The sequence below is a fragment of the Spinacia oleracea genome, chromosome 3, assembly GCF_020520425.1.
Source record: "Spinacia oleracea cultivar Varoflay chromosome 3, BTI_SOV_V1, whole genome shotgun sequence".
NCBI lineage: Eukaryota > Viridiplantae > Streptophyta > Magnoliopsida > Caryophyllales > Amaranthaceae > Spinacia > Spinacia oleracea.
The window spans coordinates 57,467,308-57,539,396 of record NC_079489.1 but is presented as its reverse complement, the minus strand read 5'-3'; the positions used below and the strand labels follow the sequence as shown (position 1 = coordinate 57,539,396).

Genomic DNA, 72,089 nt, shown 5'->3' with positions numbered 1-72,089 from the left:
TTACCATTGTGTTGGTATGTTTAGATGTAGTATCTTTGGTGTTCAAAATTCTTTCTCATAACTGCTGAGCTAGTCTGTTACATGTGTAATCTTCTGTTTTAGAAGTACCTATTGCGCCTTCCCCCAAAGCTAATTTAACTCTATTTCTGAGCATTAGATCCCCCTTTACCTCGCTTCTTGCGGGAGCCTCTTTGAGGCAATGGGGGTAATGATAATGATTTCTGAGCATTAGCTGTTTCACATCCCTTTGCTTCCTTATGCCGTACATCATACTGAATTGAAGCATATCTTCTGACCACACACTCACTTCCCATTTCACACTTCCCATTTCAGCGGACTGGACTCACTGCAGTATCATAGTTTTTTTGATAATTTATGTTAGTCTTCCTTATTAGCATTATAATACATGGTATCTAAATGAGATTTTGAAGTGGAAACAAATGAACTCATTGCCAAAATTCGTGCAAGTAGAAGTTATACAAGTTTTCCTGAATGTAATACGTGATTTGAGTCTGAGAATACTAATAGCTTAATTTTTCTTGCAGGTGTATTGTTTTTCCCTTTGGTATGCTTGTTAATGACTGTGGGGAACAGTGCACTCATCTTGGGGCTTTGGCCAGCACACCTTTGCTGGACATATTATTGTGTTATAAGGTGCTCTAAGATATTGAATTCGACTCTCCATGCTGTCTATCAGTGATATTTTATTGTGTAGTGGACTATCTGACCATAATTTTTTTTCCCTTCATGCCAGAGCTAAGCAAGTAGGACCTGTGCTGAAGCTTGTGTTGTGCCCTTTGATTTTTGTTGTTTTGATCCTCTGGCCTGTGGTTGGCATTGTTTCAAGCATTGTTGGAGGTGCTGCATATGGCTTTCTTTCACCAGTATTTGCTACTTTTGATGCTGTAGGAGAAGGAAAGGAAGACGAATTTTATCACTGTGTTTATGTATGTAATCCAGTGATTCTTTTTTCTGAATCCACCACTGAAAAGATGAAAAATGCGTATTCAGAAATTTTCTAGCAGTGCTTAAGTTTCCCTTTATTATCCTCTAGTATTTTAATGAGTTCTGTAATTTCTGTTATAATTTATATCCATCTTACAGGATGGAACTTGGAGTACTATTCAGGGTTGCTTTACTGTCATCAGAGATTTCAAAGATGTTTGTTTTCATTCGTATTTCTCAATTATGGATGACCTGCGAGATCGTGGTCCTCCAGATGCAAAGTATTATGAGATTAGGTTTGTATCGGTATTCATAAATTGAATGTATATGTGTAATTTCAGAGTTTATAGTTTTATACTCTTCGAGTATGTACTTTCTGAAAGAATAAATGCTAGAACCCATTATGTAATTTCTTAGCTATTGTACAATAAGTCATGCCAGTTACATAATGTTATTTTTGTCCGTGGAATTCAAAGCGCATATATATCTAGAAAATTAAGCATACAGTTACATAGTGTTTTTCTGGTCAATTATGCATACAGCACAGCCTTCAGGTAATTGCTTTGTGCTAGTAGGCTTTATTAGAATTTTGTGTGCTCTCTTTTTCTTTCTACATCTTGACATTTCTTTCCAAGAGGTGAAGTTCAATATCTTGAATTATTTCGTTGTAATCCTTCTCGTTCATGATTTTTAACCAATGTTAGTAAATAAATGCAGAATACTTCATCTTCCTGGAGCAATTGTAGCTGGTGTCCTTGGTCTTTTGATTGATGTCCCAGTTATCTCAATCCTTGCCTTGTTCAAAAGCCCCTTCATGCTCTTTAAGGGGTGGCACCGTTTGCTACATGACATGATTGGACGCGAAGGTCCTTTCCTTGAGACAATATGTGTCCCTTTTGCTGGTCTTGCTATTCTTCTCTGGCCATTAGCTGTCGTTGGGGCAGTGATGGGCTCCATGGTTTCCAGTGTTTTCTTAGGGGCATTTGCAGGGGTGGTTGCTTATCAGGTTCTTTTTGAAACTCTTATTCTAGTTTAGTTTATAATCTTTTAGTTGTTTTTTCATCTGCATAAGATTAATTCACATTTCTCAAGCTGTTATCCTCCTTGTTTTTCCAATTTCCTATTACGCTTATGATTTTGTGTAGATCGTTTGATAGCTTTTCTGCAACTAGGTTAATTGTTTAGAGAATAGTACTCTCTGGGTCTCTGCCAGTGTACTTGCGCAGACAATGTTGTTCTTATTTATCAGGGTCTAATTGTTTGGAATATTATTAGCTACGCTGAAGGTGTATTTTACAATATGAGATGTAGGAAGTGCATTTATGTTCCCTTCATGTGACAGCAATTAATTTCAAACGAGAAGGATTTTGAGGCTGATTGTTAGTCTCTTGTATGCTCGGTTATTGACATCGCAATTATAAGTTTCTAATATATACAGAGTTACAGTCCTTTGGTTATTTTAAAGAAGTGTTGGAATTGTGGATAGGATCTTTTGGAAAGAAGCTTTGTTATACTATTATGTTTCTTACTTTTTTAAGATTTATTTAAAACTGTTCCCTAATTTTTTTTTTTTTTTTTGTAAGTTGTAAACTCTGTAACTTGAACATGTGATAAAACATAGAGAAGCCGTGTCAGCATTGGCATGAGCAACTAATTTGTCACCTAAATGTATTTTCCTTTGGACCGCGGCTGATTTTTAGTGTTGTCCTGCCTAGAATCATCTTGAAATTTGGCTGCCACTTAGGATATCTTATAAATATTAAACATTGTCTGCTATATGAGTCATATGACCACAAATCTTGCTAATCAAATCACCACCTGCTGTACATTGCAGAAGCTTTCACCTCCACTCTATGCTCTTCAAGAATATCTTCTTGCGAATTCCTTCTCTAAAGACTGTAAGGCAAGAATATGTCGTTAAAGTTGGCAAGGGGTCCGTGAGAAGTAACTGGCTTCTATGTGACTAACGCCCGGCATCCAGGCCATTGAGAAATTGAAAAATTATCTTTTCTGATTTTTACTTGGACAGTGCTCACAAAACAGCATTATTATCACTTGTTTTCTTGCTGATTATTGGCAAATCATAATCCAAGTCTTTCCACAAACAATGCGTCTGAGTATATTGTTCATCAATGTGCTGTCCATTCTTCTTAAACCCATAATTGTTATATTAATGGACTGTTGATTTTGCTTAAGTCCATAAGGGGGTGTTTGGTTCAAACGGGGTAAAGGGAATCAACCCAAGAAAGTGATTGGGAGGGAATAGAAAGGAGAACCCTTTGACATAAAATGTTGTTTGGTTGTTTTTGGTCACTCAAATTATCTTCCTTCTCTGATAGTGCTCCACCACACTCTTCCCCTCTCATGGTGTCAGCTCCTCCGCCCCCCTCCACATTGTCGGCGTCTTTCCATCCCCGCTTCTTCCTCGTTGCTGCCCCGCTACCCCTAATTCTCCCTTTCTTCCTTTATTGTTTCACCATCACCATATAAAAGGTTGAATTTGAGGTTTTAATGGTCAAATTCGACCATAAAAACTCCAGATTTGGAGTTTTCATGGTTAAATTTGACTCTATAAAGCTATAAGTGATGGTAAAAATAAGGTGCTCTCCATTTTCAGTCTGATTTTGTTTTTCGAACTTTAAGGTTGTGTGGTTTTTGAAGGGGTGGATTGGTTTTCAGATTAGTTGCGGTGGTTTTTGAAGGGGTGGGTTGGGCTGATGTTTCATGGAGGGTTGTTTCATGGGTGCTGCTTCTGCTTTGGGGGTGGGGCTGGGGTTTCAGTTGGCCGGGGGGTGGGGTTTCAGGTGGCTGGGGGTGAGGTTTCTTTGGTGGTGATGGGTTTTCGGAGAAGTGGGGTAGGGCTTTCGTGAGAGGTGTGGTGTTTCGGTGGTTGCAGAGGGGACTTGCTGGTGGTGGTAGGGCGGCAAGGTGGTGGTGGGAAGTTCTGATGATGGTAGCGTCGTGGTGTGATGGGACCTTTTTGGTTGGGAACTGTTGTTGTTGTTGGGTGTGTTGGTGTTGGAAAGGGAATGCAAATACAGCGGGGGATGTGGGACTGTGGGGAATCAGTTTAGAGGAGTTTGGGGGTAAAGGGAATGATTAAAATGACATTACAAACAATAACAAAGGGAATCAACCCTTCTCATTCTCTTCCCTTTCCTGAATACCCCATACCAAAGTACCAAACCTCCCCTTAGTGTTTTTGTTGATTGAATGAAGATATTTGAATACAAGATTTTACCTGACAGGTTTAAGTCTTTCCATAGATCTGCGTTTGCATCAGCAGCTGCAGACCTAATAACAGTTCCCTTGACAGATCTGTATATCCGTTTTCTTTAATTTTTATTCGTCTGATAGAGGGAGAGGATTATAGTTGACGATCACATGGGATAAAATCTTAGTTCATGTAACCGATCCCATCATTGGGATTAAAGCCTTGATTGTTGTTGTTGATGGAGGCAAAAGTTTGACATGAATGTTACATAGTTCTTTTTTTGTTGGAAGATGTTATTGACACTTTTCTTTCCATAATGTTGTTGCAAGCGAGCATTGTTTTTTTTTTGTTTTGCTTCTAAAAAATGTTACTTTGACTCGTGAATGTAGGACATCATTCCTTTAGCACCTTGACCTTATAAAAAAAACTGGATAAACCTACGGCGAACTGTTTGATGTTTAATTATTGTTTTTTGTTTTTTAGATTTATAACTTGGAAAAGCGTGGTTATTGATGAATCCATTTTACATTCTAGCGAATTAGGCCATGGAAACTTGGTGGACTTAGATATAACATTGGCATTTACGATAAATTTCTCACTTCTCATGGTTGTATATCCTGTAAGCAGTCTGAACAGTTTTCAAAATCTCTGTACTCATTAACGCCATCCCATTGTTTTCCGTCTTTCTTTTTCTGAGGCAATTGATCTAACTTCGATCTGGAGTACTTGATCAAAAATCTTTGGTGTAACTTGTATCTGTTTTATTTCTCAACAGTTTTTAGATTTATTTCTATCTTATATAACGCAGGAGTCTTCCCTTATGATGGGGCTTCACTACATTGTCGCTGCCCTATCCCTTTATGACGAATACAGCAATGATGTTCTTGACATGCCTGAGGGATCTTGTTTTCCAAGGTCAACTTTTGGTTATCTTTTTATTCACAAGAATTAGGTATGCAATATATTTACTTCATATTTTTAACTTAAGTTTGCCCTCAACAGGCCTTCTTACCGGAAGAAGGAGGCATCATTACAGACTCAGTCCCGTACACCTTCTTTCTCGAAGCCCAATTCTTTCCAGAAGATGCCCTCTCAAAATGGTTCTTTGAGGCGTCCCATGGTTGACTTAAAGCCAATTGAGGTATATTATTGACCTTATCTGCATTACAAATTGCATTAGTTCTTCTTTGCAATGACTTTGTAGATTAGTTTCAGTTTATTGAACGCTTATAAAATGGCTGCAACTCATGTAGCTACTAGATGGCTTGTTTAAAGAATGCCATCGCCATGGTGAAGTGCTGGTTTCTGAAGGGATAATATCTGTGAAGGACATTGAAGATGCAAAGTCCGGCAAAGAAAACCAGGGTGTTTTTAGCATTGGTTTACCTGCTTACTGCATCTTACAGATGCTTATACAGTCAGCAAAAGCTAATTCTCTTGGTTTGTTGTTAAGTAAGTCATGCTTTTGGTTGTTTTTACCTTTACGTTAATCAAACATGGGAACTGAGAAGGACTTAGATTCTAGCTTTGGTTTTATCTTTTTGTTAGTGTGTTTCTTTTCGTGTTTTGTTTGTGTTGGTTTAGGGGCTTTACTCCTCTCATCACCAAAAACAAAATAAATAAAAAAGTAGTATTTATGAGGGTGTTGTGTTGTTTGTGCAGGTGATAACACTGAAATAACTAGCACGAACAGACCAAAAGATACATTCTTTGATTGGTTTCTCAACCCACTTTTGGTTATGAAAGAACAGATAAAAGCAGAAAACCTCTCACCGGCATTGGAAGATTACCTCGGCAAATCAGTTTTACTGAATGGAGATCCTGAGAGACTTCGAAGTTGTTGCACAGTAAACGCCCCTGAAGATGAAGTAAAAAGAGCAGAACTTGAGGCACTGGCACGAAGGTAATATAATATCAAGTGCTTCCGAAATGATATCTTAATTAACAAGACTCTTTTTTCTTATTATGCATGCTGTTTATGATTCTTTTTATCAGTTTGTCTCTACTGTTTTCTCAGCATCTCTAACTCTTTATCTAATATCTGCTGAAGGCTTCGAGGAATCACAAAATCAATCTCAAGATATCCAACTTTTAGACGCCGTTTTGAAACTCTTACCAGATCCTTATTGGAAAATATGGCAACAAAGAGTGGTAGAGACCGTTCAAGAAATGGGTCTGGATCAGCTGCAAGGACAAGAAGTAGCATCGTTCGATTCCTTAGTGATAGATCATTTAAACGCAGTAAAAGTGAAAGCAACTCGGACATTGAGCTCCATAATCCGATTGAGAAGGATGTGGAGATACAATGATTTTGAATGCGTAAGAGTTCATTTGTACAGATTCTTGTATATGTCTGATTTTTGGGATTTTAGATTTTGAAGCATGTATCTTGATATAACCTTGAAAAAGTTGTAGCTGTAAAATTCAACAATCAATGACAATCACCAGCAAACAAAAGACAAAACAAATGTTTAGAATGCCTAAAATAAATGTATAGGCCTCTCAGGGACAGGAAGGTTGAATTGTTGGACATATTATTCTTCATCAAATATTCAGACACAGGTTTTGGCCGTTGAGCCCATTGAATTGTAATGGTAAACATGGGCCTCAGGTTACCTATATCTTCATCCTCGTCTGAAATTTAAGGGTGTACAACTAATGGTGGCTAAACACGAGTGTTGGTATGTAACAGAAAATTAAGTAAATTTAAAATTTGATCTGTATAACCCCAAATAGGCAAATGTGACACATAATTTGTATTGTGTTATTAGGAAAACATACTAATAATAATCCAAGATAGAAGCTTATTTTCTTGCAAGTTTCTCTCTACACCGTTGAAAACACGGAATGATAATATATAAATATAAATATAAATATAAATATAAATATTAATTATATGGGTTATCAGCGTATTGAATCCAACATCATCAAATGGATTGCAGAAAAGTCATAGTTTTGTTTTTGTTGGTAATCTTGAGTAGTACCCCCAAAATAAGTGAAGCAATTTCTGATTGTGCTAAAGATTGTATGCCTAGGTGTCTAGGCGTCGAAGGTGCAACCATACCTACTTGTGAGGTCGGCTGTGAATCTTATTGTAATCAACGAGATGGGGATGGGGATGTTGGACGTTAACCTCGTCTAACTATTAATATGTATTATGTAATGGCTTCTTCAACTATCATATCAGAAATAACCATGTATTTCTATCTCTTGTAATCAAATACTTATTTCTTTAACATACGTTGCATTCACTCTCTATTTCTTTAATCAACTTTCCAACCCCTTCTTTTATTTTTTACGCATTAAAACACCCGATTCATCGAATCTTAGCTCCGATTACATCTGGATCTGATCCCGGTCGCACAACTTACTTTATACTTTTGATGGGTGAGTCAGTCACCCAACTAAAGTTTCTGCATTGTAGAATTGGATGATCATTATGCATCAGGACGCCACGAACAAGATCATCGTCTCATCTCACCTACCAAATACCGATGTCTGCATGCTTCATATAAGTCATACAACGTTGCAGAACGTACATAGTTTAATTATATTAGGTCTCGTGTACACACTGGATATTCTAATATTGGTATTTTACTATTTTTTATAAAATATTTGATTGAAGTATTTGTTTCCCTAAAGGTTCTGCATAATTAATAAATCTTGAACACACTCATTAAGACATTTTATTTGCAATTTCTTTCATTACGTGTCTATGTATTACATATTTTATTGTAAAAATTAACAACAATAATCCGAACTATTGATGGTCTTCTCAAAATAATCGCAACCCTTTTTAATCTAGAATAATCTCAACTAATGGGTAATCCTTCTCATGATATTCTTTGTTTTTTTTACCGGTTAAACAAGTTACAAGGATGATGTGTCATGTCTTAATTGGCTTGCTTTTAAATTTTTACATATAACTTATTTACTTTTATTAATTCTCTAATTTTCCTTCCATAATTTATTCTTCTTCCTAGGTCCTAACTAGAGATGGCAATGGATCCTAGATCTGGTCCGAATCCGGTGGATCGAAATCAATTTTATTTGATATGGATGTTGAAATTCTAGACCCGACGGATCGGGATCGGTTATGGATCTGTTTCTAACGAATCAGATGTGTGTTATTTTTGAGATTCAGATCTGGTTTGTGGTTTCATTTTAAACATGTTTCTTTAATAAAACTTATAAAATATTATTAAAATTTGATGCTTTTCACAATTTTGATTTTTACTTTTTTTCTGTTATAATTTATTTTTAATGTAAGTTGAATGAGTAAAAATTTTTACATAAAAAAATTAGAATAGAAAAAATAATTTATTATGGATCCAGATCTGGATCTAAATTTTTTTTGAAACAAACAATTTAGGATATTTTCTTCTTCAAGATGGTCCATTCCTCATGTTCCTTTCAAACTAAATTCTAACAAAAGACATTACCATTGCCAAGTTCTTCTTTAGTCCCTACGTCACATATGCCTCACATTAGTCACTTAATGCCTTGAATAATAAAACAGTACCTCAAATTCTCACACGCATCTCTTAAATCATAAAAAAAAATCTATTTCCTCGAATTAATTCATCATTCCAGACTTTAGACGCGAACATGGCAATTCTCATATGCGTGAAAGTTTTTTATTCAAATCATAAACGTCATTTCTATCAAATATAAACAAAACTTGATAATGTTTTTGTTACATATCGAACACTGTTAAGATAATATTTGACAAACACACATCTAAAAATTGACTATTTATACATAACTACTACGTAGTTCTTATCTTCATGCACATTTGCATACATTTAAGGAAAATTTGTTTTAAATAATACGACCTTTCGATGATTTTCCGTTAATAATCCAACATTTAGATGACTATATATTAATCCAACATTTGTACGCCATTAACTTTTATTGCACCTTAATAACGGAAAATCGACTAAAAATGTGAACTTTTAAAAAAAAAAATTAATTTTTGATTTTTTTCCATGAAAAGAAAATAAAGGTTGATTACTAGATTCATGTATGCGGTAATAAATCCCACGCCAAAGAAAGAAACCGGAACCAAAGAAAGAAAAAATTTCTCTCTCTACCTTTCCTATTCTCTACGAAAGCCCAAAAACCAGCAAAACCCTAGCGCCGCCGCAAGCTCGCTGGTGGTCGAGGCCTTAACGGCCGCCGGCGAGCTTGTGTCCCTCCGGTGGAAATAGTTTGTCGTCGTAGGCTAGGTTTTCTCGCCTGTAAAAGGGTTGTGTTCTCCCGGTTGAGGGATTGAAAGAGGGACCAAGTTTTGCTTCTACCCCCTCTTAGTTCGTGTTATTCTCTCCGGGCTGTGTTAAGTTCTAGCTTTTGATCACTGGGAGGTATTAGATCGGGCCAAGTTCAACCTCCGCGCCTCTTCCATCTCTATCCTAAGCGCCGACGCCTTGTTTTGTCGGTAAAGGTTAGTTTAGGGTTAGGGTTTTGTTTGGAATTGGAAACGCTAGCTGGGTTGTGCTCTTTTCTGTTGATTTTTTGTGTGTTCTGTGAGTTTTGGCTTGTCTTTTCCCAAGTTTCTAATCGCCGCCGTCTTGTGGTGTCAGACCACCCCGATTTAGACGATAAAGGCGTTCGCCGTCATCTTGTAGTGTCGAACCACCCCGATCTGGACGATAAAGGTGTTCACCGTCGTCTTGTAGTGTCGAATCTCCCGACCTTGACGGTAAAGGTAAAGGTTAGTTTAAGTTTTTGGGGTTGATCTTGCCTAGCTCAATTTGTGGCCTTACCTCTCTGTTTCGTGAGTTAGAGTTTGTTTAGTGTCCTTATGTTTAGTTTTAATAATTGCATGGTTGTTAGTTTCTCTTTTTTGCTTAGTGGTTTGTTTTGCGTGTTATGGGAATATGGGATAGTTGATTTGTGTAAGTCCTTGTGGTTTTTCCATTGTTGGTTAATTGTTGGATGTCCATGGTGGTTTTGTCTGATGTTGAGGAATGGATTTATTATAGTTTTGGGGATAGGTGATACCCTGTTTGGATTCAAAATAGAATCCGTCTATGTAGGTTGTGGTTTGGGTCCTGTGGTTTACACTACCCTCGAAGGTGGTATTTTAGGTCCTAGGATGGAGGAAGAGGATCGTAGAAGTGTCTGTGGTAGGGGTGTTTGGTGTTCGCGGGGGTTGGTTGTTCACTTTAGGTTAGTGAGGAGTTGTGTTCTCTTCACTTTCAAAATTTCTTATCCGAAAAATGCTCCCCAGATGAAAAGTTTGGGGGTTCATAGCATGTTCACTGGTTTGAGTCTCTCTTGGTTACGAGGGAGACTGTTAGTACCCACTCAAGAGGGTGCCGAGCCACTAGTGGCTCAGTTTGATTGTGAGCTTATGCCCACAAGGTTACTTCAACCAATTCGTGAATTTCATACTCTTCCGGCTCGTTCTTTGTTCTTTAAGTTCCACAAGGTTAAAGGGGATCACCTTACTGTTCATTGCCCAAGCTACATCTCAAACGGAAAAGGGAATGGGGATGTGCAAGATGGTTCCAATGATCAAGAGGCAACAAGCAAGGCATGGACTATCTTTGTAATGTTTATGGGTGTTAGGTTATGATACATATGACAATTCATAAATCATGCGGAAAAACCATAAAGCCAGGAAAGCATATTATTTACACATAATCATTTAGCATAGTTTAGATGCATACACTTTGTTGCGTGCCTTCCCTAGCTGCGCCCGAACCGAACAAGAACAAGTCTTTAGGACTCCAAGTGTCGTCCCTTCGTAGATAGTCCACAGCACGTCCGGATCCGCCTTAAACTTGACCAACTAGGATCGCCCTTAAGGTACTTAGAATTTTCGGCTAATGTAGGCAATTATATGACTGAATTTTTGCTCTCAAAAATCACTTTGAATACTTGAATACTCTATACAAAATAATGACCCTAGGCCTTTATTTATAGAGGTATGGAAAGGGAATTGTAATCCTATTAGGATACGAATTAATTAAACTAGAATCCTAATAGAATTCTTATTTAATTAATTCATCCTTTTAGGTTTAGGAATTTAATCATATGTCGAAACCTGATAGCTTTAGGATTCGTATAGCACACAAACACACACACGCACGCACAGCAGCCCACGAGGGGCGCCATGCGCGCGCGCAGCCCGCGAGCTCGCAGCCCATTGCTACGAGGCCCACACGCTGCCGCAGCGTGAAGGAAATAATGCCCTTGGTCCAAGTATGCATTCTATGTTAAGTCTAATAAATGCGGTTCAGTATTAATTAACAAGTTAATAATTCAGTGAGATCAAGTGAGCTGAATGCCTAGCTAGATGCCGCTTCAGTTCAAGTGGAATTAATGATATTAATCCACAGCTTACTCTTGACTGAACCCGTAGGGTCACACAAATAGTACGTAAACGGATCAAGTATTTAATGGCATTAGATACTCCATCTATGGATATTCGGAATCGACGGATCTTGGTTTCAGTGGGAGCTGAGATCGTCACAGGCAAGAAATGAATACTCCGGAAACGATGATATTGCCGGAAACGGAAATATGGATCGTATCGGAAATATAAATATTATCCAAGTCGTAGATGTTGCCGGAAACGGAAACATGGTACGTATCGGAAAATATTATCGGAAATGGAAATATTGCCAGAATCGGAAATATTGCCGGAAACGGAAATATTGTCAGAATCGGAAATATTATCGGAATCGGAAAATAATTCCGGAAACGGAAATATTAAATATTTGTTCGAAACGGAAATTGATTCCGGAATCGGAAATATTAAATATTGTTCGTATCGGAAATGAATTCCGGAACCGGGAATTTAATCGGAAGCGTATCGTACGAATTAGCATCGGACGAGGCCTGCCGGACGAAGGCCCAGCACGAAGTCGGGCCATCGCCCAGCAAGCCAAACGCGCGCCCAGCCAAGGCAGCGCCCAGGCCCACCGCAAGGCAGGCCCAGCGCGCGCCAAGGCCATGGCCTCGTGGCGTGGGCTGCTGCTCGCACGCACACGCATGGGCGGCCCTCGTGGCTGCCGTGTGTGTGTGAGTTTGTGTTCATGCATGATTCCTAAAACTATTAGAATTAGTATATGATTAAATTCCTATTCCTAAAAGGATAAATTAATTAATTAGAGTTCGTATAGGATTCTAAGTTTAATTAATTCGTATCCTACTAGGATTCCAATTCCCTTTCCATAACTCTATAAATACGTGCCTAGGGTCACATATTTTAGAGATTAATTCAAGTATTCAAAGTGAGTTTTTGAGAGAAAATTCAGACACATTCCTTGACTAAAAGTGCCGAAAATCTTTAGTACCTTAAGGGCGATTCTAGTTGGTCAATCTTAAGGCGGATCCGGACGTGCTGTGGACTATCTACGGAGGGACGACACTTGGAGTCCTAAAGACTTGTTCTTGTTCGGTTCGGGCGCAGCTAGGGAAGGCACGCAACAAAAAGTATGCATCTAAATTATGCTATATGATTATGTGTAAATAATATGTATTCCTGGCTAAATGGTTGTTTCCGCATGATTTATGAATTGTCATATGTATCATAACCTAACAGTGGTATCAGAGCCTCTTATTATTTTCATAATCTAAATTGCATGAACATGGTTAAATATTACAAATTTGCAAGAATTAAAAGGGGTGATTAATTTTCGTAATTGTTAATTAATTGCAAATTGCGTTTATTTAATTATACGTACGCAGTTTTTCGGCAGTTTCTTCGTTACTCATCCAAATCGAGTGATTTTTGTGTCAATTCCGCATGTAAAAGGCATTCTAAAATTTTGACAAAAATAGTCATTTTCTGCCGAACCCAGAATTCTCAAATTTGAAGCCTAACTATGACTTTTCGAAGGTTTTAGTTTTTCGAATGCAAAATTTCGTAAATTTAAGATGTTAAATTAAATATTTGCGATTCTTGTTGATAAATCTTGAATTTTTGATTGACCTACTGTATATGTTTAACAAGTTTGAATGCCTAGCCTTGTTAATTATGCAATCTAATTTGTAATTATGATTAATTTGTTGAAAATTAGAATAATTTAGAATTAATTTGATTTTCATAATTAATTATAATTTAATTAGAAACCTATGATTAAAAACCACCATAAAAATTGTAAATTTTTGATAAATTTTAAATTTTTATGACCTAGACTTGAATCCATAATAATCGGAAATCAATTGGATAATAAATTTTCGATTTTTCGCCCTAAAATTATGAAATTAATATTATTTATTAATTTGTCATTAATTTTAAATATAAATTTTAATTTTTTATGCGATTCGTTCATATGACTTGCACGCACAAAGCAATGGACGCTTCGTGTTACCCTTAAGGAGTGTTGTATAGTGCGGGCATTCGACGACGAGCAAGGGAGCTCGTCGCCCGTGCGGCACGAATGCAATGAGCAAGGGCATGGTGCACGAACACAAGGCAGCAGCCCTGCCTTGTGTCGTGGGCCACGAGCTATGAACAAATGGGCATGGGCGAAAGGCAAGCCAAGGCAGTCGCGTGTGGGCAGCAAGCGAGCTGCGCCACGACGCGCACTGCCTCGCGCAAGCGCGCGCAGCCTCGCGCGCAGCGAGCGCAAGCTCGCGTTCCACGAGCGCTGCGCCCAGCGATTGATCGCGCGCAATTGTTCGCGCGCACAGCGAGCGATGGCTCGCGCGCACAACGAGCGATGGCTCGCGCGCACAGCGAGCGATGGCTCGCGCGCACAGCGAGCAATGGCTCGCGCGCAAAGCGAGCGATGGCTCGCGCGCAGCGAGCGCTGGCGAGCGCGCACAGCGAGCGATGGCTCGCGTGCGTCGAGCGCTGGCGCGCGCGCAGCGAGCACCATAGCGTGCGATGGCTTGCGATGGAAGATGCAGCAGCTATGCGACGAGCGCATGGGCTGCGCGCACATGGCCAGCGATGGCTGTGTGCGTGCGGCCCATGGGCGTGCAATGCGTAGGGTGTTTGCGTTGCGATTAGATCGTTTTGAATGTTTAATTTGAAATTTTTCAGTTTACGTAATTTTAATTAATTTTAAAATTAATAATTTAAATTATTTTCTTGGATTTTAATTTTGAATATTGTAATTATAATAAAATTTATTTATTCTAATTATTTTACTAAAATTAAAATCATGAAATAATTTAAATACGACTGAAATTAAATTAAACTTTTTGGATTCAATTATAAATTCATATGAGCTTTAAATTTTAATTAAATTTGTATGTTTCCGGTTAGACTAGAAATACATTTTTATGTTTAAAATTGGTAAAGCATACGAATTTATTGGTTTAAGTGGGAGCCCTTTTAGTCATAAACTCTTGATTAGGTCTACAAATCCTTAAGGTTAAAACAACTTGATTAGAATTAATAAGGACTGAATAATTGGTAGATTATTGGTGCCCTTGATTAATTGCTGCAAATGTTTACGTGATGCATAATGTGTTTTACTAACCAGCTATGTGGGCCATTCATGATAATGAATGGGTGAATGGTATATATTGTATATGTACTGTTTTGCAGGTTATGAAGTGACTAGTATGGCCCAAATAGGATAGAAAATATGGTCTGCGTACCATTAATTTGAATGTAATTGGTCTAAAGTACCAAAGTTATTTTTCAATTCAAATATGGTCTGCGTACCATCAAATAGTTGTAATTAGTTATAGCTTATCCTATTTGAAGAAAATGGTGCCTCCCACGGAGATTTTCAAGACGGACTTTGAAGTCAAAGCTTCAAGATGAAGTCGGGCCATACTAGATCACATTTATCTTATGCATGCTTTAAGTTATTTATTGCTTTAAATATGTATTAATTATGCATGAGATTGTGGCTTGATTATGTTGCATGATTAAGGATTTTAGTTCACTTAAAATCTAACCAACATAGTAAAAGCCTTAAGTTCCAAACTTAAAAATTGAGTTAAAAGGTGCCATGCCAAAATATACACTTGCTTGGATATCCTTTACATCAATCTAGTAATAGTTTTCGCTCAGCGAGGTGTTACTTATTGGTCCTAAAGGGGCAAGGTACACAAACAATTGTGAGTACATGTTAGTTTTGGTGAAACTCAACGATATAAGTAAGGAGTCCTTTTATGTCGTGGCAAAATCGATAGGTTTACCTAATAAGTTCTTAGACGTACCTATCAACCAAGAATAGTTTCTAGACTATTAGCAAAAGGCTTTTGCTTACCTAAGATGTTTTAGGATTAAGTCGACAAACTGTGCTTAGTTCTTCAATGATTTTAGGATCTTGGAATCATTTTATTCACACCTGCCGGAACAATAAATTCGAATTAAATGCTAATAACTTGTTGAAATTGCATGATTGCTTTGATTTTCAAGTTATTATTCATGATAAATGTTTAGACTTTGCATGCTTCAATGTATGTTTTAATTATTGTTTATAATTAAATATCTTGCACTGCAATAAATCCTTTTAGAAAGGTAACAGTAAATTTCCTCGATTGGTAGTGAATCCAAGAACGATTCACGGAAATGAGAGAAAGTGAGCAATTTAAAATGTACGTTTCTTATACCGACTTTTATGGTTGTTTTCGAGTATCAAAATCGAATGGCAAACCGATTGGTGCTTGTGAATTCAAAATACAATGTAGTTTTGAGATCATAAAGCATTGAGTTTAAACGCTCAGCTTTACCAATGGTTAACAACCTAATATCTTTGTCCATTTAATTCTCGAATGAGTCTAGTCCCTAGACATTTGAATAGATCGATGCTTAGAGAACTTTAGAAGCTTCTGGTAAGATCATCTAGTTGAAACAAAATATTCAACATAAATTAAATGAAAGGAATTTACGATTCCGTTTCTACCTATAAGTTTATGTTTAAAGAGAAGTGACCTAGCAATCAAACTTCCTTGGTATCATATACCGCTTGAGGTTCTTACTTCGGTAATAACTCAAACAATGGAAGCTATGATACACTAATGACCTACAAGTGGGAAATGAAGCATGGCAATGCTACATTAGTTGTAGGGTCATCTAGTTTGTTTTAAGTCCTTTCAAAGGCTGGAACTTAATGGCTATTTTGTTCCATAATCAACATACCTAAATTTCTGTTTTCAAACACAGAAAGACTCACATTCAAGAAAAACAAAAACAATGTTTGTTTGTTTATTTGAATGAAATGGTCAATTACAGGTTGAGTCAATATGCTTGATTAAAACAAACAGCTCTTTAAAGAACTTTACTAGGTTCAAATCAACCCCTTGATTTGAGTTCCACTAATCTTTGGCATTGTTGCTTAGACCATATCAACAAGTTAACATTCAAAAGCTCTATTTTTATGGACTTTTGAAAGTTCATTGATTTCTAGATCAATTTAAGACGACTAGTCTTACTTGTTGAAAGTAACAAAAGATATGAACTATTGTTAGAACGCCTAGACAATAGAGTTCAAAGCTAAAGAAAGATTTTATGACTTTATTATTTCACATAGATTTGAGTGAATGTAGGTTTATTTACTCAAATGTGATATAAATTGAATCTGTTTGGCTAGTTCAAAGATTCAGAAGTATAAAATCCACTTGGCAAGAAATCATAAAGATCTAGGTTAGATCATGTTGATGATTACTTGAGACCAAATATGATCATCAATGATTGTGTGTTGTAATTTCACAATCTAGGTCCATAAGATATGGCATATCTACGTTGGAATGATTGAAGTCAATTAGTACTTGATTCGATCAATAATGAATCATAAAGACTTTTCCTATAATTTCTAAAACAAAATGCTCAACTACCACCAAACTAAACCAAATTCGTCAAAGCTATTGAAAAGTAATTTTAGAATAACTTTTCATAAAATATATCTAGAGAGTTGCAAAACTCAGTGGGAGCTTAGTGTTTTTCATTCGACAAACTAAGGCCCAAGTATAGATATATGTTTCATTGTGATTTATTCAAATGAGACACAAGGGTATTGTTTCTACCACGAATTTTTGAGAACATAATGTTTGTTTGCTCGAAATAATGTCCTTTTGGAGATTCATTTCCAAAATGACAAGTGGGAGAAAATAGACCTCGAAAGTCTTCGAGGCAAACAACAAACATAAACGGACATTCCGGAGGCTTTTCGAAGTGCTTCAGAAAATCTGAACTTATTCTTTAAGGACTTTAGAAGTGGCTTTAAAGAATAGACATCTCTTAGAAGACTTTACAAGTGCTTCAAGGAGAACAGAATATTCAAAGGACTTTTAAGTGGCTATTGATATTCTATTTGTTTGATGTTCTATACCCAAAGTAGGCTTAGAGTTGAAGTCACTGGAACTATGATATTCTTCTATTGGATAGTGAAGAAACATGGAGTTCAGGTCACTGAAACTATGCAATTCTTCTATTAGATAGTGAAGAAACCTACAACTTGCAGTCAAACTATTATCATATAGATTAATGAGTTTGTGACTTGTAAGAAAGCTATGACGAAATATAGATTCCCTAAAATGGTTAGAGGCCATATATAGACTATATGTTTAAATGGTTAGAGGCCATAAAACATACTCAATGTTTTGATGACAAAATTAAAATTTTGTTGATTTGCAAGAATAGTTTCACACCTATTGGTTGCAAGTTTGTTTTAAGGATAAAAACCATCAAACATGAAATTGTGTTCACACGCAAAGCTAGATTAGTTGCTAAAGGTTACAAGCAAATTCATGACATGGATTGTGTTGAAACCTCATGCATAATCGTAATGCTCAAGTCTATAAATCAAGCAATGATTGCATATTGGTACATATGGCAATTGGATGACAAAACATATTCCTCAATCAAATGTTGGAAGAAAACTATGTACATGGCATGTCATAGGATTTGTGGATCCAAATAATGCTTGAAATGAATGCCAGCTTAGGAAATCTAAGTACGGATTTAAGCAAGCAATTGGGAATTGGAATTGTATTTTAGTGAAGCTAATAAGTATTTTAGTTTCATAAAATATACATGATTCTTATAGATATATAAGAAGTTTAGTGGGAGTACATAAAACTTAATTGGTCCTATGTGTATCACACACATATCTCTCTATTGTGAAATAACATTCAAATGCTAAATACTTAGATTTGAGATTATTCATCAATGACGGACCAAAGCGAAACTTAGTTCATACTGGGTACTAAGATCTATTTACAAAGATCTTATAATATTGTTTTGGATTAAGTAATGGCATTTACTTAATCAAACACGAAAGACTCCATTGGAGATATTCGACCCATGTGAATAAATCTAAGTAAAGAATGTTTGAACTATGTATAAGCATTTACTAAGTTAAAACATCAAAGGATCTAAGTGAGATTCTTCACCTATATTTTATGTCAAAGAATTTGGCTGGATTCAGTATCTACTGAAATTGAATGAGCTAAAGTTACATGAATAGAATTCAATTGGGAATTATTCTGCAAAAGAATTTATCATGTATGATATAATATGAGGATCGCCAAAAACGTATCGTATGACTTTAGGCATGACGAACATATACCAATCTCTATTGATCTAAGTGAAGATCAACTAGATTGAGATCAAGAATACTTATGGTACTTGAAAAGGTACATAGGAATAGTTCTTGATTCAAGAAAATAAAGATATGCTAAATATTGATGCTACACGCATAAACACTGGCAAAGGATCAAGCAAGACCCTTTGGAGTTAACCATTGATAAGGACGAGCTATAGAGCATCGTGTTTTGAAATTGCAACATGGATTGGAGACCATGAGTTGTTGCGTGGGAAATTAAAATAATAATTTCTATGTTCTAAGATATAGTTGAAGAGTCTTCCACATATCTATGAACTGCTTGGATAGGTAAATCCAAACAAAGCATCACTAGCAACCTATACAGTTGAAGTAAAAGTGATTATTGCCTAAGAAGCAATAAAACAGGGTTGTTTAAAGTTCTTCACTGAACTTGGGTAGATCACCTATCTGCTGGCTTGATGGTTCTTCATTGAGAAATGCGTAGAACCACTCTTGAAGCAAGAAAAACGTCTGCTAACTTGATGGTTCTTCATTGCAAAATGAGTAAAACCACCATCGAAGTAAGAAAGACTAGATCACATAATAAACAAACTCGAAAAGATCTTATCATCATATCTCGAAGAACATTCGATGAAAAGGATATTAAGATTGGCAAAGCATGATAACTAAACCTATGCAACAAGTGAGAAGCAACACTCACGTTGTAGCACTGGAAATCAAGCATAGCTTTGAATTCCGTGAATTGTTTTAGAAGATGGGTTTGAGGCCCATGGTTATAAAACATTGGGGTTGAACATTTATCATATATGAAATGTATTTTCATATTCCATTTAATCTTGGTTTAGTATTAAATAATGAGTCCCTTCAAATTTGACGATATATTCAAGATAGACTGTCAGGACCAGTCCTGTGACTAAGAAATGTCTATCAAGTGAACTTGAATGTCAAAGGTTGAAAATGGTCCCTAGTCGGAGTTTTCTATAAAATTGGACGCATAGAAAACGTTAGACGATTAGAATGCAAGATGACTAGTAGTTCTGTTTCTTGAACTATGTGGACATGGCAATGTCATAATCATTTGCATAGATACTTACTTTGGGAAGACTAGTATCGGACAAGACCTATGAAACTTTACTGTAAGAGATGAAAATCTGTCATAAGTAAATTTCATTAAAATTATTAGACACTAAATCCTCAATACCTGAGTGATTTGAGATTACTTGTTTGAGAACTGGTTGCTTTGACGTTGACCAACCGTCGCACCGTAAAAGGAGGCTATAAAGGCAACGCTCAGGTAATCACCTATCAAACGAAGTCTAATCTCAAGATCGCAAGATTGGGATTGTCCTCCCATAAATCGGGATGAGATGCTTAAAAGTTGTACAAGGCCACTCGGAGAGCTAGAAACTGTGAAATGCATGGCCGTGCTCGGATGAATCATAGGCTATGATTATCTGTTTATTTGATCAGTTGAACTCTGAAACCGAGGAACACCTCTGGACATAATAAGGATGACAACTCTTACCTTATGTTCAAGAGCAAGCATCGAGCGACAAAGGAATTAGGAAATGCACACTTGTCCCTAAGGACAAGTGGGAGACTAAAGGAAATAATGCCCTTGGTCCAAGTATGCATTCTATGTTAAGTCTAATAAATGCGGTTCAGTATTAATTAACAAGTTAATAATTCAGTGAGATCAAGTGAGCTGAATGCCTAGCTAGAGGCCGCTTCAGTTCAAGTGGAATTAATGATATTAATCCACAACTTACTCTTGACTGAACCCGTAGGGTCACACAAATAGTACGTAAACGGATCAAGTATTTAATGGCATTAGATACTCCATCTATGGATATTCGGAATCGACGGATCTTGGTTTCAGTGGGAGCTGAGATCGTCACAGGCAAGAAATGAATACTCCGGAAACGATGATATTGCCGGAAACGGAAATATGGATCGTATCGGAAATATAAATATTATCCAAGTCGTAGATGTTGCCGGAAACGGAAACATGGTACGTATCGGAAAATATTATCGGAAATGGAAATATTGCCAGAATCGGAAATATTGCCGGAAACGGAAATATTGTCAGAATCGGAAATATTATCGGAATCGGAAAATAATTCCGGAAACGGAAATATTAAATATTTGTTCGAAACGGAAATTGATTCCGGAATCGGAAATATTAAATATTGTTCGTATCGGAAATGAATTCCGGAACCGGGAATTTAATCGGAAGCGTATCGTACGAATTAGCATCGGACGAGGCCTGCCGGACGAAGGCCCAGCACGAAGTCGGGCCATCGCCCAGCAAGCCAAACGCGCGCCCAGCCAAGGCAGCGCCCAGGCCCACCGCAAGGCAGGCCCAGCGCGCGCCAAGGCCATGGCCTCGTGGCGTGGGCTGCTGCTCGCACGCACACGCATGGGCGGCCCTCGTGGCTGCCGTGTGTGTGTGAGTTTGTGTTCATGCATGATTCCTAAAACTATTAGAATTAGTATATGATTAAATTCCTATTCCTAAAAGGATAAATTAATTAATTAGAGTTCGTATAGGATTCTAAGTTTAATTAATTCGTATCCTACTAGGATTCCAATTCCCTTTCCATAACTCTATAAATACGTGCCTAGGGTCACATATTTTAGAGATTAATTCAAGTATTCAAAGTGAGTTTTTGAGAGAAAATTCAGACACATTCCTTGACTAAAAGTGCCGAAAATCTTTAGTACCTTAAGGGCGATTCTAGTTGGTCAATCTTAAGGCGGATCCGGACGTGCTGTGGACTATCTACGGAGGGACGACACTTGGAGTCCTAAAGACTTGTTCTTGTTCGGTTCGGGCGCAGCTAGGGAAGGCACGCAACAAAGAGTATGCATCTAAATTATGCTATATGATTATGTGTAAATAATATGTATTCCTGGCTAAATGGTTGTTTCCGCATGATTTATGAATTGTCATATGTATCATAACCTAACACAGCGTTGGCGCGCGCTGGGCCTGCCTTGCGGTGGGCCTGGCGCAGCCTTGGCTGGTGCGTTGTGGCGCGCTGGCTTGCTGGGCGATGGCCCGGCTTCGTGCTGGGCCTTCGTCTGGCAGGCCTCGTCCGATGCTAATTCGTACGATACGCTTCCGATTAATTTCCCGATTCCGGAATTCATTTCCGATACGAACAATATTTAATATTTCCGATTCCGGAATTAATTTCCGTTTCGAACAAATATTTAATATTTCCGTTTCCGGAATTATTTTCCGATTCCGATAATATTTCCGATTCTGACAATATTTCCGTTTCCGGCAATATTTCCGATTCCGGCAATATTTCCATTTCCGATAATATTTTCCGATACGTACCATGTTTCCGTTTCCGGCAACATCTACGACTTGGATAATATTTATATTTCCGATACGATCCATATTTCCGTTTCCGGCAATATCATCGTTTCCGGAGCATTCATTTCTTGCCTGTGACGATCTCAACTCCCACTGAAACCAAGATCCGTCGATTCCGAATATCCATAGATGGAGTATTTAATGCCATTAAATACTTGATCCGTTTACGTACTATTTGTGTGACCCTACGGGTTCAGTCAAGAGTAAGCTGTGGATTAATATCATTAATTCCACTTGAACTGAAGCGGCCTCTAGTTAGGCATTCAGCTCACTTGATCTCACTGAATTATTAACTTGTTAATTAATACTGAACCGCATTTATTAGACTTAATATTATATGCATACTTGGACCAAGGGCACTATTTCCTTCAGTCTCCCACTTGTCCTTAGGGACAAATGTGCATTTCCTAATTCCTTTGTCGCTCGATGCTTGCTTTTGAACATAAGGTAAGAGTTGTCATCCTTATTATGTCCAGAGGTGTTCCTCGGTTTCAGAGTTCAACTGATCAAATAAACAGATAATCATAGCCTATGATTCATCCGAGCACGGCCATGCATTTCACAGTTTCTAGCTCTCCGAGTGGCCTTGTACAACTTTTAAGCATCTCATCCCGATTTATGGGAGGACAATCCCAATCTTGCGATCTTGAGATTAGACTTCGTTTGATAGGTGATTACCTGAGCGTTGCCTTTATAGCCTCCTTTTACGGTGCGACGGTTGGTCAACGTCAAAGCAACCAGTTCTCAAACAAGTAATCTCAAATCACTCAGGTATTGAGGATTTAGTGTCCAATAATTTTAATGAAATTTACTTATGACAGATTTTCATCTCTTACAGTAAAGTTTCATAGGTCTTGTCCGATACTAGTCTTCCCAAAGTAAGTATCTATGCAAATGATTATGACATTGCCATGTCCACATAGTTCAAGAAACAGAACTACTAGTCATCTTGCATTCTAATCGTCTAACGTTTTCTATGCGTCCAATTTTATAGAAAACTCCGACCAGGGACCATTTTCAACTTTTGACATTCAAGTTCACTTGATAGACATTTCTTAGTCACAGGACTGGTCCTGGCAGTCTATCTTGAATATATCGTCAAATTTGAAGGGACTCATCATTTAATACTAAACCAAGATTAAATGGAATATGAAAAATATATTTCATATATGATAAATGTTCAACCCCAACGTTTAACAACCATGGGCCTCTAACCCATCTTTAAAACATTTCATGGAATTCAAAGCTATGCTTGATTTCCAGTGCTACAATGTGAGTGTTGCTTCTCACTGTTGCATAGGTTTAGTTATCATGCTTTGATAATCTTAATATCCCTTTCATCGAATGTTTTTCGAGATAGGATGATAAGATCTTTTGATTTTGTTTATTATGTGATCTAGTCTTTCTTACTTAAATAGTGGTTCTACGCATTTTGCAATGAAGAACCATCAAGTCAGCAGACATGTGATCCAGCCAAGTTCAGTGAAGAACTTTTAATGTAAACAACTCAGTTTTATTGCTTCTTAGGCAATAAGTACTTCTACTTCAACTGTATAGGTTGCTAGTGATGCTTTGGTTTGGATTTTCTTATCCAAGCAGTTCACGGATATGTGGAAGACTTTCCAGCTGTATCTTAGAACATAGAAATTAATATTTAATTTCCCACGCAACAACTCATGGTCTCCAATCCATGTTGCCATGTCAAAACACGATGCTCTATAGCTCGTCCTTATCAATGGTTAACTCCAAAGGGTCTTGCTTGATCCTTTGCCAGTGTTTATGCGTGTAGCATCAATATTTAGCATATCTTTATTTCCTTGAATCAAGAACTATTCCTATGTACCTTTTCAAGTATCATAAGTATTCTTGATCTCAATCTAGTTGATCTTCACTTAGATCAATAGAGATTGGTATATGTTCGTCATGCCTAAAGTCATACGATACGTTTTTGGCGATCCTCATATTATATCATACATGATAAATTCTTTTGCAGAATAATTCCCAATTGAATTCTACTCATGTAAGTTTAGCTCATCTAGTTTCAGTAGATACTAAATCCAGCTAAATTCTTTGACATATAATATAGGTTAAGAATCTTACTTAGATCCTTTGATGTTTAACTTAGTAAATGCTTATACATAGTTCAAACATTCTTTACTTAGATTTATTCACATGGGTCGAATATCTCCAATGGAGTCTTTCGTGTTTGATTTAGTAAATGCCATTACTTAATTTAAACATTAATATAAGATCTTTGTAAATAGATCTTAATACCCAGTATGTACTAAGTTTCGCCTTGGTCCATCATTGATGAATAATTTCAAATCTAAGTCATTAGCATTTGAATGTTATTTCACAATAGAGAGATATGTGTGTGATACACATAGGACCAATTAAGTTTTATGTACTCCCACTAAACTTCTTATATATCTATAAGAATTATGTGCATTTTATGAAATTAAAATATTTATTAGCTTCACTAAAATACATTTCTAATTCCCAATTTGCTTGCTTAAATCTGTACTTAGATTTTATAAGCTAGCTTTCTTTTTCAAGCATTTATTTGGATCCACAAATCCTATGACATACCATGTACATAGTTTATTCCATCATTTGATTGAGGAATACGTTTTGTCATCCAATTGCCATATGTGCCAATATGCAATCATTGCTTGATTTATAGACTTGTGTATTACGATTATGCATGAGGTTTCAACACAATCCATGCCATGAATTTGCTTGTAACCTTTAGCAACTAATCTAGCTTTGTGTGTAAACACAATTCCATGTTTGATGGTTTTTATCCTTAAAACAAACTTGCAACCAATAGGTGTGAAACTATTCTTGCAAATCAACAAAATTTCAATTTTGTCATCAAAACATTGAGTATGTTTTATGGCCTTTAACCAATTAAACATATAGTCTATATATGGCCTCTAACCATTTTGGGGAATCTATATTTCGTCATAGCTTTCTTACAAGTCACAAACTCATTAATCTATATGATAATAGTTTGACTGCAAGTTGTAGGTTTCTTCACTATTTAATAGAAGAATCTCATAGTTCCATTGACCTGATCTCTATGTTTCTTCACTATCTAATAGAAGAATCTTATAGTTTCAGTGACTTGAATTCTATGCCTACTTGGGTATAGAACATCAAACAATAGAATATCAATAGCCACTTGAAAGTCCTTTGAATATTCTGTTCTCCTTGAAGCACTTGTAAAGTCTTCTAAGAGATGTCTATTCTTTAAAGCCACTTGTAAAGTCCTTACAGAATAAGTTCGGATTTTCTGAAGCACTTCGAAAAGCCTCCGGAATGTCCGTTTATGTTTGTTGTTCGCCTCGAAGACTTTCGAGGTCTATTTTCTCCCACTTGTCATTTTGGAAACGAATCTCCAAAAGGACATTATTTCGAGCAAACAAACATTATGTTCTCAAAAATTCGTGGTAGAAACAATACCCTTGTGTCTCATTTGAATAAATCATAATGAAACATATATCTATACCTGGGCCTTAGTTTGTCGAATGACAAACACTAAGCTCCCACTGAGTTTTGCAACTCTCTAGATATATTTTATGAAAAGTTATTCTGAAATTACTTTTCAATAGCTTTGACGAATTTGGTTTAGTTTGGTGGTAGTTGAGCATTTTGTTTTAGAAATTATAGGAAAAGTCTTTATGATTCATTATTGATCGAATCAAGTACTAATTGACTTCAATCATTCCAACGTAGATATGCCATATCTTATGGACCTAGATTGTGAAATTACAACACACAATCATTGATGATCATATTTGGTCTCAAGTAATCATCAACATGATCTAACCTAGATCTTTATGATTTCTTGCCAAGTGGATTTTATACTTCTGAATCTTTGAACTAGCCAAACAGATTCAATTTATATCACATTTGAGTAAATAAACCTACATTCACTCAAATCTATGTGAAATAATAAAGTCATAAAATCTTTCTTTAGCTTTGAACTCTATTGTCTAGGCGTTCTAACAATAGTTCATATCTTTTGTTACTTTCAACAAGTAAGACTAGTCGTCTTAAATTGATCTAGAAATCAATGAACTTTCAAAAGTCCATAAAAATAGAGCTTTTGAATGTTAACTTGTTGATATGGTCTAAGCAACAATGCCAAAGATTAGTGGAACTCAAATCAAGGGGTTGATTTGAACCTAGTAAAGTTCTTTAAAGAGCTGTTTGTTTTAATCAAGCATATTGACTCAACCTGTAATTGACCATTTCATTCAAATAAACAAACAAACATTGTTTTTGTTTTTCTTGAATGTGAGTCTTTTTGTGTTTGAAAACAGAAATTTAGGTATGTTGATTATGGAACAAAATAGCCATTAAGTTCCAGCCTTTGAAAGGACTTAAAACAAACTAGATGACCCTACAACTAATGTAGCATTGCCATGCTTCATTTCCCACTTGTAGGTCATTAGTGTATCCTAGCTTCCATTGTTTGAGTTATTACCGAAGTAAGAACCTCAAGCGGTATATGATACCAAGGAAGTTTGATTGCTAGGTCACTTCTCTTTAAACATAAACTTATAGGTAGAAACGGAATCGTAAATTCCTTTCATTTGATCCTCGTTTTCCTATTTCTTGTACCCTTTCTTATAGTTTTAAGAATTGAATTCTTTAGTGTTGACTTTTATACTTTGTTGGACATGTCCAATGTCACCCCAACAAGGTTCTTACCATTTAATTTATGTTGAATATTAAGTTTCAACTAGATGATCTTACCAGAAGCTTCTAAAGTTCTCTAAGCATCGATCTATTCGAATGTCTAGGGACTAGACTCATTCGAGAATTAAATGGACAAAGATATTAGGTTTTTAACCATTGGTAAAGCTGAGCGTATTAAACTCAATGCTTTATGATCTCAAAACTACAGTGTATTTTGAATTCACAAGCACCAATTGGTTTGCCATTCGACTTTGATGTTCGAAAACAACCATAAAAGTCGCTATAAGAAACGTACATTTTAAATTGCTCACTTTCTCTCATTTCCGTGAATCGTTCTTGGATTCACTACCAATCGAGGAAATTTACTGTTACCTTTCTAAAAGGATTTATTGCAGTGCAAGATATTTAATTATAAACAATAATTAAAACATACATTGAAGCATGCAAAGTCTAAACATTTATCATGAATAATAACTTGAAAATGAAAGCAATCATGCAATTTAAACAAGTCATTAGCATTTTATTCGAATTATGTGTTCCGGCAGGTGTGAATAAAATGATTCCAAGACCCTAAAATCATTGAGGAACTAAGCACAGTTTGTCGACTTAATCCTAAAACATCTTAGGTAAGCAAAAGCCTTTTGCTAATAGTCTAGAAACTATTCTTGGTTGATAGGTACGTCTAAGAACTTATTAGGTAAACCTATCGATTTTGCCACGACATAAAAGGACTCCTTACTTATATCGTTGAGTTTCACCAAAACTAACATGTACTCACAATTATTTGTGTACCTTGCCCCTTTAGGACCAATAAGTAACACCTCGCTGAGCGAAAACTATTACTAGATTGATGTAAAGGATATCCAAGCAAGTGTATATTTTGGCATGGCACCTTTTAACTCAATTTTTTAGTTTGGAACTTAAGGCTGTTACTATGTTGGTTAGATTTTAAGTGAACTAAAATTCTTAATCATGCAACATAATCAAGCTTTTGATCTCATGCATTTTAAGACATATTTAAAAGCAATAAATAACTTAAAACATGCATAAGATAAATGTGATCTAGTATGGCCCGACTTCATCTTGAAGTTTTAACTTCAAAGTCCGTCTTGAAAATCTCCGTGGGAGGCACCATTTTCTTCAAATAGGATAAGCTATAATTAAAACTAATTACAACTATTTGATGGTACGCAGACCATATTTGAATTGAAAAACAACTTTGGTACTTTAGACCAATTACATTCAAATTAATGGTTCGCATACCATATTTTCTATCCTATTTGGGCCATACTAGTCACTTCATAACCTGCAAGACAGTACATATACAATATATACCATTCACCCATTCATTAACATGAATGGCCCACATAGCTGGCTAGTAAAACACATTATGCATCACATAAACACTTGCAACAATTAATCAAGGGCACCAATAATCTACAAATTATTCAGTCCTTATTAATTCTAATCAAGTTGTTTTAACCTTAAGGATTTGTAGACCTAATCAAGAGTATATGACTAAAAGGGCTCCCACTTAAACCAATAAATTCATATGCTTTACTAATTTTAAACATAAAAATGTATTTCTAGTCTAACCGGAAACATACAAATTTAATTAAAATTTAAAGCTCATATAAATTTATAATTGAATCCAAAAAGTTTAATTTAATTTCAGTCGTATTTAAATTAATTCATGATTTTAATTTTAGTAAAATAATTAGAATAAATAAAATTTATTATAATTACAATATTCAAAATTAAAATCCAAGAAAATAATTTAAATTATTAATTTTAAAATTAATTAAAATTACGTAAACTGAAAATTTCAAATTAAAATTTCAAAACGATCTAATCGCAACGCAACAATCCCACGCAACGCACGCCCATGGGCCACACGCACACAACCATCGCTGGCCATGTGCGCGCAGCCAATGTGCTGCGTCGCATCGCTGCTGCTCACCATCGCAAGGCATCACGCGAGCTGGTGCTCGCTGCGCGCGCCAGCGCTCGACGCAACAAGCATGCTGCCGCAGCCCATCGCTGGGCGCAGTGCTCGTCGCACGTCGCAACAATCAAGCTGCTCGCAATCGCTGGGCGCAGCGCTCGTCGCACGTCGCAACAAGCACGCTGCACGCCATCGCTGGGCGCAGCGCTCGTCGCACGCACAATAGCGCTCGCTGCGCGCGAGGCTCCGCATGCTTGCGCGAGGCAGTGCGCGTTGTGGCGCAGCTCGCTTGCTGCCCACACGCGACTGCTCGTGCCTTGCTCTCGCCCTCGCCCATTCGCCCATCGCACACAGCCCACGACACAAGGCAGAGCTGCTGCCTTGCGCTCGTGCACCATGGCCTTGCTCATTGCATTCGTACCGCATGGGCGACGAGCTCCCTTGCTCGTCGTCACATGCCCGCACTATACAACACCCCTTAAGGGTAACACGTAGCGTCCATTGCTTTGTGCGTGCAATTTATATGAGCGAATCGCATAAAATTTAAAATTTATATTCAAAATTAATGACAAATTAATAAATAATATTAATTTCATAATTTTAGGGCGAAAAATCGAAAATTTATTATTTAATTGATTTCCGATTAACATGGATTCAAGTCTAGGTCATAAAAATTTAAAATTTAACATAAATTTACAATTTTTATGGTGGTTTTTAATCATAGGTGTCTAATTAAATTATAACTAATTATGAAAATCAAATTAATTCTAAATTATTCGAATTTTCAGCAAATTAATCATAATTACAAATTAGATTCCATAATTAACAAGGCTAGGCATTCAAACTTGTTAAACATATACAGTAGGTCAATCAAAAATTCAAGATTTATCAACAAGAATCGCAAATATTTAATTTAACATCTTAAATTTACGAAATTTTGCATTCGAAATACTAAAACCTCCGAAAAGTCATAGTTAGGCTTCGAATTTGAGAATTCTGGGTTCGGCAGAAAAATACTACTTTTGTCAAAATTTTAGAATGCCTTTTACATGCGGAATGGACACAAAAATCACTTGATTTGGATGAGTAACGAAGAAACTGCCGAAAAACTGCGTACGTATAATTAAATAAACGCAATTTGCAATTAATTAACAATTACGAAAATTAATCACCCCTTTTAATTCTTGCAAATTTGTAATATTTAACCATGTTCATGCAATTTAGATTATGAAAATAATAAGAGGCTCGTGATACCACTGTTAGGTTATGATACATATGACAATTCATAAATTATGCGGAAAAACCATAAAGCCAGGAAAGCATATTATTTACACATAATCATTTAGCATAGTTTAGATGCATACACTTTGTTGCGTGCCTTCCCTAGCTGCGCCCGAACCGAACAAGAACAAGTCTTTAGAACTCCAAGTGTCGTCCCTCCGTAGATAGTCCACAGCACGTCCGGATCCGCCTTAAACTTGACCAACTAGGATCGCCCTTAAGGTACTTAGAATTTTCGGCTAATGTAGGCAATTAAATGACTGAATTTTTGCTCTCAAAAATCACTTTGAATACTTGAATACTCTATACAAAATAATGACCCTAGGCCTTTATTTATAGAGGTATGGAAAGGGAATTGTAATCCTATTAGGATACGAATTAATTAAACTAGAATCCTAATAGAATTCTTATTTAATTAATTCATCCTTTTAGGTTTAGGAATTTAATCATATGTCGAAACCTGATAGCTTTAGGATTCGTATAGCACACAAACACACACACGCACGCACAGCAGCCCACGAGGGGCGCCATGCGCGCGCGCAGCCCACGAGGGGCGCCATGCGCGCGCGCAGCCCACGAGGGGCGCCATGCGCGCGCGCAGCCCGCGAGCTCGCAGCCCATTGCTACGAGGCCCACACGCTGCCGCAGCGTTGGCGCGCGCTGGGCCTGCCTTGCGGTGGGCCTGGCGCAGTCTTGGCTGGTGCGTTGTGGCGCGCTGGCTTGCTGGGCGATGGCCCGGCTTCGTGCTGGGCCTTCGTCTGGCAGGCCTCGTCCGATGCTAATTCGTACGATACGCTTCCAATTAATTTCCCGATTCCGGAATTCATTTCCGATACGAACAATATTTAATATTTCCGATTCCGGAATTAATTTCCGTTTCGAACAAATATTTAATATTTCCGTTTCCGGAATTATTTTCGGATTCCGATAATATTTCCGATTCAGACAATATTTCCGTTTCCGGCAATATTCCCATTTCCGATAATATTTTCCGATACGTACCATGTTTCCGTTTCCGGCAACATCTACGACTTGGATTATATTTATATTTCCGATACGATCCATATTTCCGTTTCCGGCAATATCATCGTTTCCAGAGCATTCATTTCTTGCCTGTGACGATCTCAGCTCCCACTGAAACCAAGATCCGTCGATTCCGAATATCCATAGATGGAGTATTTAATGCCATTAAATACTTGATCCGTTTACGTACTATTTGTGTGACCCTACGGGTTCAGTCAAGAGTAAGCTGTGGATTAATATCATTAATTCCACTTGAACTGAAGCGGCCTCTAGCTAGGCATTCAGCTCACTTGATGTCACTGAATTATTAACTTGTTAATTAATACTGAACCGCATTTATTAGACTTAATATTATATGCATACTTGGACCAAGGGCACTATTTCCTTCAATGGGGTTGTATTTTCAGTGGTTTGTAAGAGCTAGTAAAGGTCAACTTAGTAGCTTTGGATATGTTAGGGTCTTGAATGGCCTCCAAAGTTTAGGTAGTGTAACTAGTGTGTGAATGTTGTAGCTTGTTAACTTTTCATTAATGTACGTTTATCCGATGTCAAAAAAAAAAAAAGTTTCTCTAAGACCAATATTTGGTCTTAACAACAAATAGAGGAACGAATCAAACGAGGAGAAGAAAATGGCATGGGTTGGCGTGCGATGAGTTGGATTGGGCGTAAATGGGTGGTGTTTAGGGGATTTTTTTTACCAAACTAGCTACTTTTAAAATTTTATTTTCCAAAACAGCTAGTTTTAAATTGTATTTTCTAAAGTAGCTACTCTTTAGTTTTTTTTTAAAAAAAAAAGTAGGTACTCTTTTGACTTTCAATTAAAAATCAATAAATCGGTTTGGTCTTTTTAAAACCAATGAACCGGTTTAAATTTTTTACATAGTGAACTGGTTTGATTTTTTTTAATAGTGAATCAATTGACGATTTACTTATACTTTTAGCCTCTTAGCAACTTCAAAAGTTTTTAATAGGGACTTGCTCGCAAATATTACAAATATAAAGAAATTAGTTGAACCGTTGTAGCGGATATTGTTAATTCGATCTCTTAGATACACGAATTCGTTGTGTTAAACGAATTTGTTTGGCAAACTCGATCAACCAATAATTTAACATACTCTAAAATCGTGTGCGTGAAAGTGACGTGAAGGAGACGAGTAGCGCGTGCAATAAAGGCGCCTAACAGTGCAAATTTTTGCGTCTATTTCCCCTACAAGTCGGACCACTATCTTACTATAGCCAATTGATTTTTTTATTTTTTAAATTACTGTAATTTCTCATTATTAAGTTTGTAACTATGAAATGAATAAAACTTATTTAAATCAATTATTTAATAATTAACTTATTATTGGAGCAGGAAATAAGTAGCAGGGGTGTAACTTGAGAAGATGATGCATCATAACAAGCATGCTTAATACAAATTTGCCCACCATTAGAGTTTAGGTTATCAAAAAGTAAACATAATTAAAATATTAAAATGGGTAAAAAAAACGAACTTCAATTATTACTATGGTGTATCGTGTATGTATCAAAATTAAACCATCATGAGCAACATTTTACATTATTTGTCGGCAAATTCAAAAGAAAAATTAATTCGAAGTATAAAGTAGACAAATAAAAGATAAATAAAAAACCCCGAAAAATAACCGGTTAACTATATTAAAAAATGAACCAAACCAAACCAGTTTAATTGTTTTTGCCACATAATGAAAATAGTCATTTTGGTAAATAAATTATACATAGTAGCTAGTTTGAGAAATAGATTTTAAAAGTAGCCATTTCGGTAAATAAAATTGAAAAAGTAGCTAATTTGGTAAAAAAAAATCGTGTTTAGGTGATGGAGGCATGTTCTTGGGGTGGTGCAAAGGTGATGGAGCCGAGGTGGTGGTGCAAAGGTGATGGGAGCCGAGGTGGTGGTGCATCAAAGGAGAGAGAAAATAGGGAGTGTGTACGGAGTGCTTTAATTTAGGCTCGGTATTTGTGGGCAAAGGTCCTATTGATTCAGGTGGTGGAATTGCGAGATTGGTGCGAGTGTTTAACTGCAAATTGAAGAGCAAGTGAAGAGTGGGAAGAGCAGAGAAGATGGAGAAGAAGAGTAGTGCGCGAGGGCAGCAAGAACAAAGGGGAGCACGAGCACCAGCAACAAAAGGGAAGCAGCGAGAAAAAGTTGCGCTTCCCAGTAATTAGTTTTATTTATTTATTTTTGTTTTAATTTTTGTCACTCAAAAGATGCCCTTGTTAAATAAAGGCCACCTTTAACTAGCCACTTTTGATGGTTTTTCTACTAGTGGAAGCCGAGATTTTTTTATGGGAGCCAGCAAGTTAGGTGACGGTGGAGCCACGGTTGTGATGGTGGTTGCTTCTCTCAATTTCCTCTTTCTCTCTCCTCTTGATCTCCTTTTTTTTATGGATGCTTCTCCGATTTTGGTTCATTAGGACAAAACTGGCGATCATAGAGAGGAGTGAGTAAGAGTGAGAGTAGAAATTGAGGGTGCAGTTTGTTTCGGGGTGGCTGGATGCAGGAAAGGGGAAGGGATTTGAGGAAGGCGATAGTGGAGGGAGGTGGTGGAAGAGAGGAGGAAGGCGATGGTGGAGAGACAGAAAGTGGGGAGGACTAAGCTATCCACTAGAGAAGAATTTGCAGTCATTAATGGAAAAGGAAGGAAAGAAGAAGAAGGAAAAGAAAAAAAATTACAATATTGTAGTAAGTGGATGCATGACATGTGTTCATGTTACTTGCTATATTGAGTTGGTTACCGGATGGTTGCAATGAGAGTTAATAGGGTATGCAAGTTTGATTATTATATAATAATCAAAAGGTTTGATTAATTACTAAAGGAAATCGTTGAAAGGTTAAATTATTAGAAGTACGTTTTCCTACATTTAAACTATAATTTTGGAAAATAATCAATTTTCTGTTAGAGTTTGAAAAACGTGGACGAACTTCTTAATTGAAAACTCAAACTTAAATTTTGTATCCTTTATTAGATGGGTAACATATACATAACGTCCCATCCAAGCTTCTTGAAAAATATTTCATTCTTGTTCAAAAAAATACTCCGTAACAAAATTTTAAATGTATATTTTTTTTATAAAACATTACGTTTTGTCAAATGACTTTCACAAAATCAAGCCATTGGTTTGAACATTAAAAAAATTCAAGCCATTTAATATATGTTATACGCATAACCAAATCGAGTTAATATAATTACTCTCATATAATTCTCAAATGTTCCATATATGGAGAAATTAAAGTAACTGCAGTGAAAGCAATTATAAGTTTTAAAATAGAAACTAAGCTTTCTATTTCACTCATATTGAATTTTAGTAATCCATGGCTATACTTTTTACTTAAGTTATAACCCTTGGGTAAAATAAATAAAATAATATACAATCTTCTTGGTGCCTTGTACTGTAGCTAATTTGTGACTTTCTATTAGTCGAATGAAAACTACAAGAGGGTGGGGGGGGGGGGGGTGTTTGTAGTGTTATCTAACTTGTAGCTAATTTTCGCGGAATTTAAAACAAAAGCTACAGGAATTTAAACACAAGTGCAAGAGAAGTTTAGTGATAATTTTTTTAGTGCTAACCTGAAAATAAAATCTCGACCCACCAGGGATTTACTTAAAAACCCTTTCACTAAAAATGGCAACAACTCTGTTACAATTTAGGACACTACAAATAACTCGAGTTCCTCTTTGGAGTTGAGTGGTTTATGGTATGGAGTTATAGACTTATAGTAAACGATAATTAAGAGTTATGTTTTCACATTTTTGAAAGTGATAAATTAGGCGATTCTAATCTTAGTACTACTAATTTACTGGCGAGAAGATAAGACATGAACAAATATAGTACTCCTATATTTTTGAGATTAGCAATAAAGTATCATGATTTGGTAAAGTACGTAAGTAATATTGAGATCAAGCGCTTAAATTAATTCAAGGAAGTATGTTGTTATAAATGAAATTTATGGTTATATATTTGATTTCTTTTATTAAGTTGTTTTTATTCTATTGCCACGTATCATGACATTATCAAATCTTTTCCTAAGCACGAGAGGAACTAAGTAAATAAAAAAGAATAATAATAATAATATTAAAAGCTAAAAAAAACTTTTGATAAACTCGAGTTGCTCTTCAGTTTGGATCAATTCGGGTTGATTTAAATTATATAGTTATTTTCGGTTCGGGTAAATTCGATTTTGGGTGAAGATCGGTCCAGGTTACTTCGGTTTGGGTCGTTCGAATATCGGATCATTTCAGATAAAATCACTTACTGGTCGAATCTATTTGGTTTTCAGGTCTGTTTCAGGTTGTCGTTTTGTGTCAAATTCGGGTTACATATCGAATCAATCAGGTCGATTTTTCGGGTCCGGATCAGTTTTCCCAGGTCTAGTCAATTTACCCAGGTCTAGTGAACAGGTGTCATAGACTTCTTTGTATATACACAAAACTACTGGCAAAACAGTATGAATCATGGATTAACTAAAAAAAACTAATCAGGTCTTTCTCTCTGACTAGTGCAGTTATGATCAACAGCCGATGATAAAACAAGCCGGCCTCGCACCACTTGCTGCTAGAACAATTTCTATGGCATAAATGAATACATCCTAAATTCGAAAAATATTTGATACTCTTATAGTTGTATAGATAGTTTCTTCTATTCAACAATTATAACTTCATTTGCAGTGCCTGGAAAGCACCAACATGAATGTCCTCTGATAACTATTAACAAGTGTGTATAATGTGCTGCAAGTACACAAAGAGCTTTCTCATTTGATATCACTAGTTCATCATATGGGGCTTGAGGGTATCCCTGTGATACTGTTAATGTAATACTTCACTTCCAGACAATGTCACCCAAAAATTTAAGAGCTGGAACACCTCTGATCTCTACATCAACAAGTGGTGCCTGAATCAAAGTCAAGGGGGCGAGTTCAGGATCACTCTGTATCACTTCAAGTGCACGCATCTGATCCTGGAGATTTTTCAAATTGCAGAAACAATGCCAAGTTAGAACATGGATTATTAAGATGTTTAATACATTCATATAAAAGCCGCAAGTCAAAGACAGTTATTTGACATTCACTAGGGACAAAAATGAATTTGGCAAGGCTTGGTTACATCACATTACATTTGGAGCTAATGTGTGTGCATATTGTATAGTCTACTCGAAATTACCAATATAATCCATCTTCATTATTTTATAGATTAAAAGAACAACCAGAATAATTTATCTGTTGAGTAAGATTTTCAACCTGTTGGAGTATGTCCAACAGAACTACACACTGTAGAGTTAACACAAATTAATTCGATAACATCAACTTTTCTATAATGTGAATAAACGCTAATGATCGATAAAATGGATATAAATTGAGCAGGATCCTTGCTGTATAGAAATTCTGTACGTTGACAATTTCTTACAATTTAGAAGCGAATTTTTACTATTGAAATCATGTCTGGATTACCGCAATCTCGTTTTATGTTGGATTTGTCAAAATTGGAACCGCTTGATGGAACTAATTATAAGAGGTGGTCTCAAAAATTGCTGATTTATTTAGAACAAGCTGATATTGATTGTGTTGTTCAATGATCGCCCTATCCCTACAACCTCAACTGAAAAAACTATTACTGTTCTTGATACACTTGTTCAAACTGGAAAATCAACTAGTAGTACAACTGCTACGAGTAAATCTAATGAAGAGTATGTTAAAAAGTATGACAAAGACAATAAGGTTGTTAGGGCTCACATGATGTACCACATGACTATCCTAATTTTTGATCTCTGTATTAAAGAAAAATCGGCTAAGGCTATTTGGGAATCTCTTGAGAAGAAGTATGGTGCTGGGAAGAAGAAGTATGTTACTGGAAATTGGCTTAATTTTAAGATGGTTGATACTAAGCCTGTCATGGAGCAAGTCCATGAATATGAAACCTTAGTTGCCGAAGTTCTTGCTGAAGGCATGTATTGATTGAGAAATTGTCTGAAACCGTCTGAAGCATAAGAAAAGGGATCTGACCCTTGTTGAGTTAGTGAGTCATATGAAGGTTGAAGAAGCAAACCAGCTCAAAGATACTCCACTGAAACCCGAGAATGAACTTGCCGTGAGGGAAAATCTTGTTGAAACTAATGTTGATTTTGATAGGAATGCAGGCCATGGTAACTTGTAACTTGAACACGGGACAAAGTTTAGGAAACGCGAAGAAAGGAAAATTTGTGCAGGAAGGGGGAATTGAGAAGAAGTCCACATGCTATGGTTGTGGAAAGGAGGGACATTACAAGTACCAGTGTCAGAAAAGAAAAGCAACAAGGCAAAACCAAAGAGTGAGGTTCATATTGCAGAGTCAGATGATGTGATAGTTGCTGTGATTTCTGAGGTAAAAACCTAGTGGAAAACATAACTGAGTGGATTATTGACACAGGGGCTTCGAGAGATTTATGTGCCAACAAAGACATGTTCGTGGAACTTGAGAAAGCTGGAGAGGGCGAACAAGTCTACATGGAAAATTCTAGGAGCTCGGAGGTACTTGGCAAGGGCAAGGTGATTCTTAAGCTCACTTCTAACAAAACACTAGCTTTACACAATGTATTGTATGTACCATCCTTTCGTAGGAATTTGATTTCTGGTGCTTTGCTAAACAAAGTAGGTGTTAAGTTAGTTCTTGAAGCTAATAAGCTTATGCTGACTCGCAATGCGAATATGTAGGAAAGTGATACCTTAATGGGGGTTTATTTGTTCTTGACTTTGTATATGATTCTACCATGAATAAGAATTCTTCTTCTGCTTATATTATTGAGTCCATTGATCTGTGGCATAGTAGACTGGGACATGTGGGGGTGAGCAAATTGAAACGTATGAAGAGCTTAAATCTGCTCGCCAATATGACAATGGATGGACACAATAAATGTGGTGTATTAGTTGAGTCAAAGTTTGTGAAGAAACCGTATAAACCGGTCACAAAGAGGAAAACAACATTGTTAGAGTTAATTCACACTGATTTGGCAGATTTCAAGAACTTGGAAAGTAGGGGTGGAAAACGCTACTATATTACTTTCATTGATGATTTTTCAAGGTATAGCAAGGTCTACCTTTTAAGGTCCAAAGATGATGCAAAGTCCAAGTTCCTGGTGTATAAAGCAGAAGTAGAAAATCAGTTAGATCGAAAAATCAAAAGGGTAAGGTCTGACAGAGGTGGAGAATGTGGGTAGACATTTCTGAAGGAAATGTGTGAGAAGGAAGACACTATTCATGAGGTGACAGCTCCCTATACCCCACAACAGAATGGCATATCAGAAAGAAAGAACTGAATGTTGAAAGAAAGAACTGAATGTTGAAAGAAATTATGAATGCAATGCTTTTGAGTTCCTGATAACTTGTGGTGCTATCAGCAGAACAGGGTCACTCACAAAAAGTTGGACAAGACTCCGTATGAGTATTGGAAGGGTTACGCTCCTAACCTGAGCCTGAAGGTGTGAGGGTGTTTGGCAAAAGTAGGTTATCCATCTTTCAAATGGCCTACTGTAGGATCGAGAACATTTGATACTGTGTTGGTAGGCTATGTGGAGAACAATGCTGCATACAGGTTTATGAGTCTTGATGATCACTCGATATGCGAGGCTCGTGATGCGGAGTTCTTCGAGCAAGTATTTCCCTTGAAAGATAATGTTGTTACTAATGATTCTTCCTTTGCTACCCCACCTCAAAGACGGTCTTCTCAAGCTAGACGTTCTGCAGAACATATTGAAACTTCCTCTAGGGTTGATGATCAGGAGCAACCTAGGAGAAGTAAAAGGCAAAGGACAAAAACAAGTTTTAGACCTGAATTTCTCACAGCATTCCTCACGGAGATGGAAAATATGGATGGTTTGGATGAATTAATGGTGTGTCTCCAAGTAGTAGATGATGACCCCAAAACCTATAAAGAAGCTATGAGGTCCGTTGATGCGAGTTTCTGGAAGGAAGCAATCAATAGTGAACTTGAATCCATCTTGACAAATCAGATCGAGCCATAGGATGCGAGTGGATTTTCAAGAGGAAAAAGAAGATTGATGGTTCGGTCTAAAGGTTCAAGGCCAGGCTTGTGATTCGAGGATTCTCGCAGAAGTTTGGTGTTGATTATTTCTATACTTACTCTCCTGTGACTAAGATAGCTACTATTTGTATCTTATTTGCGTTAGCATCTGCATTTAATTTGATTGTTCATCAGATGGATGTTAAAACAGCTTTCCTAAATGGAGATCTGGAGGAGGAAATCTACATGGAGAAACCCCCTGACTTTGTAGTTCCTGGCATGGAGAATAAGGTATGCAGACTGAAAAAATCGTTTTACGGTTTGAAGCAGGCACCGAAGCAATAGTATGAAAAATTTTACAACACTGTTCTTAGTTTTGGCTTTGTGGTGGTGAATGATAGTGACGCGTGTGACTACACAAAGATGTTTGGTATTAAATGTTGTGATTATATGCTTATATGTTGATGATATGCTCTTATTTTCGTGCTAGTATAGATGCCATAAATGAAACTAAGAACTTCTTGTCCTCCAAATTTGAGATGAAAGACTTGGGTGAGGTTGACGTGATACTTGGTGTGAGAGTCACTAAAATCGACAAGGACTACGTGTTGTCTCAAACTCATGATGTGGAGAAGATATTGAAGAAGTTTGATTGCTTTGATGTGGTTCCCGTGAGGACGCCGTGTGATCCGAACAAACATCTATTCAAGAATAATGGAACGAGTGTTTCTCAGGAGGAATATGCCAAGGTGATTGGTAGTCTTATGTTCCTGATGAATTGCACAAGACCTGATATTGCTTTTGCAGTGAGTAGACTCAGTCGTTATACCCATAACCCAAGTGGGGAGCACTGGAGTGCCCTCAAACATTTATTGAGATACCTTAGAGGTACTATGGAATGGGGTTTAAACTTACTGGTTTCCCATTGTTACTCGAAGGGTATTGTGATATGAACTGGGTGACAGACAGTGATGAGCTAAGCTCAACAAGTGAGTATGTTTTTACCTTATGTGGAAGTACAATTTCATGGAAGTCAACAAAACAAACGTGCATAGCTCGATCTACCATGGAGGTGGAATTCATTGCTTTAGATCTTGCGACGCAGGAGGCCGATTGGTTGAGAAACTTGTTAGCAGACATTCCATTATGAAGCCAACTCCTTCTGTACCTATACATTGTGATTTACAAGCCGCCATAACTGCTGTGAAGAACAGTGTGTATAATGGCAAGAAGAGACGCATTCGTGTCAGACATGAGTCTATAAGACAGTTTATTATGAATGGTGTGATTTCTCTAGAATATGTGAGAACGGAGAAGAACCTGGCGAATCCTTTTACAAAAGGGTTGGACAGAAGGAAGGTTCTTGAGTCATCAAGAGGTATGGGTTTGAGAGATACTAAACCCGTGTGGTGAATCATCCGAAAGGGATGATGTGTATGAGTTAAAAGCTCTTAATGTATCTAGCCTCATAGACCGAGGTCACTTGTCTAAGTGATGTCATGAGATGCTCCGTAGATACGGTACTTCTTTTCTTAGCCTCATAGAGCCATAGACCAAGACCATTCGAGTTAATGGTGTCATGAGAAGATCTATTCAACTAGCCTCACAGACATAGGCCACTCGAATTAGTGGCGTCGTGAGATGACCGATGAGTTGTATAAATGGAAGGTTGAACTTAAATGTTCTTATTGTTCGCGGAACACCTACGGTGAATGTGAAGGGATGGCCTCCTTCTACGAGTAATAGGATATCTCTCTAGAGCGTTCACTAAGAGTGAGACGGAGTATTTGGTCCCGATGTAACTAACAAAATGTACGTATTTATTTTATAAATACATAAGGGAAGAGGATAATTTCTCAAAGTTTGTAAATATGTGAATTCCTACTATTCTACGGGTTACGCCTATTTACTTGTTTTGCACTCTCTAACATTTACAAAATAATTTACAACAAACTATCCATTTCAAACACTACGTTAGACCTATAGAGCACTATTTTATGGTAACCGATTATTTTGTTTTGAACCGTACCCACAACACTATAAGTAATATTTTTGGCAAACGATTATTTAGTTTTGAACCCTTACCCACAAGGCCACAACACTATAAATAATTAATCCACCCCATTTTGTTCCCAATTGTACAAACCTCGAAAATCCAAGGAGGTTTGTACAATTGGGAACAAAGTGGGGTGGATTAATTATTTATAGTGTTGTGGCCTTGTGGGTAAGGGTTCAAAACTAAATAATCGTTTGCCAAAAAATTTTCTTATAGTGTTGTGGGTACGGTTCAAAACAAAATAATCGGCTACCATAAAATAGTGCTCTACTTAGACTATAATTTTGGAAGGAATCAGATTTGAGGTGCACCGTGGAAAATACCTCTTTGCCGCAACCGACCTGTGGAGTATACTGACACTGCAATTATACAATGCTTTGTTTTTTGATAATCCTCTAATGATGCATGGCCTTGGGTGGAAGTCTTCTAATTCTATCAAGATTCTCCCCATAAATGATAAGACCACCCAATTCCTTTTTGTGAGAGGTGAAATCATCATCGTGTGGTTGTGATCTCCGTTTCCTATACGGAGTATATACGTTTACCTTCTCGCTATAATAAAAAATACACACGAGATTAACCCTAAAAACAATACCAAAACACAAACCCTAAATCCTATTAGAGATTTGAGCAGTTCTTAAGCAGTACCATCTTCTGAGTTCGGGTGCACGAATTTAGAGGAGGATTGTGTTAATCTTGGGGGGCGTTCGTCACTTGAGCATGTACCGGTAATGGCAAAATTCGCTTCTAATTCAATGGCCTTCATACCACGACACAATCATTGTAATCCGTAGATCATCAATCAAGTAAAGTTATTCAAGTTCTCTTATTTATTTGATTTCAATAGCTTTATTTCTTACAATGGAGGCGACAAATCTAGCGTTGCAACACTCTTAATATAAAGTAAAAGTTTTCTGTAGGATTTACTTATATTGAATTAGTTTAGCATCGTCAAATTAGAGTTTTAGTCAATGTCTAAAATGGCGCAAGGTGCACCAAAGCGATAAGAGTCCTAGAACCTAGGGCAAGGTCCGCCCCTCATCCAAGTGAAGGGCACTTTTTAAAATTACAGGTTTCTTTTCTATTATGCATATATATCCGACTATAATAGAGGATTTAAACCACAACAATATATAAACATCAGATTTGCTTCCCAAATACTCTTTGTTTTAACAAAAATAGCATATAACATAGTGTTTATCATGTAGGGCCAGCTGATTATTCATCACTGTCTTCTTTTCTTTCCTTTTCTTTTGGATTCTTGGCCCACTTTCTATTGTTAAGGATTTATATGGTGTGGTCCAGAACACAGTAAATAACATAAAAAAAAGAAGTTTCCAACATAAATAAAAACCAGAAAAAGTAATTTAACGAAGCGGTTAAAGGCACGCTCCATGCGCTTCTTCCAAAACAAATCGCCTATAACTAATTAAACGCTTTACCCTAACGCTTTACCCTAACGCTCTTCAGCGCTTAAGGGCGCTTTTTCATACACTGGTTTCAGTAGGACTTTATTTTCGAATAAACGGACGTGTAGGCAGATTGTTATTAATTAGTTCTACTTTATCATTTTAGGATAATTCTAGCGTTTATATTTTGTCCTATACAAAGGACTTAAGCTATTACTTTATTATTCAGATATTATGATATGAGATTATCAATATAGTTTTCCTGTTTTCTTAAAACTTGTAATTCCTTGAAAGTTGGTGGTTAGTTCCTTTATGCTTTCAATGCTATCTAGCTTATGGTTAATTTGCAGATGATTAAACTCTTGGGAAAATTTGTGGGGAACTACCTTTTATTGTAGTGATTTCGAAAATAAGTACCTTTATGTAATTTATGTGGAAAAACTATCTATTATCTTCGTTTTTTGTTGGTAGCACTACCCCTTTACGTTTTTCATTCGAAATTCCGTCCAAGGGGCTCAACAATAACGATTTACCTCTACTTATTTGTAATTAAACCCTAATAATTGAAGGTAATTTGCCCCAAATATAAGCAACTTTCACAAATTATAAACCTTAATTTAAAAATAAAATGTGGATAATGACTTATTTTCGTGACTAATTACCTTCGTTAATATAAGGTTAATTACCGATAATTGGAAGTAAATCATTATTGGTGGGCCACTTGGACGAAATATTAGATTGGAAACGTTAAATGGTAGTGCTATCCTAGGTAGCACTGATACGGTTACGGGAACGGATACGGGTACGGGGACGGAAAACGGCAAAACCTATGTTACTCAGACACGAGTGTCGGTGTCGTGTCCGACACGGTGTCGGAGTATCTGACACTCCGATCCAAATATTTGAAGACACTCCGACACGGTCAACGGAGTGTCTTGACTTATTTTTTAGACACGGTTTCTATACAAAGTGTCGGATAAAAATATCCGACACTTTCAATAAAAATATAAAAGTAGATGTTAAAGTAAAAAAAGTATACGAAGATCGTGAAATACAAAGATTAGGTATTTAAAAAGGTCTTATAGTACCCAGAATAAATTAAGATTTTAAAAATATTTGTCAAAGTAAAACAATATAATGTGTGTAAAATTATTAATGTCTGCTCTGGAAAGATTCCCTGTAAAAAGTAAAAAAAATACAAAAGCAATGCAAAAGATAAAAAATGTCATGAGTCACGTGGGTTTGTCCCACCTGTGACCTGTCCAACTCCCACCCTTGTTTATTTTATAAAAAAGGTTAAAAAATAGAAAAAGAAAAAAGTGCCCAGTTGCCCACCAGTTTCACGGTTTCACCACTCCACTAAGAACGAAGAACCAAAAAATGGTGGCAGGAAGGCAGAAGGGTTCAGCAATGGAATAGCAGACCATTATCAATGAAAATAAGAATTGAAGAGGGCATTCATCTCGTTTTTGCTTCTACAACAAAAGCCCCAAACATATTTTTTCTTTTCTCTCCTTCCACGACTATCAATTGTTAGATCTAGGGTTTCGAATTCTTCTAGATCTAGTGCATATGGTTCCGGGTAAGACTAATTTTGTCACCTGCTATGTATATCAATGGCTAATTTTGATTTTTTTTTTTACTCCTTTTCTTTTCTCCTCCCTATTACGACACTGTATTTTGGACCCTTTTTCGACACCGGTGTCAACACCTCCCCGGACACGTGTCGAGTGTCGTGTCGCGGGTCAGGTCGTGTCGACACCGACACCCACCGTTAGAAGAAGTGTCGGAGTAACATAGGGCAAAACCAAAATTTTTAAAAACGGGTACGGCTTGGATTCGGCAAAAAAAAATATATATATATATATATATATATATATATATATATATATATATATATATATAGGGGAGGGATCCGGTGAGAACACCTCCTTATGTAAGAACACTTCTTATGGTGAGAACACTTTTACACTCTCTATGTTCTATATTTATTCAACAATTTTCTAAATTTTCAAACTCATGTTCTAAATTTATTCAACGATGTTCTAAATTTATTTAACCATATTCTAAATTGGTTCAACCATATTCTAAATTTATTCAAGCATGTTTTTAATTTTATTCAACCATATTCTAAATTTTTAACTTCATGTTCTAGATTAATTCAAGCATGTTCTAAAATTATTCAACCATGTTCTAAATTTTTAACCTCATGTTCTAGATTAATTCAAGCATGTTCTAAAATTATTCAACCATGTTCTAAATTTGTAAGCTCATGTTCTAAATTTATTCAAGCATGTTCTAAATTTATTCAACGACGTTCTAAATCTATTAAATGATGTTCTAAATTTATTCAACGATGTTCTAAATTTGTTCAACCATGTTCTAAATTTATTCAAAAATGTTCTAAATTTATTCAACAATGTTCTAAATTTAGAACATGAGAATGTAGTCAACACATATACATGTATACATGTTCTAAACTTTTAAGCTCATGTTCTAAATTAATTCAAACATGTTCTAAAACTATTAAACATGTTATAAAATTATTCAAGCATGTTCTAAATTAATTCAAGCATGTTCTAAATTTATTCAATCATGTTCTAAATTTTCAAGTTCATGTTCTAAATTTATTCAAGCATGTTCTAAATTTATTAAATGATGTTCTAATTTTTTTCAAGCATGTTCTAAATTTATTCAAGCATGTTCTACATTTATTTAAACATGTTCTAAATTCATTCAAACATGTTCTAAATTTATTCAAGCATGTTCTAACTTTATTAAATGATGTTCTAATTTTTTTCAAGCATGTTCTAAATTTATTCAAGCATGTTCTAAATTTATTCAACCATGTTCTACAATTATTTAAACATGTTATGAATTTGAAAAACTCTCTCGAAAACCCCGAATCTAACGCCTAACTCGTCTTTAGTTTCGGCTCTTCAATCTACCTTGCCGGCGATCTTACCACCTCATCCATCCTTCGTCCAACTAAGCTCACCTTGCCTCCGGCATTCCATGGTTTGAGGATTTGGAATTGGAATTTAGAACATGAATCTGGATAAATTTCGGATTAATTTAGAACATGAATTCGGATAAATTGACTGATATTAGAATCAAAGAAATCAATTGATTTTAGAATCTCAGAAAAACGAAATCGATTGATTTAAAATTGAAGAAACCGAAATCGAAGAATCTAAGAATCAAAGAAACCTAAATTGAAGAATCAAAGAAACCTGAGAGAAATCAAAATCAAAGAAATCTTACAGAAATCGAATTCGAAATGGAATCACTAGAAGTTATTCGCAATCTGATTCGCGGACCACAACCACCGCCACCACCATATTTTGTTCGAACTCCGATTCACGAACCACAACCACCGCGACCGGTGACGAATTTCTGCGAGCAGCGGCGAGCGTCGTGAGGAAAGTAGAAGCGGCAGCGAGAGGAGAGAAGACGCAGCGGCGTAGAGGAGAGAAATAGCGGCGGCGATAGGAGAAAGAAACAACGGCGAGAGGAGAAAGAAACGGCGGCGAGAGGAGAGAAGAAGCGGTGGCGAGAGGAAAGAAGAAGCGGCGGCGAGAGGAGAGCACAATCGTCGGCGAGAGGTAAGCAGCGGCGGTGCTAGCGGCGGCGGCGATTGGTGGTGGTGTTCGAATAGGAGAGAGAGGGGAGTTGAAGAGAGAGAAAGATTGCCAGAAAATCAGAAATATTGGGGGAAAAAACGTGAAAAAACAATTATATTGGTTTATTTGTTTATAAAAATTACGAAAATGCCATTATAGAAAGTGTTCTCACCGTAAGGAAGTGTTCTCACCGTAAGGAGGTGTTCTCACGAGAGCCTTCCTCTATATATATATATATATATATATATATATATATATATATATATATATATATATATATATATATATATATATATTACCTTAAATTTTTAATAGATATAAAATCTCTATTACAGTGTATAAGTGGACAAAGTGGTGTTATGTACTTATGTATAGGTTGAGCTTATTGGTTAGTCCATGAAAATAGCACGAGCACCCTCAACTAATTGTACTTCGATTCGAATTTATTTAGAGACACGTATATAAAGGATCATATTAGTCAAAAAAATTGACTTTCCTTATTACAATTCTCCCTTCTTTCTTCACCTCTTTCTCTCTCCTCCGTCTTTCTCCTCCATCATCATCATTCATCCCCTGTTACCCAAAATTAAAAAACCAAAAAAACCCAGAAACTATTTTACCAAAAATCCAGAAAAAACTTGTCGGCATGATGGGCGGAGCACAACAACTTGCCGCCGCAGATCCAGAAGGAATTGACGGTGTTAGAATGCATGGAACGCCTGGCCGCGAAGTAGCGAACAAAGGTGGAAGCTTCAATAAGTTTCCGGCCACCGCACAACAGTGTTTAAAAAAGCACGCTTAAAGCACGCTTAAGCCCTGAAGCTCAAAGCTCTAGGGCAAAACGCTTAATTAGGTCTGAGCGAAGCTCTTGTGATTAAGCCCGCCGAAGCGCGCTTAAGCGCATGAAGCCCGCGAAGTGCAAAAAGCACGCTTTTGGCGCTTCATTGAAATTCTTTTTTTTATTATTATTATTTTACGTTGAAAGCATTTTTATATGTTGTTATTGTGTTTTGGACCACTCCCTATTAATCCTTAACAATAGAAAGTATACCAACAGTCCAAAAAAGAAGAAAAGAGAAGACAACAGTCACAACAGCCGAGCCTAGCTTCTAGCTTCTGGATAAACACTATGTTATATGCTTTATTTTTGTTAAAGCAAGGAGTAATATGTTTTTGTTAAAGCAAGGAGTAATATATTTTTGGAAGCAAATTTGATGTTTATATATTTTTGTGGTTATTTTAGTAAGATATATATTCATAATAGTAAAAATCTTTAATTCTTAAAAAATGCGCTTCACTTCGATGAAGCCCGCGCCTTGCGCTTGCGCTTTGCGCTTAAGCTCTAGGACTCATATCACTTTAGTGCGCTTTGCGCTTTTTTATACACTGTCGCACAACCACCGGCCCACCGCGCAGCCACCGGCCCACCACATCAGAAACTTCTCGCGACTCCATAGAATTGGTCGCTTCTCAACGCCGACTCCGATCCCTAACCATTCATCCTCCTTCATATATGTTTAGTGCTTGAATTTTTAGATTTAGTGTTACAAACCCTAGATCTGAGAAAAGGAGAGGAAGAAGAGGAAGGGTACGTCTTAAAGCTTTAAAATCCGTCCCCAAAACGTCCCCATTAACCTCTCTAGCCGTCCCCTACTGGACCTGACGTCCCCACCCTTCAAGAGTCGTCCCGGGGACGTTTTTCCGACGTATCAGTCCCGTACCCGTCCCCTAAACGCACTCCGGGGAAGTACCCGTGCTTCATAGGTGCTAACAAAAAAATATATTAAGTAGGTAGTTTATAAAAATCAACTACATAAAAAGTACTTATTTTCAAAATCACAGTTGTAAAGGTAATTCCCCACAAAACATCCTAACTTCTTTAAGCTAGATAAACTATTTGGTCCGTTAGATTCGTATCTTGGTGATTAGTTTTTGTATAGAGTCGAGCAGAGCTAAATTTCCGCACTTTGTTTAGAATCCATAGATTAAATACATCAAAGAGCACACCAATGTCGTTGAAGGACCTTCTTTCATTCATACGGACGCCATCCGTCCACAAACAATTTTCATGTTTTCCTTTTTCAGATGTCCGCAAAAGAATTTACCAGTCACTTAAGATGGAAAATATACACCACTCAGCCTATGAGACCCCCCCTCCCCCTTCCCCCCGTCCAAACTAACTGTATCTTTCGAACAGTTTTTTTATTCTTATACACTATCTATCAAAAAAAACTACAGTATCAAGCTAAAACTTCTAAAATGGGTGTCAAGACCTAACAAAAGCTTATTATTTTATTTGTGGATAAAAAGGAGTAAGATGTTAACTGACACGGGAGAAGAATTAATAATCTTAATCTGTACCTTCCTCTTCATTGCACAGAATTTGCAATCTGATGTCGATGGTGGCAGAATTTGATTCACAATAAGCCTCTTGACAGGCACATTTTCCTTCTTTAGAGAAGCAGAGAGTCTGGCTGATTCATTAATGGCCATGACCTGCAAAGACAAAAATAAATGGTTTGACACAGATATCACTATTCCAAAAGCTATATTATAAGCTATGCTGCTCAACCACAGTAACATAAGAGTCTACAAGTTACGCCTATAAGTAGTACTCATCACGGACTTAATGTCTCCACAAAATATACAGTAAAGATAGACGATAAATTAAAACAAAGATAAACTATGTTACATGGAAATGCAGAAATAAGGAACGTGACAAACACTAAATCACAAAAAGGGAAACGTATTATGGAAAAGGAAAAGGAGAAATATGCGCACAAAAAATATGTGAAACTCACACTACTAGAATGAGTAGAATAGACTGGAATAACCATGCCAAGTGGTTAAACAAAAATAATCAGCTAAGCAAAGAGAAATAAATTGGCAGACCACAAAGCACCACTACAATTTTACCAACATGGAAGAGAGCAAAAAAGAGATCAGCAGACAGCAAGACGGAACACTTGGCCAGAGAAGATTCTGGAAGACGGAAACGGCCAGAGCTTTTAGAAAAGAGAAGTAACAACTGCAATTTGGAGCAGCAACAGCTGCGATTTGTAGCAACAAGTTTTGTGGCCACTGAAAGAAATTTTAGATCCGCAAGAGGAGTTGAATGAGATTAGGAAAGAGGAATGGGTTATTTTATAAACACGCTTCTCCCATAGGTCGGAATAGCCCGGTCAAAATTTCCAATTACAACTGGGTATAAATATAATTGGTCGCTGGAGAAGATTTCAATTCGAGAGGCACTTCACACTTCACAGACAAGAATTCGACAGTTGGAGAGAGGGTGGTTGAAACTTGAAAGTGGAGTGGAGGCTGAGCCTAAAAAGACAAATGGGTCTTTGCTTGGTGAAGGAAGTATACACTGTGGGCCAAAATGCTTTTCCCACTTAATTCAAGTTGATGTTTCCGCTCTGAAATGTTTTGTTTGCTACTTTGCTGATCATATATTTCCATTTTGGCTACCAAGACATTTTGGAAATGAATATGTCAGCCTCGAGGAGCAATTCTCCATACATCAAAGATGACGCCAAAACAATGAAAACATTGAAAAAACATCCGATGTGGTCAAGTAGCAGCATGTAAATTGAAATCTAAGGGGGATGCCTCTGATATGTAGTATCATGCACACAATTTATATGTCGAAAGAAAATCTGTCAAAGAAAAAAGGCAACAAAATGCTTCAGAAAATAAAAAAGTTAAACTAGATCCTTTATTACTCATAACTGCTTGTAAATAAATATGTCTTTTTACCGTTGGAATAGTGACTATGACGAACTCTGTCGAGTCTGTATCCCGAAATAGCTCACGTACTTGAACCATTCTTTCACGTAGCTTCTCCAGTTTTCCGGCCTGAAACCAAAAAAACCGATCATACATGACTTATTCACAAGAGAAGGTAAAAGACATGGACAACATAAAAGGTTAAGCTTACAGCATCCTGTTGTGGTGGCTTTTCCTGCCCAAAAACAGATTTAAGGGCTGAAGTAGCGGATGTAATTTTCTGTCTTAGCTGCATGTGTGAGACAAAGCATTAAGAAGGGGGAAAAAGCAATTAGGAAGCCAAAAGTAAGGGGTGGGGACATTACAGAAAAGAGATTTTCATTTACAAACATATAATTTCCTTTTGCAACGGCTATGTTTTAAGATACACAATAGGCCTTCACATATTTGTTTCTTTTTTTTTCTCGGTTCTAGATTAGTGGTCCAAAATTTTGGTGCAAATTATCATTCCTTCGATAACGAAAATTCTGTGAGCCCATACATAATGTTTGCACCTATGATACTTCAGATCATTATATTATATCAACATTGTAAAATAATAGATCTAAGAACAAATGAACCCATGCCACTGATGCCAGCACCCAAGACAAGTCACTACTACTAGGCCATGACAAATCCATAACTCGGCATACTTGGACATAATATAATCATCTCAGCATAGATTTCTTTCAGGAAAAGACCTCGACCTTCATTCCTTTTTACCCTAGTCACACCGAATTTTTTTACTAGTGCAACTTATTTATTATTCTCTGTTTTGGGGGGGGGGGAGGGAAAGGAATGGTTTAACACATAACGAAAAAAACCACAGAACCAATCCCCCACCCCAAACGGTCGGATGTCAATTACCAACACCCATCCTTGAAGATCCCATAACCTCACTTTGACCACGGTGCCGGAGATCACCACCAAGGCACCAAATATGCTCATCTGAAAGCTAAGATGACTCTAAAAGAAGTTCATACCCAGTGCCTAAGTGTCACGGTCCGAATGTTTTTGCAGATCCGTGCGGCACGCTCTTGTCTTTTGGCGGCAACGACAAAAGTCTTGTGCAGAATGAGTGTCTCGGGGCTCGTAGAAGCACGAGCAAGCGTTTGATTCAGCATGGGCACTCTTGACTATTGGCGATAAGTGCGAGGGACGAGGGTCGATCGGACTGCTTGTATGCGCACAGCAGACACAAGTGGGACCAACAACGAGAATTTATCTGATTGCGAGACTTTGGGGTGGTATAGAGCGACTCGCAGCACAATATTTATAAAGGCCTATAACAAAACATAAGCAATAAAACAATGGCAACAATTGGTTAGGAGTTCATTCATTCCTACCCCTCATAGAGGTTTATTTTGAATTAGCTACAAACTACCAATAACATAATAATTACATCTAAAGCCTACATACCTATTAGAATAGTCCTAGAAGGAATTAGATAAGCAAAATACAAGCAAAGGAAGGATGGATTCTAACACCAAGGCTCTCGTTATTTATCACAAGGTATGGGGAATAGTGCGTATATCAAATGTACGCAGTGTTACCCTTATTTTCATAGAGAGGTTGTTTCTAGGGATCGAACACATGACCTAGCGGATAACAAGTAGACACTTGACCATCGCGCCAAGGCACGACCTTCCTAAGATGACTCTCTAATGAGTAGTGACTATTTATTACATCCACATATTAGTATCTAGTCTATGCCTAAGGTGGTTGCACTAAGAATGGCCCTCTACCCCTCTCCTCCTGCTCCACAATCCTATCAACACTCCCTCCGCCTTCCAGTCCCATCCGCTCCCCCCCTCCCCACACACACACACACAAAAAAGGTCATATCCCTTCATCTCACCTTTCTTGACTCTTTCCCTCGTCATGTTGTAAACCATTCTACCAGAACTTTTTCTCTTGGCCATCAACCAGAATGGCTCCTTCATCTTTATCATCAAACTCCATCAACCAGAATGCTACTTCATCTTACCTTTTTGTCCCCGCATTTCAAAGTCGAGTTCATGCCATGGCCCTCAGCCTCCATCTTCTACTTTAACAATGTTTTGACTAACTTAAATATCATACCTACTTAAAATTGTTATGTTGAACCTGAACTTATCCTATCTAATCGCTTTAAGCAGGTCAGGAAATCTTAAAGTGCCACATGCAAGATACTGCTCCACAACTCCATGACTGCTACTAAAACCACAACTGAAACCAGAATTATGTATTATTTCCTACCGTTGATAATTTTCCAAAACCTATTTCCAATCACTGACATATGATACTTCCCTTAAGTCATTACCTTTACAACTTAGTAAAGGTAAAACCAACAGGAAATTCTCCATCCATAAATCAATTATAGGAGGCTTATAAATGGCTGCATCACTTCCAGATCACATATCTTTTTTTAAAACCCTACATCGTGCTCCACCAACTTTATTTCATTTTTGGCATACCCCATACAAGTATACCTTTCCACACTCCCTCCTCAATATTTCTTACCACCACCAACTTATTCCTTACACCCACCCACTTTTTTCCTTACACCTACCCACCTTTTTACACTCCCATACTATAACTTACTTTGTCTTATACTCACCCACCTTTTCCACGATTTTCTTAAACTACGTATCTACGTCAAGTGAGTAGGAAAAAAAACAGAACACAGGTAATATATGAAATAAAATTCACATAATATATAAAGAAAAGGATTGGGATTGTATAACATAAAGTTCAGAAAAACATTTTAAGTAAAAGAAATCAAGAAATACATAATATGTACAACCTAACTCGATTAAGCAGTGCAACCTCGGTGCAGAATGCTTTGCTTCTTTAACAGAAAATAGAACTTCTAAAGCTCGACTTCTCTTTAAATTTCCTGAAATTAACTTATAGTTGCTGAACTTTTTTTATTGTATTTTACATGTTTTCTCCGAAAAGTTTATTTTAAATATGGAGTAGTACTAAACTTATTTTCTGAACTTCACTTACCTAAACAGAAATTATTTGCCGCAGAAATTTGCTTATTTTACTTAACTAGCTTTGCTAAAAATTAATTCATTTTGCTCAGCCTAACATCAAATCTTTATTTTTTTATGCAACTAATTTAATAAAAGAAGAAAGGAGCCCAAAAGGTAAACAATATTTACAGTGGAGGGGGAAGTTATTTTCATCTCGAAGGATTCGAACCATAGAGACAGACAACATAAAAATTAGCTGTCAGTGGATCATTAGTGTTCCCACTTCCCAGTGGCCTGTCTTGGACTATGACAAAAATATTTGAAGCTAAAGAAGTGTTTCTGCAGCATGGAGATCCCAGCCAGTTCATTAAGCATGGAAAATTCTCCATTAAGTTGTTAAATCAGCTAATGCAAGGGCACCAATCACATGTGGATTGGGAGAGAGTGATATGTAATAAACTACTACCTCATCCCGAGACTGTCCCTTTCCTTTTTCATCCGTTCCAATTCAGTTTGTCGATGTGAATATTAGTGACCTAATACGCACAAGGATTAAAAAAAAATCTGATTATTGTTCTCTAAAGGCTCAAGCCACAAGGAAACAAGTAACAAGTAACAACAAAGAGACGTGATTGAATTAACTTGATTTAACAAAATTCACCCTCAAACAAAAATAAGTCTCACACACAAAAAATTCACCCTCAAACAAAAATAAGTCTCACACACAAAAATCACACAAGATATTTTGTAAATCAAAACACTCAAAACTTTTATAAATCACTCAATGAAAAAATCAAAAACAAGGTCCTCCTTTTATAGTTAGGAAATCTAATAATAGTAGGACTAGGAAAACTAATTGACAATAACTAAAACACTTCAAATATATCCTATGCTTAAACCTGAAAACCGACTTCAAATGAAGTCCGAAAACCGCAAGCAAAAAACAAACCTAGTTACGAAACAATTAAACAGCAGTCCAACTACTCCCAAACACTAAGTGGCCTCTAAAGGACCACTTTCCAAGTTGCTGATTAAATAAGGATCAGGATGAAACCACACAATAAGCCGTCGCCTTGCTACTGCTTCCCAACCACTGTCCATGAGTGGCCTCTAAAGGACCCCTTTCCAAGTTGTTGATTTGCTGGTCCAGTAGCACCCCATCATCGAAGCTCTTCAAATTGAAGCCGCATCATTTGCCCCTTCCTATTTTTTGCATGGACACACTATTATTTTATTACTTCTCTCTTCCCACTAATAAAATTGACTTATTGAGGGTCCCATACCCTCTCACATTCAATTAAAAAAAAATACTCAACTATTTTCATTTTACATACTTTTTCAATAAAATAATATTTGTTAACCATTTACCATACTCCAAAACTCTACCTAAAACTATGTTCCATGATAAAGGGGCATTCTAAATTGGGAAGGAGGGAATAATAATCAAGCTAGTTTAAAAGGTCTTATCATTTGGATGGCTTTGCATAATAAATTGGCTACTGAAGACAAGCTGAAGATGTGGCAAGTCATAGCAGAAGATCAGTGTGAAACAGCTTAGCCTCTGATCCTTGACTTCAGATATTTACAGTTTGAGCAGGAGGTGGAAGCTGCAAGAAGAGCTAAAAAACCGGTCGAAGGCAGGCTTCAATAGTTCATGGTGTGCGGTTTGCAGAAACGGTATACCATATTTGGCTCCAGATTAATCAGCTTATTTTGAAGGAAATTGTACTGATAGTTTTAAGGTGTTTAAAACTATGGTGTTTAGAAGTAGCTTGACGTTGTAATACAGTAAATGCAAGAGAGGCTTTTGTTGCATTAAGCATTTTGCACGTAAAGGTGCCACTTTTCAGCCCTTCCTAGAAGGTGGGAAAATGCTGGTACTGACGCAGTTTAGTGCTTAGGAGGACGTTTGGTGTTTTGGCATGTAGTTTTAAGTTGTACCTATTTTTGGTGACTAATATATTATGTATTTTCTTGGAAGAAAGAAAATTGAACATTAGCCCCAGTGAACATGTTACTTAATAGCAGACCCAGCTGCAAATCAAACATTGCAAGTTTTAACTTATACAGTTATACCGAGTTAAATTGCTAACTCTCCAACAAGAAAGATGATAGTTAGCCTACATCATAGCTAAACATTTCTACTGTTCACAGTTTTACAAACCATGCTCCTAATATAGGCCAGAGACTCAAGTAGAAAACCAACAAAATGCCACACGTACAAAATAATTGCATTCTGCCAGACAGCAGATGAAAAGTAAATCCCAAGTCAGCTAACCATTAGATACAAATAAAAGACTTTAGGCAGCAAATTGGTGGCTTCACTATTTTCCAATGATTTACCATTCCAAGATTTAGAAACATACCTTTAGTATCTTACCAATGGAGGCATCTAAAAAATCTGGCAACGATAAAAGTCGCAATGTATGACCCTGTTTAAAAAAAAAGTAAAAGAAATTCAATTAAAAATAACAGTGAATGAAATAATATCCCTTCATATAAAATCAGAAGTCTCATTGGCTTGTCCTTTAGTTTTGACTACAAACATGTCAAACTTTGACAATGAATTCTCAAATGTTTGTAGATTTGAAACATTGAAGAATTTATAACTGTCTTTCAGAACATTCCTGACTGATGATTTCTTATGTCAACTGATCCACAATGGTTATGAACTTGTTATTGCACTTATATAAAATGATTTTATATTGCTACAGTCATATTTGGAATATTAATTAAAATAATATCAAAGTCCAATAAAAAACTTAAAGTCTAACATAGAGTAACTCTTAAATTATACTCCCTCCATTTTTTTACTTGCATCACTTGGACTTTGGCACTATTCATATACTAAGTTTGACTTGAATTTTTACCTATATATAATAATCAAATGTTATTATGCAAAATGTTGTTGGATTAGTCACAATACATATTTTCATAATATCAACTTTTATAATTTTTAGAAATACAAAATTAGAGATATTGAATGGTCAAATGATGCATTGACAAGTTGCCGGTCCAAGTGATGCAAGGAAAAAAAACGGAGGGAGTAGTACAATGTCTCACCGTTGGAGCAGTGTCAAAAACAATTCGAGTGAACATACTATATTCTTGTGATTCAAGGAATTGTATCACCTGGAAAAAGAACATAAAGTTTAGGCAGACTTCAATCAAATGATATAACAATCGTGAATAAACAAAATACCAAACTCCAAATCCATTTGGGAGAGAAGGCCAAAGATACATACTTTGGAAATTGCGAGAGCTTCATCTAAGCCAGGCGGTGGTGTGTCAAGAAGCTCCCCAAGTTTCAACTCTCCTAGCTTTGTTGATCAAAATAAATACAACTGGTTAAGAACAACTCAACACACAAAGATCGACTTATAATATTTTAAAGAGCCATATACAGTCCTTTGTCAATTCTATGAGTAAAATGCGACATACCTGCTCTGATAACATGCCAAGGCCCATGCCATCCATGAAATCTTTTACCCCAGTTCCTCCATTTCTCTGACTCATATCACGGAAATCTTCCCTTGCCTTATCTGGGTTTATCTGTAATTATTCAAAAAAGTAAATTGTTTGAGTTTGTATGACACTGACAATTTTTGTATGTCATCACTTGGAATTCAAGCACACACTGAATTAATAGCATCATTACTCATTAGCAATCAGTCCAAATATAAGCACAACAGTCATAATACCTCAAGAGCAAAGAGTGGAGACTCAAGCCCTTCAACGGGCACCAATGTTCCTCCAGTCAGATCCTGTGAATGAAAATAATATTGTAGAGGGAAGCAGAATATCCTTAAAAGATTAGCAAGAGATTTAGCATCAAATATGATGCCTAAAAACAGAGAAACAAACCTGCGCAAAAGAATCACTCAGTGAATGAGCTGGATCTGTCGAAACCACCAGAGTAGGGTGCCCACTGTTAGCAAATTTTACAGCTAGAGATGCTGCACAGCTTGTTTTCCCAACACCTCCCTTACCTCCAAGCATGTAATACTTCCTCTTGGTCCCTGAGGTCATTTCTTCAAAGCCAGCTGAGGCTTCTGCCGGAGAAACTACTGACCTCACTGCCAGAGACATTATGAAATATCAAACTCATCTCCCAATGAGAAGAAATAAGGTTGCAGATTAATCTATGAAACTCAAACTCGCAAACTAAAAACGAGCTTGTTTAGTGATGGTGAAGTTAGAGTAAATGGCAATGTCTATAAGTATGTCCGTGATGCATCTCCATTAGCAAACATTTAATTTTTTTCTTCTTATCTCCTTGTCACTTTTTATTCATATCTCTTATGTAATAATAAGTGGTAAAGAAAAAGAATGAATGATTTGTCCATGGTAAATACTACCTTGGAAATCGTAGCTAGATTCAGAGTCGGACATCCCATGTAAATTTTGGCATAAGCTTCATTACCCTTCCCTTTACTGTTTACCTACTAAACAAGCACTAGCTCATCGTAAACTCCCCTATCAGCAATTAGTTGATACAAATTCTTTTAACAGCAATGCTTAAACATACAAGCACAAAATGTACAACTTGTTTCAATTACAATAGGGGGTTGCCGGGTTGGTGTAGGTTTGGTTTACTCCCTTTCCATTGATCAATTCCTTTCTTTTCGTGTGTTGCAAATTAAACTGCCCCAAATTTAACTTAGCAACAACATATGAATGAAAATGGCAAACAATATTTAAGAAAAATAGTTATAGAACTATGTCTTACAACAACAATACCAAAGCCTTACTCCTAAGTTTCTAACATAATGGAGTTCGGCTGTATGAAACACGGATTTATCTCATGTGGTAGTCCACAGAGATTATTTCCCTACACTCGACTTTATCTCATGTGGCCGTCCATAAAGATTATTTCCCTACACTCGAATTTATCTTGTGTAGCTGTCCACAAAGATTATTTCCCTACACTCACTTCTATCTAGTGTTGCTCTCCGCAATCTGTCTTAAAATAACAGAAATTGCAAATACAAATTCATTGTTTTTTTAATTTGTCTCCAATTAATCTAAGCTTAAATTCCAACCTTTTCCAACTAGTACTCTACCAATTTCCAAACTAAATTGAAATCCATTGATAAAACACAGAGCAAAAAATGAAACTAATAGAAAATCAAATAAATACTATGTTAGTTCAAAATTTAAAAGCAGTAAACTTTCATGCAGCAATAGAAGAAATAATATTCTAACCCAGAAACAAAATTCGGTAAGAAATAGAAGAAATAATATTCTGACCCTGAAACAAAAACCGGTGAGGATTTCTGCGGACATGGAGATGAAGGTGAGGGAACTTAGAGTTGAAGGTAGGATTGAGTCGTATCAGAGGAAGAGGAATAGCGCAATTGGAGGGATGATGAGGGAACCCAACTAGCGACATGGACGAAGCAAATGAGCGGATGAACGCACTCGCCATCTCTGCTGCTGACGCTCAGCGCCTGTACGCATTCCACAAACACACACGACGGGGGTAAACCGGTAAAGGAAAGGAGTGTTTCAGATTTCTGTAAATTGTGTGTTTAGCGGGGTGTTGTCGTTGCAGTTTAGAGTCATTCGATTATCTCTTACAGCATAGTGACCTACAAGTTTGGTGAAATCACAAATTTTTATTTGGCAAATTTGCCAAAAACAATCTTTTATAACTATTTTTTTTGCAAAAAACAATCTTTTATAAAAAAAATTGCAAAAACATACCTAATAGTAAAAATAATTTGCAAAAGACAGTCTTTTCCCATTTTCAGGCGTTGACTTTCATTTTTCCGGCTTGACTCTCACGTTTTTACTTCTTGCCCCCACTTCCCTCCCTTTTTCTCACTTACACCCATTTGGAGCCAAAATAAAACCCAAAAATTACAATATCCACTTTCCCTCCCTTCTCTTTGTTCTTCATCCTCGTTCTTCATCCTCCACCCAAAAAAAATCTTCTCTTCTTGCTTTATTATTTGAATGAAATTGGTAGATTGCTGCTATACTAAGTGATTTTCGACACTATACCACTAATTTTTGGTAAGTTTTGTTCATAAATTTTGCCTAATTTCAATGTAGGAAATTAGGGTTTTTTCCCCCAAATTTCTGAATTGATTCGGTTTTGTTGAAGGAATTGCAGGACCATGGCTCCTTTGAAGCAAGTTAGGTGTGGATGTGGTTTTCCTGTAGCAAAGAGGACCGCGTGGACTCATGAAAACCCGGGAAGGAAGTTCGTGGCTTGCAAATTCTACAATCCCGAAACTGAGGAAAGGGGTTGCGATAAATTTGATTGGGTTGATTAAGGTATACTTGACTGGCAGAGGGATGTTACTAATGTGCTTGTAGCAGAAAAGCATAGGGTTTCAACTGATCTTGCCATTATGAGGAACATAATGGCATGTATTGAGCAAGAGAAGGCTAGGCTTGTTGAAGAGGTCGAAAGGTTGAAGAAGAACAAGGGCATGATGAAGGTTCATGGTGCCAAGAATGAATGGGGGTTGATGAAATCTGATTTGGTTCAAAATAATCTAGTAGGGGTGATCGGTGTATGTGCAATTGTGTCTGTTGTAGTGAGCTTCACCCTTATGAAGCTATTTGGGTAGATAATAAGATGATAGGGTGTTGGTGTTTTAGTAAGTACGAAGCTAGGTTTTAGTAATTATCTGTTGTATTGCCTTTCGGTGTGATGGCTTATTTGTAATCAAACTATTATGGTTTCTAATGAATGGAAAGTTTGTCACAATGATTTCTCTTCATAAGTCGTATATGGTTTTATTGATTTTTCATTTCCAATTAAAGAACAATGTTAAAGAGCTCGGTTCCATCTAACATGCTCGGTTTTCCGCTAAACTTGTTCGGTTTCAATTTCACAAGATAAATCGGAAAAAAATCAAAAGGACAAATCTTACTAAAATAAGATGAATATTGCCATGAATATATTACTTCCCTTTCTGCAGTTTGGCAAAATATTACAAAAGTAGTTATCATTCAAAAAAGGTTGACTCAAAATATACCAAAGTTGACTAATGTTTGGTGAGCACATTACTAGCTGCTGACTGACTTTGGATTCATTAACTAGACACAATCAGCTGCTGACTAACTTAACTATGAAGAACAATAAATTCACTAACTTGTCTAACTTAACTAAGTCACATTAGCTACTGAGTTTGAGTGAGAGGTGCAACATTCCGTGAAGACAGCAGCACCTCTGCAACCACTGTGTCAGCTGGACCAGCCTTTGGGCACTTAGGTTTCTAATGCCCTAGAGCACCACAGTTGCTGCACTTGTTCTGCCGTTTAGCCCTCTTGACAGGTTGCTTATCCTCGTCTTCTCCGGCTGCCTTCTTCCTCTTGTGTGTGCTAGGCCTAGCTACCAGGCATTTTCCTGTAAGGAGGAGGCAGTGGACATGGGTATGGTGTTTTATCCCATTGGTTCTGACCAGGCATACCTCTAAATGGTGGGTGTGAGGGGGTCGAAAAAGCACGAGGCTAATGCGTGCCCTTGTCCCTCGTGGGTGTGACGTTTCTTTTTGTCAAATCAAGTGCAATTGGATTTCCTGTGAGTTTACACCCAATTGACTAGTAATATAGGAGTCGCCATTCAGTTTTTAACGACAATGAGAAAAACTGACAAAACCCGGTTATCGTGACATAAAGGGAGTGCAATTATGTTTGACCACGACGGCCGTAGGTTCCCTTGTGATCCCTGGTGTGGGGATCTCTCAACATACACCCGCAAGGTAGAGATTGAGGGTTCGGGGGACTGTAACTACCGAGAGGAGTACTCGCTCTTCGATAACTCCAGAGGCAGGATATCCTTACTAGCTCAGCATAAATAATTGAAGGGACATGTGTTAACTATTAAACTAATCTGAGTTGATTTTAACAATATGCAACATATAGTACTAGATCGAGCGCGATTATCTAATTTAGATTGTTTTAAGGGACCTAGCATGATAATCCAATTTCCCAAAAATATCATATTTATTAGGCGTGATCGAACAATCAGATTTAGTTAGTTTAACAGTTCATAAAAGGGCGAGGAAAGCAATTAAATCATAGAAAAGGGACACATTACGACGCACCCTTGAGAGGTGCGTCACGGTTCTCAGAAAACTAACCACTTTGACTTTGCTATTTCTCCTTTTATTTAACGAATCTCAAATTATGGGACAGGATACGTTCTGTTCGATTTATGGATCAATTGCGACAGAACGCGTGATCAGTTTTGCAGCGTGAGGCTTAGGCTTAGGGGTTTAGAGTCAATACTCAGAATAATAATTATGTGTCGTCCTTTTTTCACGTCGAACTTAGGCTATATTTATAGAAAAGAGTTCGTGGAAAGATAGAATTGTAGAACTCTAATCCACGAGGAATTAGGAAAGAATACGTCCCAGGTAATTTCAGCGCCCAAGCCTGGGCGCCGAAGATTTCGGCGCCCAGAGCCAGGCGTTGAAAATAGGATCTGGGCTGTTTTCTTAGTCAGATTCGGATTCCTAAAATCCGGAGTGTTTGAGATTTAATTGAGTCTTTTAGTGCGTATTAACCTTGTGACGGAATGCGTCTGGGCCCGTTACGAACTCTAGGCTCGTTAGGATTTTTAATTAATACGTGACTCTTATTTTCGAATCATATTAGGAATAGGATTCTCTCATAATATCTATCTCATTTAGGATTTATGTTGGAGTGCAACACCTAATTCTGACAGGTTTCTATCTTTTATGACTTGCCACTTTTAATAACTACCCATTACGGCAGTTACTATTTTTAGCAGGTTTCCATAAATAGCAGGTTTCTATAAATAGCAGGTTTTGGGTGAAATGAAAAGGGGTGATCGAGATTCGTTATTTTATAGGAGATGCGTTGTCAAGTGGAGATTTATGCTTTCATCATCGAACCTTCCCTTTCGAGAATGGGGACAAAAGTAGGTGTCTACAGTTAGCCCCCACTTTGACTGAGTCTTGGAGTAAGACGATGGTCAAAGTATTAGACGGAGTGCGTCGCCACAAGCCATGGTGACTTATTTTTGCGAGGGTCTCACGAGCCCCCAAGTGATAACATTTGACTTAAGGGTCATCACTTGAAATGTCGACATATCCCTCACGTGTCATTGGGATTTGTCAACGGATAGTATAGAATACTCCCTCACTTTGTCATTGGAAGTATCTAAAGAGGCGTAGAAACTCCCTCACTTTGTCATTGGGAGTAGGTACATATGTTTTCGAAATCAAAGCTATAAAGTGTAATTGGGTCTGGCCAAGCCCAATCACGAGGTAAAAATGTTTTTAAAGATTCTCATTTTCAGGGTTAGCTAAACGAGAAAATCCCCTTGTTTTTATGGGACGTAAAACGAAGGAAAATCCAGCACATCATTCTTTTTTGGAAAAAACGGAAAACCAATCTTTGGAAAAAGGGAAGATACTCACATCGTTCTTTTTTGGAAAAACGGAAAACCAGAAAAAGTTATCGCTGCAGCGACTAAGGACCTGCGTGGTTAGTGACGCAGACCCCGCCTGCTAAAGATGGCGAGCCTGTCCGCTAAGGGTGGACACCCCGTCCGATAGAAGTGGACGAATCTATTTTTGAAATTTGAAAATAAGGACCTACGCGGTTTGTGACGTAGACCCCGCCGGCTAAAGATGGCGAACCTGTCCGCTAAGGGTGGACACCCCGTCCGATAGAAGTGGACGAATCTATTTTGAAATTTGTTTTGTGTTTATTTTTTTGAAAATGAGGACCTACGTGGTTTGCGCCGTAGACCCCGTCGGCTGAAGATGGCGAGCCTGTTTCATTTTGTTTTTTTTTGAAGACTCTATTTTTCGAAAACTGAGGATCTGCGCGGCTAGTGACGCAGACCCCGCCCGCTGAAGGTGGGCGTGTTAGGTTATGATACATATGACAATTCATAAATCATGCGGAAAAACCATAAAGCCAGGAAAGCATATTATTTACACATAATCATTTAGCATAGTTTAGATGCATACTCTTTGTTGTGTGCCTTCCCTAGCTGCGCCCGAACCGAACAAGAACAAGTCTTTAGGACTCCAAGTGTCGTCCCTCCGTAGATAGTCCACAGCACGTCCGGATCCGCCTTAAGCTTGACCAACTAGGATCGCCCTTAAGGTACTTAGAATTTTCGGCACTTTATAAGCAATTGTATGACTGAATTTTTGCTCTCAAAAATCACTTTGAATACTTTAATACTCTATGTAAATATGTGACCCTAGGCACCTATTTATAGAGTTATGGAAAAGGATTTGGAATCCTATTAGGATACTAATTTATTTAATTATAATCCTACTAGGACTCTAATTAAATAAACTAAATCTTTTAGGATTAGATTTTATCATATGACAAATCCCGGTAGCCTTAGGATTCGAGTAACACACTTCGAGTGATACGCTAGCACCGCACGCAGGCCTTGCGGCCCACGCACAGCGCCAGCCCACTCGTCGCAGCCCCGCGCGCGCGCCAAGGCCATTGTTGGGCCTGGCCTTGCGCTGGACCGGGCGTGGCTTGGCAGCGTGTTTTTGGGCGCTTGGGCTTGCTGAGCGTAGGCCTGGCTTCGTGCTGGGCCTTCGTCTAGCAAGTCTCGTCCGATGCTAATTCGTACGACGCGCTTCCGATTAAATTCCCGATTCCGGAATTTATTTCCGATACGAACAATATTTAATATTTCCGATTCCGGAATTAATTTCCGTTTTGAACAAATATTTAATATTTCCGTTTCCGGAATTATTTTCCGATTCCGATAATATTTCCGATTCTGACAATATTTCCGTTTCCGGCAATATTTCCGATTCCGGCAATATTTCCATTTCCGATAATATTTTCCGATACGTACCATGTTTCCGTTTCCGGCAACATCTACGACTTGGATAATATTTACATTTCCGATACGATCCATATTTCCGTTTCCGGTAATATCATCGTTTCCGGAGTATTCATTTCTTGCCTGTGACGATCTCAGCTCCCACTGAAACCAAGATCCGTCGATTCCGAATATCCATAGATGGAGTATTTAATGTCATTAAATACTTGATCCGTTTACGTACTATTTGTGTGACCCTACGGGTTCAGTCAAGAGTAAGCTGTGGATTAATATCATTAATTCCACTTGAACTGAAGCGACCTCTAGCTAGGCATTCAGCTCACTTGATCTCACTGAATTATTAACTTGTTAATTAATACTGAACCGCATTTATTAGACTTAACATAGAATGCATACTTGGACCAAGGGCATTATTTCCTTCAGTCTCCCACTTGTCCTTAGGGACAAGTGTGCATTTCCTAATTCCTTTGTCGCTCGATGTTTGCTCTTGAACATAAGGTAAGAGTTGTCATCCTTATTATGTCCAGAGGTGTTTCTCGGTTTCAGAGTTCAACTGATCAAATAAACAGATAATCATAACCTATGATTCATCCGAGCACGGCCATGCATTTCACAGTTTCTAGCTCTCCGAGTGGCCTTGTACAACTTTTAAGCATCTCATCCCGATTTATGGGAGGACAATCCCAATCTTGCGATCTTGAGATTAGACTTCGTTTGATAGGTGATTACCTGAGCGTTGCCTTTATAGCCTCCTTTTACGGTGCGACGGTTGGTCAACGTCAAAGCAACCAGTTCTCAAACAAGTAATCTCAAATCACTCAGGTATTGAGGATTTAGTGTCTAATAATTTTAATGAAATTTACTTATGACAGATTTTCATCTCTTACAGTAAAGTTTCATAGGTCTTGTCCGATACTAGTCTTCCCAAAGTAAGTATCTATGCAAATGATTATGACATTGCCATGTCCACATAGTTCAAGAAACAGAACTACTAGTCATCTTGCATTCTAGTCGTCTAACGTTTTCTATTCGTCCAATTTTATAGAAAACTCCGACTAGGGACCATTTTCAACCTTTGACATTCAAGTTCACTTGATAGACATTTCTTAGTCACAGGACTGGTCCTGACAGTCTATTTTGAATATATATCGTCAAATTTGAAGGGACTCATCATTTAATACTAAACCAAGATTAAATGGAATATGAAAATACATTTCATATATGATAAATGTTCAACCCCATTGTTTTACAACCATGGGCCTCAAACCCATCTTTAAAACAGTTCATGGAATTTCAAAGCTATGCTTGATTTCCAGTGCTACAACGTGAGTGTTGCTTCTCACTTGTTGCATAGGTTTAGTTATCACGCTTTGCCAATCTTAACATCCTTTTCATCGAATGTTCTTCGAGATATGATGATAAGAACTTTTGAGTATGTTTATTTTGTGATCTAGTCTTTCTTGCTACATTAGTGGTACTACGCATTTTGCAATGAAGAACCAATAAGTCACCAGACATGTGATCTTCCCAAGTTCAATGAAGAACTCATTAATATAAACAACTCTGTTTTATTGCTTCTTAGGCAATAAATACTTTTACTTCAACTGTTTAGGTTGCTAGTGATGCTTTGTTTGGATTTGCTTATCTAAGCAGTTCACAGATATGTGGAAGACTTTCCAGTTGTATCTTAGAACATAGAAATTAATATTTTAATTTCCCACGAAACAACTCATGGTCTTCAATCCATGTTGCCATTTCAAAACACGATGCTCTTTAGCTCGTCCTTGTCAATGGTTAACTCCAAAGGGTCTTGCTTGATCCTTTGCCAGTGTTTATGCGTGTAGCATCAATATTTAGCATATCTTTATTTCCTTGAATCAAGAACTATTACTATGTACCTTTTCAAGTACCATAAGTGTTCTTGATCTCAATCTAGTTGATCTTCACTTAGATCAATAGAGATTGGTATATGTTCGTCATGCCTAAAGTCATACGATACGTTTTTGGCGATCCTCATATTATATTATATACACGATAAATTCTTTTGCAGAATAATTCCCAATTGAATTCTATTCATGTAACTTTAGCTCATTCAGTTTCAGTAGATACTAAATCCAGCTAAACTCTTTGACATATAATATAGGTTAAGAATCTTACTTAGATCCTTTGATGTTTAACTTAGTAAATGCTTATACATAGTTCAAACATTCTTTACTTAGATTTATTCATATGGGTCGAATGTCTCCAATGGAGTTTTTCGTGTTTGATTTAGTAAATGCCATTACTTAATCTAAAACAATATTATAAGATCTTTGTAAATAGATCTTAATACCCAATATGTACTAAGTTTCGCCATGGTCCATTATTGATGAATAATTTCAAATCTAAATCATTAGCATTTGAATGTTATTTCACAATAGAGAGATATGTGTGTGATACACATAGGACCAAATAAGTTTTTATGTACTCCCACTAAACTTCTTATACATCTATAAGAATCATGTATATTTTATGAAACTAAAATGCTTATTAGCTTCACTTAAAATACAGTTCCAATTCCCAATTGCTTACTTAAATCTGTACTTAGATTTTATAAGCTAGCTTTCTTTTTCAAGCATTTATTTGGATCCACAAATTCTATGACATACCATGTACATATTATATTTCAACATTTAATTGAGGAATACGTTTTGTCATCCAATTGCTATATGTACCAATATGCAATCATTGCTTGAATATAGACTTGAGCATTACGATTATGCATGAGGGTTCAACACAATCCACACCGTGAATTTGCTTGTAACTTTTAGCAACTAATCTAGCTTTGTGTGTGAACACAATTCAATGTTTGATGGTTTTTATCCTTTAAAACAAACTTGCAACCAATAGGTGTGAAACTATTCTTGCAAATCAACAAAATTTCAATTTTGTCATCAAAACATTGAGTATGTTTTATGGCCTCTAACCATTTAAAACATTTGAGTCTATATATGGCCTCTAACCATTTTAGGGAATCTGGGTTTCGTCATAGCTTTCTTACAGGTCACAAACTCATTAATAGTTTGACTGCAAGTTGTAGGTTTCTTTACTATCTAATAGAAGAATTGCATAGCTTCAGTGACCTAAACTCCATGTTTCTTCACTATCTAATAGAAGAATCTCATAGTTTCAGTGACTTGAACTCTATGCCTACTTGGGTATAGAACATCAAACAATAGAATATCAATAGCCACTTGAAAGTCCTTTGAATATTCTGTTCTCCTTGAAGCACTTGTAAAGTCTTCTAAGAGATGTCTATTCTTTAAAGGCACTTCTAAAGTCCTTAAAGAATACGTGTTCGGATTTTCTAAAGAACTTCGAAAAGCCTCCGGAATGTCCGTCTATGTTTGTTGTTTGCCTCGAAGACTTTCGAGGTCTATTTTCTCCCACTTGTCATTTTGGAAACGAATCTCCAAAAGGACATTATTTCGAGCAAACAAACATTATGTTCTCAAAAATTCGTGGTAGAAACAATACCCTTGTGTCTCATATGAATAAATCACAATGAAACATATATCTATACTTGGGCCTTAGTTTGTCGAATGACAAATACTAAGCTCCCACTGAGTTTTGCAACTCTCTAGATATATTTTATGAAAAGTTATTCTGAAATTACTTTTCAATAGCTTTGACGAATTTGGTTTAGTTTGGTGGTAGTTGAGCATTTTGTTTTAGAAATTATAGGAAAAGTCTTTATGATTCATCATTGATCGAATCAAGTACTAATTGACTTCGATCATTCCAACGTAGATATGCCATATCTTATGGACCTAGATTGTGAAATTACAACACACAATCATTGATGATCATATTTGGTCTCAAGTAATCATCAACATGATCTAACCTAGATCTTTATGATTTCTTGCCAAGTGGATTTTATACATCTGAATCTTTGAACTAGCCAAACAGATTCAACTTATATCACATTTGAGTAAATAAACCTATATTCACTCAAATCCATGTGAAATAATAAAGTCATAAAACCTTTCTTTAGCTTTGAACTCTATCGTCTAGGCGTTCTAACAATAGTTCATATTCTTTGTTACTTTCAACAAGTAAGACTAGCTTGTCTTAAAATGATCTAGAAATCAATCAACTTTCAAAAGTCCATCAAAATAGAGCTTTTGAATGTTAACTTATTGATATGGTCTAAGCAACAATGCCAAAGATTAGTGGAACTCAAATCAAGGGGTTGATTTGAACCTAGTAAAGTTCTTTAAAGAGTTGTTTGTTTTAATCAAGCATATTGACTCAACCTGTAATTGACCATTTCATTCAAATAAACAAACAAACATTGTTTTTGTTTTTCTTGAATGTGAGTCTTTCTGTGTTTGAAAACAGAAATTTAGGTATGTTGATTATGGAACAAAATAGCCATTAAGTTCCAGCCTTTGAAAGGACTTAAAACAAACTAGATGACCCTACAACTAATGTAGCATTGTCGTGATTCATTTCCCACTTGTAGGTCATTAGTGTATCCTAGCTTCCATTGTTTGAGTTATTACCGAAGTAAGAACCTCAAGCGGTATATGATACCAAGGAAGTTTGATTGCTAGGTCACTTCTCTTTAAACATAAACTTACAGGTAGAAACGGAATTGTAAATTCCTTTCATTTGTTCCTTGTTTTCCTATTTCTCGTACTCTTTCTTATAGTCTTAAGAATTGAATTCTCTAGTGTTGACTTTTATACTTTGTTAGACATGTCCAATGTCATTCCAACAAGGTTCTTACCATTTTAATTTATGTTGAATATTTTGTTTCAACTAGATGATCTTACTAGAAGCTTCTAAAGTTCTCTAAGCATCGATCTATTCGAATGTCTAGGGAATAGACTCATTCGAGAATTAAATGGACAAAGATGTTTAGTTTGTTAACCATTGGTAAAGCTGAGCGTTTAAGCTCAATGCTTTATGATGTCAAAACTACATTGTATTTTGAATTCACAAGCACCAATCGGTTTGCCATTCGACTTTGATACTCGAAAACAACCATAAAAGTCGATATAAGAAACATACATTTTAAATTGCTCACTTTCTCTCATTTCCGTGAATCGTTCTTGGATTCACTACCAATCGAGGAAATTTACTGTTACCTTTCTAAAAGGATTTATTGCAGTGCAAGATATTTAATTATAAACAATAATTAAAACATACATTGAAGTATGCAAAGTCTAAACATTTATCATGAATAATAACTTGAAAATTAAAGCAATCATGCAATTTAAAACAAGTCATTAGCAATTTATTCGAGTTTATTGTTCCGGCAGGTGTGAATAAAATGATTCCAAGATCCTAAAATCATTGAAGAACTAAGCACAGTTTGTCGACTTAATCCTAAAACATCTTAGGTAAGCAAAAGCCTTTTGCTAATAGTCTAGAAACTATTCTTGGTTGATAGGTACGTCTAAGAACTTATTAGGTAAACCTATCGATTTTGCCACGACATAAAAGGACTCCTTACTTATATCGTTGAGTTTCACCAAAACTAACATGTACTCACAATTATTTGTGTACCTTGCCCCTTTAGGACCAATAAGTAACACCTCGCTGAGCGAAAACTATTACTAGATTGATGTAAAGGATATCCAAGCAAGTGTATATTTTGGCATGGCACCTTTTAACTCAATTTTTAAGTTTGGAACTTAAGGCTCTTACTATGTTGGTTAGATTTTAAGTGAACTAAAATCCTTAATCATGCAACATAATCAAGCCAAATCTCATGCATAATTAAGACATATTTAAAGCAATAAATAACTTAAAGCATGCATAAGATAAATGTGATCTAGTATGGCCCGACTTCATCTTGAAGCTTTAACTTCAAAGTCCGTCTTGAAAATCTCCGTGGGAGGCACCATTTTCTTCAAATAGGATAAGCTATAATTAAAACTAATTACAACTATTTGATGGTACGCAGATCATATTTGAATTGAAAAACAACGTTGGTACTTTAGACCAATTACATTCAAATTAATGGTACGCAGACCATATTTTCTATCCTATTTGGGCCATACTAGTCACTTCATAACCTGCAAAACAGTATATATACAATATATACCATTCACCCATTCATTATCATGAATGGCCCACATAGATGGTTAGTAAAACACATTATGCATCACATAAACATTTGCAGCAATTAATCAAGGGCACCAATAATCTACAAATTATTCAGTCCTTATTAATTCTAATCAAGTTGTTTTAACCTTAAGGATTTGTAGACCTAATCAAGAGTATATGACTAAAAAGGGCTCCCACTTAAACCAATAAATTCATATGCTTCACTAATTTTAAACATAAAAATGTATTTCTAGTCTAACCGGAAACATACAAATTTAATTAAAATTTAAAGCTCATATAAATTTATAATTGAATCCAAAATTTAACTTAATTTCAGTCGTATTTAAATTAATTCATGATTTTAATTTTAGTAAAATAATTAGAATAAATAAAATTTATTATAATTACAATATTCAAAATTAAAATCCAAGAAAATAATTTAAATTATTAATTTTAAAATTAATTAAAATTACGTAAACTGAAAATTTCAAATTAAAATTTCAAAACGATCTAATCGCAACGCAGCAATCCCACGCATCGCACGCCCATGGGCCACACGCACACAGCCATCGCTGGCCATGTGCGCGCAGCCCATGCGCTGCGTCGCATCGCTGCTGCTCACCATCGCAAGGCATCACGCGAGCTGGTGCTCGCTGCGCGCGCCAGCGCTCGACGCACGAGTATGCTGCCGCAGCCCATCGCTGGGCGCAGCGCTTGTCGTACGTCGCAACAAGCAATCGCACGCCATCGCTGGGCGCAGCGCTCGTCGCACGTCGCAACAAGCACTCGCACGCCATCGCTGGGCGCAGCGCTCGTCGCACGTTGCAACAAGCACTCGCACGCCATCGCTGGGCGCAGCGCTCGTCGCACGCACAACAGCGCTCGCTGCGCGCGAGCGATCGATGTTGGGGCGTAGCACTCGTGGCACGCGAGCTTGCGCTCGCTGCGCGCGAGGCTCCGCACGCTTGCGCGAGGCAGTGCGCGCTGTGGCGCAGCTCGCTTGCTGCCCACACGCGACTGCTCGTGCCTTGCTCTCGCCCTCGCCCATTCGCCCATAGCACACAGCCCACGACACAAGGCAGGGCTGCTGCCTTGTGCTCGTGCACCATGGCCTTGCTCATTGCATTCGTACCGCATGGGCGACGAGCTCCCTTGCTCGTCGTCACATGCCCGCACTATACAACACCCCTTAAGGGTAACACGTAGCGTCCATTGCTTTGTGCGTGCAAGTTATATGAGCGAATCGCATAAAATTTAAAATTTATATTCAAAATTAATGACAAATTAATAAATAATATTAATTTCATAATTTTAGGGCGAAAAATCGAAAATTTATTATTCAATTGATTTTCGATTAGCATGGATTCAAGTCTAGGTCATAAAAATTTAAAATTTAACATAAATTTACAATTTTTATGATGGTTTTTAATCATAGGTATCTAATTAAATTATAACTAATTATGAAAATCAAATTAATTCTAAATTATTCCAATTTTCAACAAATTAATCATAATTACAAATTAGATTGCATAATTAACAAGGCTAGGCATTCAAACTTGTTAAACATATACAGTAGGTCAATCAAAAATTCAAGATTTATCAACAAGAATCGCAAATATTTAATTTAACATCTTAAATTTACGAAATTTTGCATTCGAAAAACTAAAACCTCCGAAAAGTCATAGTTAGGCTTCGAATTTGAGAATTCTGGGTTCGGCCGATAAATACTTTTTTTGTCAAAATTTTAGAATGCCTTTTACATGCGGAATTGACACAAAAATCACTCGATTTGGATGAGTAACGAAGAAACTGCCGAAAAACTGCGTACGTATAATTAAATAAACGCAATTTGCAATTAATTAACAATTACGAAAATTAATCACCCCTTTTAATTCTTGCAAATTTATAATATTTAACCATGTTCATGCAATTTAGATTATGAAAGTAATAAGAGGCTCGTGATACCACTGTTAGGTTATGATACATATGACAATTCATAAATCATGCGGAAAAACCATAAAGCCAGGAAAGCATATTATTTACACATAATCATTTAGCATAGTTTAGATGCATACTCTTTGTTGCGTGCCTTCCCTAGCTGCGCCCGAACCGAACAAGAACAAGTCTTTAGGACTCCAAGTGTCGTCCCTCCGTAGATAGTCCACAGCACGTCCGGATCCGCCTTAAGCTTGACCAACTAGGATCGCCCTTAAGGTACTTAGAATTTTCGGCACTTTATAGGCAATTGTATGACTGAATTTTTGCTCTCAAAAATCACTTTGAATACTTTAATACTCTATGTAAATATGTGACCCTAGGCACCTATTTATAGAGTTATGGAAAAGGATTTGGAATCCTATTAGGATACTAAT

General features: G+C 36.8%; 2 protein-coding genes across 5 annotated transcripts in view; one reads left to right on the top strand and one right to left on the bottom strand.

Moving 5' to 3' along the window:
- The window catches only part of LOC110783839 (uncharacterized membrane protein At3g27390), an 11,011-nt gene extending 4,233 nt beyond the window's left edge, over positions 1–6,778 (top strand). For 2 of the 3 annotated variants that reach the window (XM_056840342.1, XM_056840341.1), the window contains 10 exons: positions 546–654; positions 755–947; positions 1,105–1,241; positions 1,663–1,951; positions 2,780–2,848; positions 4,968–5,074; positions 5,162–5,300; positions 5,413–5,611; positions 5,822–6,062; positions 6,210–6,778. In XM_056840342.1, the coding sequence (XP_056696320.1) occupies positions 546–654; positions 755–947; positions 1,105–1,241; positions 1,663–1,951; positions 2,780–2,848; positions 4,968–5,074; positions 5,162–5,300; positions 5,413–5,611; positions 5,822–6,062; positions 6,210–6,468 (1,742 nt within the window). In that variant the 3' untranslated portion in view covers positions 6,469–6,778. The remainder of the gene's footprint in view (positions 1–545; positions 655–754; positions 948–1,104; positions 1,242–1,662; positions 1,952–2,779; positions 2,849–4,967; positions 5,075–5,161; positions 5,301–5,412; positions 5,612–5,821; positions 6,063–6,209) is intronic. The other variant, XM_021988224.2, reaches the window with a different exon arrangement.
- A 28,661-nt stretch (positions 6,779–35,439) lies between these two features.
- Positions 35,440–58,403, bottom strand: LOC110783840 (ATPase GET3B). Of its 2 annotated transcripts, none has more exons than XM_021988227.2 (11): positions 58,062–58,398; positions 56,676–56,887; positions 56,513–56,575; positions 56,253–56,363; positions 56,057–56,131; positions 55,875–55,943; positions 55,178–55,243; positions 50,024–50,101; positions 49,843–49,941; positions 48,445–48,579; positions 35,440–35,960 (listed from the first exon to the last, which is right to left on the bottom strand). In XM_021988227.2, the coding sequence occupies exons 1-11, from the start codon at positions 58,237–58,239 to the stop codon at positions 35,823–35,825; spliced, it is 1,224 nt and encodes a 407-aa protein (XP_021843919.1). In that variant the 5' UTR covers positions 58,240–58,398; the 3' UTR covers positions 35,440–35,822. The 2 variants fall into 2 exon arrangements, with proteins under 2 accessions (XP_021843919.1, XP_056696318.1); XM_056840340.1 differs by lacking the exon at positions 35,440–35,960 and adding an exon at positions 45,374–45,514 and having other exon boundaries at positions 58,062–58,403.
- Positions 58,404–72,089: the final 13,686 nt, after the last annotated feature.

What these genes read in the sequence shown, in the direction of transcription:
- LOC110783840 (XM_021988227.2), bottom strand. Translation starts at nt 58,239, where the DNA reads ATGGCGAGTGCGTTCATCCGCTCATTTGCTTCGTCCATGTCGCTAGTT. An exon ending in CTCCACTCTTTGCTCTTGAG is followed by an intron (nt 56,364 to 56,512) that starts GTATTATGACTG and finishes GAATAATTACAG; the next exon opens with ATAAACCCAGATAAGGCAAG. An exon ending in TTTTTGACACTGCTCCAACG is followed by an intron (nt 55,244 to 55,874) that starts GTGAGACATTGT and finishes TTTTTTAAACAG; the next exon opens with GGTCATACATTGCGACTTTT.